The sequence below is a fragment of the Cephus cinctus genome, unplaced genomic scaffold (genome assembly GCF_000341935.2).
Source record: "Cephus cinctus unplaced genomic scaffold, Ccin1 Ccin1_scaffold0921, whole genome shotgun sequence".
Taxonomy (NCBI): Eukaryota; Metazoa; Arthropoda; class Insecta; order Hymenoptera; family Cephidae; genus Cephus; species Cephus cinctus.
This window is the reverse complement of record NW_014333493.1, coordinates 338,859-410,947: the sequence shown is the minus strand read 5'-3', so window position 1 is coordinate 410,947 and position 72,089 is coordinate 338,859. Positions and strand designations below refer to the sequence as shown.

The 72,089-nt window shown below is 36.5% G+C and overlaps 6 protein-coding genes and 2 long non-coding RNA genes across 16 annotated transcripts in view; 7 read left to right on the top strand and 1 right to left on the bottom strand.

Annotated features, from left to right (window-relative positions):
• The first annotated feature begins 1,712 nt into the window (after positions 1-1,712).
• LOC107271172 (leucine-rich repeat transmembrane protein FLRT3) lies at positions 1,713-4,502 on the top strand. 2 transcript variants are annotated; one of them, XM_025088363.1, is made up of 3 exons: positions 1,713-1,850; positions 1,989-2,286; positions 2,918-4,502. In XM_025088363.1, the coding sequence occupies exons 1-3, from the start codon at positions 1,765-1,767 to the stop codon at positions 4,313-4,315; spliced, it is 1,782 nt and encodes a 593-aa protein (XP_024944131.1). In that variant the 5' UTR covers positions 1,713-1,764; the 3' UTR covers positions 4,316-4,502. The 2 variants fall into 2 exon arrangements, with proteins under 2 accessions (XP_024944131.1, XP_024944130.1); XM_025088362.1 differs by having other exon boundaries at positions 2,450-4,502.
• A 969-nt stretch (positions 4,503-5,471) lies between these two features.
• On the top strand, positions 5,472-6,666 carry LOC107271175 (troponin C). The gene is made up of 5 exons (XM_015746852.2): positions 5,472-5,624; positions 5,710-5,737; positions 5,820-5,963; positions 6,070-6,324; positions 6,395-6,666. Exons 1-5 carry the CDS (start codon positions 5,622-5,624, stop codon positions 6,418-6,420), a joined length of 456 nt encoding a protein of 151 aa, XP_015602338.1. The 5' UTR covers positions 5,472-5,621; the 3' UTR covers positions 6,421-6,666.
• A 1,357-nt stretch (positions 6,667-8,023) lies between these two features.
• Positions 8,024-9,459, top strand: LOC107271176 (troponin C). Its single transcript, XM_015746853.2, has 5 exons — positions 8,024-8,106; positions 8,200-8,227; positions 8,291-8,434; positions 8,523-8,774; positions 8,908-9,459. The coding sequence occupies exons 1-5, from the start codon at positions 8,104-8,106 to the stop codon at positions 8,934-8,936; spliced, it is 456 nt and encodes a 151-aa protein (XP_015602339.1). The 5' UTR covers positions 8,024-8,103; the 3' UTR covers positions 8,937-9,459.
• Positions 9,460-9,697: 238 nt separating this feature from the next.
• Positions 9,698-11,143, top strand: LOC107271174 (troponin C). The gene is made up of 5 exons (XM_015746850.2): positions 9,698-9,836; positions 9,923-9,950; positions 10,041-10,184; positions 10,245-10,496; positions 10,596-11,143. The coding sequence occupies exons 1-5, from the start codon at positions 9,834-9,836 to the stop codon at positions 10,628-10,630; spliced, it is 462 nt and encodes a 153-aa protein (XP_015602336.1). The 5' UTR covers positions 9,698-9,833; the 3' UTR covers positions 10,631-11,143.
• A 6,234-nt stretch (positions 11,144-17,377) lies between these two features.
• LOC112494868 lies at positions 17,378-59,400 on the bottom strand. Of its 6 annotated transcripts, none has more exons than XR_003060770.1 (5): positions 43,644-43,780; positions 43,214-43,435; positions 42,927-43,080; positions 42,351-42,504; positions 17,378-17,495 (listed from the first exon to the last, which is right to left on the bottom strand). XR_003060770.1 is itself a non-coding variant. In XM_025088377.1 (4 exons), exons 1-3 carry the CDS (start codon positions 42,859-42,861, stop codon positions 35,872-35,874), a joined length of 231 nt encoding a protein of 76 aa, XP_024944145.1. In that variant the 5' UTR covers positions 42,862-42,873; the 3' UTR covers positions 35,015-35,723; positions 35,833-35,871. The 6 variants fall into 6 exon arrangements, 3 of the variants coding, with proteins under 3 accessions (XP_024944145.1, XP_024944144.1, XP_024944143.1); XR_003060769.1 differs by lacking the exons at positions 17,378-17,495; positions 42,927-43,080; positions 43,214-43,435; positions 43,644-43,780 and adding exons at positions 35,936-39,233; positions 39,334-40,700; positions 40,770-40,962; positions 42,590-42,717; XR_003060768.1 differs by lacking the exons at positions 17,378-17,495; positions 42,927-43,080; positions 43,214-43,435; positions 43,644-43,780 and adding exons at positions 35,015-35,723; positions 35,807-35,924; positions 42,838-42,873.
• LOC107271177 lies at positions 43,415-49,082 on the top strand. 3 transcript variants are annotated; one of them, XR_003060772.1, is made up of 5 exons: positions 43,415-43,487; positions 44,246-44,414; positions 44,584-44,712; positions 44,800-47,109; positions 47,267-49,082. It is a non-coding gene; the product is annotated as an uncharacterized LOC107271177 (long non-coding RNA). The 3 variants fall into 3 exon arrangements; XR_003060771.1 differs by lacking the exon at positions 43,415-43,487 and adding an exon at positions 43,823-43,925; XR_001538556.2 differs by lacking the exon at positions 43,415-43,487 and adding an exon at positions 43,830-43,963.
• On the top strand, positions 53,881-55,881 carry LOC107271122. Its single transcript, XR_001538518.2, has 3 exons — positions 53,881-54,284; positions 54,356-54,494; positions 54,626-55,881. It is a non-coding gene; the product is annotated as an uncharacterized LOC107271122 (long non-coding RNA).
• Positions 59,401-67,556: 8,156 nt separating the features above from the next.
• The window catches only part of LOC107271194 (laccase-5), a 27,320-nt gene continuing 22,787 nt past the window's right edge, over positions 67,557-72,089 (top strand). The window contains exons 1-2 of the mRNA XM_015746886.2: positions 67,557-67,776; positions 67,832-68,912. Coding sequence (XP_015602372.1) covers positions 68,801-68,912 — 112 coding nt within the window. The 5' untranslated portion in view covers positions 67,557-67,776; positions 67,832-68,800. The remainder of the gene's footprint in view (positions 67,777-67,831; positions 68,913-72,089) is intronic.

Sequence of the window (72,089 nt, the reverse complement as noted above, 5' to 3'; positions counted from 1 at the left end):
ATCTATTGCCGGGTGGGATACTCGTCGGGTGCGTCAATTTTATTGTAACTAATTAATAAGCGGTATTTTTGTACAGTCTCTTACAGTGTCAGATCGTTGCCGGCGCTTCCGACGAGTCAACCCCGGCAGCATACCTTACTTACCTAAACTACCTACAGTCCATCATTTTTTCTAGCTTGTATAGTAACGACGATTAGAAGTCCCATTCACAGTCTTGCGATAGGAACGTATCCCTCTGGCGTGCAAAAAGGAAATGACGGTGTTCGAGTAATTTTTTGTTTAATTTTGAAAAAAATTATCTTCGACTCCGCACAGATGCATTTTGGATGAGCTTGATCAGTGAAGTGCTCTGGAGGAGGGATCACGATTAGATCATTACGAGGAAATAAAAAATGATTTTTTGTTTTGAAAAATCGAAAAAAAAATATGCCACTCCATTTTTTTCATGCCTATATGTTTATTCGTCTTTTTGTCCTAAGATCGTGATTGTACAATGTTGTATCAGTATATGTGTATATGCCTAAAGTTGTATCGATGTTATATAAATGAATATATTAATATACGAGAGACGTATGCAGACACGGGATATATCGATAAGGCGAATCGTGACGCATGATATACACACACGTATATGTATATGTCAATAAATATTGTATAATTATTATATTATTATAATGCGATTACTGATATACGTTGTTGTTATTATTATTATTATTATATATATCAATGACAATTTCTTCGCGTATCTATAATTCGAGTACACGTGTCACACCTATTCAGATTCTAATATCTATATGTCATTGTTTATTATGTCGTTAATTAATAATATGTATATGTCGTACTTTGAACCGAATAAAAATTAATTATACGCATTTTTAATTCATTTTTATTTTTAATCCCATTATCGCGTCGATTGTTACGTTTGTGTTACAAAAATTTTTATGTTTTCGATTAATGTGTACTTTAAAAAAAATATTTCACGGGGACGTCAATCAACGTTCAATTAGACGACACGAGTCTTATCAGCACTGCAAGCTCGAGTACTGTACGTAATATCCATTATCAATGTCAATTCAACTAGTAACAGCCATCTGGCTACACTTGGTTCCATTGTCAATGCCACGTGGAGGATATAATTTTTTCATTGATAAAAACTTTTTTATATTACTTTTTTTTTTACAATGTTCATCCTCGATAAATTTGGTCAAAAAGGAATAATTTTTTGTTTTAATCAGATGAATATTCACAATTATATATCATGGTATGAAAATTAATAAATTTATCATCATACAAAAAATTACGAGTCACAAGCTCGATGAGCTTGAGCACGCGAGAGAATCACTGGTCGATCACGTGGAACTTTCTGCACTTTATCACTAGATAAACCAATGGATAAGGTTTAGGATTGGAAGCATCGCGAAAGATCTCGTCCGGAATTTTACTTTTTAACGAATTACGATTGAATCGACGTCGGCCGTGAATTTAATCTGGAAATTTGTTGTCTTTTTTTGAAAAAGCGAAAAAGTGCATTTTTTTCTATACGTAAATCAATACGCTACGGGGCACTGATTCTATATGGATTTGTGATTAATGAGGACTACTTATATCTACGTGCACATGGCAACTTTAATCCGTACCGAACGGATCTGTGTGGGATCCTAATGTGTGTTAAGCCGCCGATCGAGTTCTCGACGCTAACGCAAAAGTTACGTTAACGTTATCGTTCACCTACTGGCAGATGTTTGTGATCCTTACTGGAGGAACATGTCGTATCCACCAGGAGTCGTGATGGCAGCAAAATATACAGAGGAAATTGTATTGCGTAAAAGTAAAGGTCACTTTTGGTGCAGGTCAGTATCCGGTTGAGCTTTTTTTTTTATTATTCAAGTGACTTGATAATTTGTTCAAATTTTTATGATTTTCATTTTGTTTTTTTGCAAGGAATAATAATAATATAAATTTTTTATAAATTTTTTATAATTTTTTAGATGCATACTTAGCTGCACCATGTGTCTGCTGCTTGTTGCACTTGGTGTACATGTTTTAATGATTTGGTATTGTGATGCATTTTCAAATCTGCCGAAAGAAGCGTTTTTCGTTACTACTGCGGAGAATTATGAATATGGTGGGGAAAATTTGCTCGAGGAAAAATTCAGTGCGAATTTATTGGTCCAGTCGAAGAGTTATTGCTCCATCGAAAGCTGCGGTACTGTTACCTGTAATTCCGTACCGGGTAATATGGATGCTGGACAAATTGCAGGAAATTTTATCGATACGGTTTACAAAGTAATGAATTTTCTTTATTTTTATATAATTTTCATTTTTGTTGGATTTTCGATACATTATTTTTTTTCGAGGGTAAGCGATGTATTCGTAAGTTCGAAAATTTTAATACACTGATTGACTGGACGATAAGTCATTTTTTGACAATTTGTATTTTCGTTTGCAGAAAATGTGTGCGAATTCCAACACGGTGCTGAGATTGAAATTTGTTAACAGCACATTTCCGGAAAATAAATTATGCGAATCATGGTTAAAAATTGACGTGAAACTGAGTGAATTGACCTTTGAAAATTGTCGATTGATCGAAATCCATGAAAATGCATTTTCGAAAAATATATTCAAAGATTTAACTAGTCTGTCCATCACGAGAAATAATATTGAGTCATTTAAAAAATTGATTTTCCGCAATTTCTCTAATCTGCAGTCACTATCGATTCGTGAAAATCGTATAATTCAAGTCGATCCGAATTTACTGAAATACGTTGGAAAGACTTTGCAAAGTCTCCAGCTGGATCAATCGATATACGACGTGAATGTCCTGTACAATCTGACAGGAAAGACGTCCCTGCCAAAATTGCAAATATTATCAATAAGGGACAATTCAATTCGCAAAATATCATCAGTCACATTTCAGGGTATACCGAACGTAAAATCGTTATACATGGATCGATCGGAAATTCAAAAAATCGATGAAAGTTCATTCATCCCATTCGCCAAGTCGATACGACAGATAAATCTGAACAACAACAAGATCACAACACTGTCCAAATTACTTTTAAGCAGCATACTAAACTCCAATAAGCAATTCAAATTAACAATCCACGAAAATCCTTGGAATTGCGACTGCGAGCTTGAATGGATGAAAAGTTTGATCAAGGATCATCCAAATATTTTCCAAGCAATACCAAACTGTCAAACCCCGTTATATAACACTGATAAGTCATTCGTCGACGCCACATTTTGCGAAATCTCAACGAGTCAAGTTCCAATAGTCACACCGGAAACAACCAAAGATTCGTCAACGGCATTTCCACAAGATGGCACAACGCTTTCTCAACTTCCGTTAAACGTAACAACGGCAAATCCAACCACCGAAATACGCGGAGATCCAAATACGGTGAAATTGATTTGCCAAGATTTGTCCGACTGGCGAAAGAATTCGCGAATATTATTATCCACGGTGGATTACGAATTTGAATCGAGGTATCCAGAATTTTCGATCGAAGAAATGGACGACTATACAGTGTTAATAAATTTGACGTCGGCCGACGCAACGTTCACGCTTATCTGGTACAAGAGCAAAACGACGTATACGAACGAGTCGTTAACGGAATTTGTGAAATGTGTCAAAAACATTAAAAGCTCCTATATCGTATCGGATCTTCAGCCAGGGAGCTCTTACGTGATATGTCTTATGGTAAAAGACGAAAGAAATCCATCGCCATTCAATTGTTTACCTCTTATGACAAAACCCACTTACGAATCAAGAGTCTGGCTCACCAATCGCCACAAAGTCACGGCGATCCTTCTGTTATCGGCGCTCGTGATATCTTTCTGCATCTTAGGTGCGCTCTTGTCTTTTTTCGTTATCAGGAGAAATCCAGCTCTCCTACGCGGCAGCAAACGCGTCATGGTGGTCAGACACAGAACAGCCGACGCGATCGTACTTCCGGAAGGGGTACAGATCAGTTCACGTAGGAATGGCAAGACTTTGAAAGTTTCGAACGAATCCGAAACATTCCATACCACCGGGTATATCACCCCCATTGGAAAACGGAGACCTTTGATCAGAAAGGATTCCAATACTTCCGGTGTCAGTTCTCACAGCAGTGGTACCAGTTACGTTTCCGGTATCGAACCTACCGTGGGACAACTGATGTCCTGGAGGATCGGAAGGATCAAGAATAAAATCAGCTTAAAGGAAGTCCAGGTGCCACCGCCGCTTCCGCCTCATCCGCAGCACGGCTTGATACCGTCATTGTCGCTGAATGTGGACTCGGCCAGAGACGAAGAATGGAATCAGGAAAATTGACGATAAATAAAAAATATATAAATCATTGAATTTTTCGCTGATCTTACAACAATTCGGATATACATTAGTGAACTTTAATTTTGATAAATTATACGAAAACGGAAATGATGCTGTGATATTAGAGTAATTTGAATTTTTGAATTTCCTCTTTTTTTTCGAAAATTAAACAATGTATGTGTTCGATGAATTATATACTTTTTTTTTCCTTATTGTGAACTCCCCTTTATACGCAATCGTAAAGATTTTATGACGGCTGTTAAAATAACCATGCCACCTACAGTTCGTTCCGCGTAAAGTAACGAATGCACGCGATGGTTTTGCACTTGCAGAAAAATACGTGAGATCGTTTCGCGAGGTGTAAAAGGGAATGAAAAAGGGAAACGACCGATGGTAATCGAGCAAAATTTTTCGCGATAATTTTTTGACTGTTGGTACTCGCGAGCGAATTGTACCGTTGTAATTAGATGAAAGTACAGTAACAGCTATTTATATCTGCTGAGCAGAAACTTTTGCCGAGTACATCAACGCGTTATCTGATTGGCTAAGAGATTCGCTTTATGTCTATCAAGGCTGCAGACTGTTGCCAGACGAGCATCGGAGAGTTTTGGGAACTTTTGGCAATCGACTGTAATTCTATAAAAGGTACCAACATGAGGATTAAACAACTGAACGTTTCTGTGGTGGTAAATTATTTTTTTGGCATAGAACAATCGATACAATTGATTTCGATCTGGAAGTCGATGATTGCCAAGAATAGCAACAAAGCAATTGGATATCGATAGCTTTGAATTCTTTTGAAATCGATGCCAATAATTTTTTCAAATATTTTTGAAAACTTAGGAAAATAAAAAATGTACAATTATTAAGGTAATTTTTTATTTTTTATTTGTTTTTTTTTTTCATTTTTCAGGGAAATCATTCAATTTTAACTATTGGGTAATTAAAGTCAATATTAGCATCGATTCGTACACTGATATCCATTTGATTCTACTGATAACGAAGGATCGAACGTGGCAATCGATTAAAAATCTTTTTATAGCGTATCCTCGATGACAGATCTTTGGCGATGATCTATTGTCACCTCGAGGAATGTCAGATTGCATACATTGATCCAATGACTAATTGGTCCATCGGATGCTGGGTGACGTTTTTAACGGCTCCGAAATCTATTAGAAAGAATCGGCCTTTTAAAACGTAACGGCTAACGTTGATCAGTCGCGGTATCAGAGAAGAACTCGTCGTCGTCTAATCATTTGATTCGTCGGAGATCATTTAGTGGAAAAAATCGTAATTAATATACGCAACGATGGTAAATGAAATTTAATAATAAAAAAGACATAAAAATATTACACGTGACTTAATTAATCAAAGTGCTTTAATTATCGATATTACAGGATGATCTAAGCAAGGAACAAATTGCTCGTGAGTGATAACAGATTTTTTTAATCCGAAATTTTTTTGATTAATTAAACAAATTTTTTTTTTAATCCACTATTCTTCACAGATCTCAAAATGGCTTTCGACGCCTTCGATCACGAGAAAAAGGGTTGCATCAGCACGGATATGATTGGTACGATCTTAGGGATGCTGGGACACGAGCTGATGGAGGATACGTTGACAGAAATTATAGCAGAAGTGGATACTGCAGGTGATAAAATGTTTTTATCCAAAATTAATATTTTACATACTTATTATTATCTTATATGCGATTAATATTTTTATAACATGCTCGACAAATTAATCATACTTCTCAGGCACTGGCGAGTTGAGATTCGAAGAGTTTTGCATGCTCGCGTCACGATTCCTAGAAGAAGATCAGGATACCGAAGCCATGGAACAAGAATTGCGCGAAGCTTTTCGTCTCTATGACAAGGAAGGCAACGGTTACATAACTACAGATGTATTTCGCGACATTCTTCACGAACTTGACGACAAATTGTCGCCTGAGGAATTGGACATGATGATTGAGGAAATTGATGCTGATGGTTCGGGCACTTTGGACTTTGAAGGTGAATGCATATATACGTAGAAAGGAATTAAAAAATATATATAAATCATTGTCATTTTTCATTTTTACAGAATTCATGGAAGTCATGACGGGTTAATGACGAAGCAACTAAAATTAGGTCAAATTCAAAAAATCATTTGCAATATATTAGAATTATTTTCGAATAATACTAAATTCTCTTGAACGATAAAATTATTTTTTTTTTAATACCTGTCATCAAGAAATACCAAATTCTCTCAAATTGCATCGCAAGACCGGTCAACTTTTTTCTATGTATTTTTATTACAAGTGACAATAAGTACGAAAGGTTTAATTAAATATTGTGTAATAATAATTTTCGTTATACCCATTCGTTTTATTTATACATAATATCCTTTTATAAAATTCCTGCGATATTAATACGACACGTCGTCCCTTAAATTAGCGTAACGAGTCAAAATTACACGAGGCTCGTTCGGATGGCAGGAAAGAGAAAGAATAATGAAAAAAGTAAATGCATTTTCCGAGAATCGTAACACGCCCCTGCATTGGGAGGAACGATTTGCGCGAAAACGTAAAAAAAGAAAGCAGCACCCTACTTCCTCAAAACTTCTGCCAAAGCCCCAAGGCGATAACAAGACGTTAACGCGTACAGTGATACCCGCCTCTTAAATCATTCAATACCGAAGCCAGCAATGAAATTTTTACAACCATCGTTCGCACATTTAAGTCGGTCCGTTTGAAGTCAAAATATGTCGGTCGAAAGGAAAAAAGTGTAAAAAAAATATAAATCATATATCATTATACAAGTAGTACTTTTAGAATCGTATAGAAATTATTGATCAATCATTTGTTGATTTTATTGCCATTTACCACGTGCTATGGTATAGTCATATGCTGAAGTATATGCTATTATAATAATAACCGGAAACACTGTACAGTATAGACTTCTAATGAATTATATACTATAGTTTGTATTTCTATAGAAGCGGAGTATAGTAGAGCATATTTTAATAGACAATAGATACAATCTATATATAATGGCTTCTACCGGGCTCTGTAATTATACATTGAGCTGTCTAATAATAAAACACTTTGGTCCATTGGGTAGAGCCATCTTAGGCCTGACTGTACGGATTTCGGCTGGTAGCCAAAATTTACGGTTGTGCCATTGCCAATGGGACTCCGAACATATTCAGGGAAAATCCAAGTACGACTTTAACGCGTATGAAAGATCATTAGTAAAATGCACGTGGAGCTTGTTGTTCCTGTCAAAAATGACGTTTGACTTGCGGAAACATTCAACACGTGGATGTTGACAACTCGAACCACATGTTCGAGTAGGACCTTTGATGTTTTCTTGATCTTTATTACTGTGCTTGTAGATCATTACGAAATTTGAATATGGGTCAAAATGATTGCTTTAGGATTTTCGAGTAGCTACGTGGCTGATGATTTGATGACGTAATGACAAATGCATTGTAAACTGCAGTAATTTTACCTTCGACTGGTTAGGCACGATCGGTTACTGGCTGTTGGTCAAATTTGTAATTGATGATCGATAATATCTATCGGCGATTCGAGAATCGTCCACTGATCGATATAGAGATTGAGTGGCGTGCGATCGATAAATCTTCTTTTATTTGGTATAGATTAGCCTTGTTTATCATTGTAATCTACTAGAACAATGTCACATAGGATGTTCCATCATTTCTTTAAATTAGACTGTTGCATTGATTGATTAGTCATTCGTTAACGGATTCACGATACGTTTGGATCGACTAATTACTTTCTCATCGCCATGGTAAATTATATAGTATAAAAAAAATAATTTTTTTTATCTTTTAAGGTAAAATGAATTTTTTTCATTTTTCATCTTTTTTTCTCCTAATCTTAGGATGGTCTCGATAAGGAACAAGTTGCTCGTGAGTATCTTTGATTATGATTATGCAATTTTATAATGTCAAATAATTGTGAAAATTGTACAGAATTGAAGGGAGCCTTCGATGCATTTGATCATGAGAAAAAAGGGTGCATAGGTACTGAGATGATCGGTACAATTCTTGGTATGCTTGGACACGAGCTCAGTGAAGATACATTGAAAGAGATTATTTCGGAAATAGACGAAGACGGTAAGAATCATTATAAAAAATATTTATAAGGTAATGGAATTTCGAATTGATAAATAAAAAAAAAAATTTTAACCAATTTTTTTCTCAGGATCTGGAGAATTGGAATTCGAGGAATTTTGCATCTTGGCTTCGAGATTTTTAGTCGAGGAAGATACAGAGGCTATGGAACAGGAGCTTAGGGAAGCTTTTAGGCTTTATGATAAGGAAGGAAACGGTTACATCACCACTGATGTATTTCGTGATATTCTTCACGAGCTCGACGATCAAATTCCACCAGAAGAATTGGACATGATGATCGAAGAAATTGACGCTGACGGTTCGGGAACTTTGGATTTCGAAGGTAAAATTTAATTGATGATTTATTAAAATTTCATCATTAATTTTTCGTCTGAGAGCTAATTAAGTAATTGGCAGTTTTATAATTAGTGGCGATCATTCGTTAATTGGAACGACGTTAAATTTCTTTTCGATAGAATTCATGGCCGTCATGACGGGAGAGTGATCGTCATCCTCATATGGAACTTCGATGACGGAAGTCAAAATGATAATAAAAATAATTTCCCAAAAGGAAGGAATGCCATGAGAAATAATTTTATTGTTATTTACAATATGTAATATTAGAAATCGTGAGAGACTGATTAAATGCCATATTATTTCAATGGCAATCATTGTTATGTTTGCATTGTTTCTCAGTGAAGCATTATAGAGTACAAAAGACGTAACGAGATTCGCATTATGTAAAAATGTAGATGAAACGTTTTATTCATAATTAGTAAGAACGATTTGTAAATCCTTGTTATGCAATTCCATCTGAGTCATATTCAAATGTATAATTAAAATTTTCATCGTGCATAAGAATTTGTTATTTGCTTTTAATAATATTTATGAATATATTGTAAAAAAGAATCTTGTTATTTTTATCCTTATCAATTACTGTGTTCAGAGTCGTCAGAGCCCTGTGATCCAATTTGTAATCATTGTAATGACTCAAAGGAACGTTCTATTATAAATGAGGATAAAGAGGATGAAAAGTAAATCTAATCAATCTTTTCTAACGATCCTAATAATTATGCCAAGGCTCGTGGCAATTCGAGATGCCTGCTTTTCAACGGCCAATTCTCGTTCGCTCGTTACGCTATTTTAAAGTCGAGCTTTAAGAATTCTTTTAGACGTCTCGGCGCTTTATGATCGCGATGTTGGAAACGAGTTAGGGATTTTAAGGTAGGGGAACTTTGAAAACCGCTAGATTCGCATTTTACCTATTAATTCGCTGGCCAGGCGAATAGTCTTTAACGCTTAAAGCTCAAATCTACGTGCAGTGCTGGTCGAAAGCTCAACCGAGTTTCGTCGTGTTATAAGAACAATAGTATCTGGTTGAAAAAAAAAATAATTCCAAAAAATGGTGAGTTTCAAAAAATCGTGATAAAATAAATTAATGAAATAAGAGTGAAAATATTAAAATTTTTTTTTAATTTCTCGTAATTCTAGGATGATCTTACCAAGGATCAGATCGTGCGTGAGTAACGATTTTATAAATTTTTAAATTTCAACTTTTTTTTTTCTTTTACTTCAAAGGACTAATGAATTTTTCGTTTTCAATATTTAGTGCTCAAAAAAGCTTTCGATGCTTTCGACCAAGGCAAAAAGGGTTGCATCGGCACTGACATGGTTGGCACCATTTTAACTATGCTTGGCCACGAACTCAGTGAATCCACTCTTCAAGAAATTATTTCCGAGGTCGATGAGGACGGTATGAAATTTTGAATTGATAAGCCAAAAATTTTCAAAAAAATAACCTTCCTCTTCGCAGGCTCCGGCGAGCTTGAATTCGAAGAATTTTGTACGCTGGCTGCAAGATTTTTGGTTGAAGAAGATACGGAAGCGATGCAGCAAGAATTGCGAGAGGCATTTCGTCTTTACGACAAAGAAGGAAACGGCTACATAACTACTGACGTATTTCGTGACATTTTGCACGAACTCGACGACAAGTTGTCGCCGGAAGAATTGGACCTGATGATCGAGGAAATTGATGCTGACGGTTCGGGTACTCTTGACTTTGACGGTAAATAATTATATAATTTAAATAATAATGTAAAATTTAATGCTCAACAAAGATATTACCTAAAAACAATAATAAAACCCAACCACGTATAATTTTCAGAATTCATGGAAGTCATGACGGGCGGTGACGATTAAACAAATGGTAACCTGAAAATGGACACAATCATAAATGGCCCAAAGAAAAGTGCAAAGATACGACAGTAAAACGTACCAATTTCAAAAGAGATAAATTTACCTACAGTCATCTAAAAGACGATCGATATTATTTTTGCACATGAATTAAAAAATTCATTAAATCGACAAAGCGTTTTCCTGGACACAGGAAAAATCGAAAAGATAAAAATCAAGGATAATTATAAAATAAAAGTTCCAAAGTTCAATATCCCAATTGCGCCTTGATACGGCAACCTCGCATACATCGGAGCATATATAATATCGTCGCTACATGTATTCCTTATCAATTCCCATTCTCACGAACAAATTATTCGCAACTCTGCATCTCGTAATTGCATACTATTACCATTAAGCCAGTTAACTGTGCATTAATAAAAGGTGCTCAATTAAAACTGCATACATGCATCTGGCTGGAAGATGCACCAAAGTAATATTTTCTTTCGACATGAAATAAAAAAGAAATTTCGTACATCATCCAATAATTATATTCATTTAATCGAACATCCGTCATTTTCCATCTATCAATGATTCTACAACAACGGTATGAGTAATGTGAAAAATTTACTTTTCTTTTTTAATTCGAGGTGTTGTCCTATGCTATCTTAAAACTATATATTACATATGATACATATATACTTGAGTGACGTCATCGTTGACGTCAGAATACGAAACGTGATATAGAAACAAAAGTAACTGATATTTCCGTTGGAAAATGCTTTTACAACGTAATATTCATATGTAGAAAAAGTCTATCAAATGTATATATAGATATACAAACGCGTGTACATGTCTATATACATGCTGTTAATCGTAATAATCGACATACCGTTGTAATTGGGTCGTGAGAAGTCTATGACCAAATTGGGAATTTCCATGGATTCTAAAGAGTCATTAGCCGTAATTTCCCACGGAACGAATTAGTCGCGATCGGTGCGCCGCACTTGCGAAAACTGCCGTTGGAAACTCAGCCGAGAAATTAGAATGAGATTTAAATATAAATAGGGGACGAAGTTGCGTTCACACGTGAGCGACGCTTTCCTACGTTGTTGGTGCGACGTGCTATGCGATTTAAGAAATTCATATATAAGAGAATTGCACTTTGCGAATGTTAATTACGAATTGCGAAAAATACACAAAGAGATTGTCCAGCCGGTTTCTCGTATCCCTATGTACTTGCTACACGAAGAGGGAAGCTGGCGCAAACCGAAAATGGACGCGGATCAAAATCTAGAGCATGCCATTTGCGTAACTTCAAACAACTCACTAAACTTTCGATCGGTAACTCAAGTTGGCTATCGCGACGACCAATCGGCTTGTCCCGACCTACGCAATATGAGCGATTCAATTTTATTACCTGAGATCTAAAAATTCTATATCGCATTTACGTAACAGTATTTTTATAATTAACTATAATATATAATCATTTTTTAATTAATTATAATAATTGTCAGCTTTTTGTCCGATGGGCAGACGGTTTATCTTTAATGATATAATTATTACTATATATATTATACATAGGTATACAATCCGTATATCAACTGTAGTTAAATATTACGCGTATGGGTATTAGTTGGTTTATTTTTTATTTTTATATGTTACACGTTGATTTATTAGTTGGATTTATTTATCCTAGTAGCATTATTTTCAACTGAAACGACAAATACGTCGACCGTGAAGTGCAGTGTAAACTGCTTAATGGTAGAACCTGCTGCACTTCCTGTATGAAGTGCACTTTGAAAAATGCACATGCACACACGTGCTTACTCGGGCATAGTTATGTGCGTATGTATATATTGGCATGCGTTAATCGTTGACAGCTGCAATCAGAGACTAAAAGAAAAATTTTTTTCACCGATAAAGATATACTTAATTTCTCTTGTCTGACTATAAATTCCAGTTTACCGTCTGACGTCAGTCGGTACAACTCTACTAGCATAGAAAACTACGGTTGCTGTTTCAATTAAAATATACCAGATTCGATTTGACAGTTGTCTTACGGTTGAATTGGTTGGTACCACTTGGCACGATTGTGTAGCCAAATGTAAGTAAGGATTTCTGATTACTCTTGGCAAATTTACCAAGTATAAAGCGAATAAATGTTCTGTTGAATTTCACAATAGTATTCTACATTATCATTGTGTTCTGAGCTGTGGGACAAGTTACGTAAAATTCTCAGGGAGCTTTGCGAACGATACACGTGACAGGGTGGTGGCATTTAAATTTATTATTAACAATAAAAAGAGGAAAAATAACGAAACTAGAATTTCCTTGTCTTTTAAGCATTTAGATCGTGTCAACGCTTCCGCTACTTTCATTGTTCAGCAAGATCATTGCAATATGTGTTAGAGAAAAAATCAGTAATCAACATGGCTATCGGTAAGTATTGATACAACGATGGGTTATAATTTTAATTAAAATAATTTTTAGTATTTAAGATTTATTTAGTTAGCTGTACTCAAGTAGTAAGGGCAAGTGCCAATGTGATAAACAAAATAGTTTTATACGAATAAGAGTTATCCGTAAGTATTGATACAACGATGGGTTATAATTTTGATTAAAATAATTTTTAGTATTTAAGATTTATTTAGTTAGCTGTACTCAAGTAGTAAGGGCAAGTGCCAATGTGATAAACAAAATAGTTTTATACGAATAAGAGTTATCCGTAAGTATTGATACAACGATGGGTTATAATTTTGATTAAAATAATTTTTAGTATTTAAGATTTATTTAGTTAGCTGTACTCAAGTAGTAAGGGCAAGTGCCAATGTGATAAACAAAAAAGTTTTATACGAATAAGAGTTAAACGCATGTGAAATTATCACATGCGTGACAAAGATATTTTTGAAAAGCATCTAATTCTTTAATATGTTTACATACGTTATGTAATTACAGCATATGAAATCGTTATGAATGTAAGATCACATTCGTGTTCAATAGAAAAATTAGAAACCGTATCTAACGACTGGTGTATATGTATGATGTATATTAAATTATAATATAGTAAAAAAATATACAAATCTTAATATTGCCAACTGCGTTATTGAAATTTCGAATATAAGAAAAATCCGAATTATAGGCACTGAATGTAACTATAGACCTGAGCTATTGATATAGTAGAAGACTGTTCATAAAAAAAAGTGGCCAATTAAAGAATCTTACACGTCAATTATACCTCGCTCTTTCTTCAAGATATCTTGTAGGTTTTTTAAAATTGGTTTTTTAAAATTGTATGTGAAAAATGGTTCAGTTTGGAAAAAGAATTGTATGATTCGTCTGTACTGTGTAGTAAAAAGATTGGTCAATGAAACGTAACACGTTGAAACGCATGGACTCGATAATATCCTTTGCCCACTAAGTACCTTACTGGGAATCATTTAATGATTTAATCGCTTGAATTTTGAACGGTTTTGATGATTGTCCGCGTAGCGAATGAGGTCAGTGCTTCTTATTAGAAGCCATCCGGAAGACCAGCATCCATCAAATAGAAAGTGTAATTGTGAGATATTAAATGTACAGTTATCAGGCTTAGAATTATTTGACAGTCAGAATCTTAACCTGTGCTCTCAAAATGTCTTTTTTTTTAACTTTTAATCCATTTGCGATATAACAAATTTTTACAGTGTAAGAGAAATTACATGAAAAAAGAAGATATATAGAACAAAATAAAACGAATTAAGAACATTTAAACGGTTATAGAAAATTGGGGAGTTACGGAAGAACTTATGTTATAGAAGGAAAAAATATACGGATTTTTGCGAATTAGGTAAACGAAAACAAAAAATAACGATAATCCCTCAAACGAAATCGCTGTCAGATCCAAACGTGTCCTCATAGGAATCGCAGAACGGATTATTCAATGCGAAACTTTCTATCTCCTTTACGAAATATTCTTTGACAAAAGTCATAGATTTCTTACGATCTATTGTTATAAACAGGAATTCTTTTATATCAATTTTTTGACCGGACACGCGTCTGTATTATACCGTAAGAATATTTTTACCCAGAATCCAACGCTGTTAAATCGTATTCCATACGTATAACGCGTGCTTACGGAACGTGTCTCGGAAACTTTCAATAGCTAACTACGTAAGAAATGATAGGATCAAAAAATATATATTGGCGAGTTTAATCGATCGTGCGCAGAGCGATGTTGAAATTGATCTAACATTGCGAGCGCGTGACGAAACCAGCCGTTATTCGATACTAAAGAGAGCAAACAGAATGTTGGAAACGTGACACGCGATACAGTACTAATTGACCAGTGGAATTTTGAATGTATAAAAGTAGCGAAAAAAAAAAAACACGAATAAATATTGAGATTACTTAATCGATCTGCCAAAACGAGGAGAGATTTCGTTATCGCATACGTGGATCGAACGATGCATAATCGAGAGATAAAAAATTGCATTGCATCATAAATAAAAAGGATTATTTTACTATTTTAAACACCAAATAAATCCCACATAGCGCAAGCGTCGTAAGGACGTCCTTTTTATACGGTAACGAGAATCTCCTTAATTCCAATAAAATTTCTATGAACGCCTTACATTGTTCTCGCTTTAATTTAACCATTTATTGCCTCTTTTAATAACAGCAGCTCATTTAGAAATTCGCAGACGCGATTAAACGTCCGTTTAATTATGGCGAGTCTGAGAACTTTCTCCGTTAATTAAATACCCGAGGCTCGTTATGCATTGTACGAATTGGATAATTCCTACGGGAGTCACAGTAGTGCGTGGTCAGTTAATAAGAATTTTCTAGGGAGCAAAAAAGTTTTTTGCAATTTTTCAACCAAAAAAAATCCAGGATACAATACATTAACCCCAAATTTCTGGATGATTGGGGAATTATCGATCGTACTTTTAACGTTGTTATACCGATCGGTTGTTATACCGATATCAACCCCGAGCACGATCTTGTCCTCGCGAAATTAGACGTTTCCATTTCCAATTCCCTTAAGATGGATTCTGCAATCGGCAGGACTAAACGACCGATTATAGGTGACTCGCCATTACGCTCGATTGGCTGTGATCGATGCGATAACGATCATTGGTTCGGAGCATCGTTTTATCCATAGATCCCTATTGACTGACCCATAGGTCGTAGGATAAGGAATGCTATAGTGATTTTTTAAAAAATTTCCTATAGGTTTTATACAGTAAAAAAAATTGCGCAAACTATCATTGCACTTCGTACTGTATCATACGATTTCCTGTTTGGGATTTCTTAATTGAAGCAAATACAAAAAAATTGAGTCATTACAGACGGGACTCTCTCGGGAAGACATACGCTCTATCTAATTCATGGATTTTAATTGCTAATTAAGTACTGTGAATCAGGACACCGCGGCCGCGCGAAGATTACCCGAGAGTCTCGGGTTCCTATTGTCGAGAATGAAAGTGGCATTTCTGGACGTGAAACGGTACTTGTGAGGTAACACTAGGTAAACAACGATTCCTTATACTGACTATGATTGAGACTTGCATATGTGCACGTAGTCTAGTTATGTTTCTATGTATGTCTGCTGGTTATCGGGTTACACAAGATCGGTAATACATCTTGGGTAAACTTGACTGTGTCCCATTAACGTTACGACCTTGTTCATATTTCATTGTGCCTGTAAATTACGTCCTAGATCTTTTTTGGATATTGAGAAATTCATGGAGAATACAAAAAAGCAAAAGCAGAATGCTATAGCCGTGGACTGATTAAATATGAAATTTGATATTTTAATTGAATCAAAAAAATATTATTTTACACAACATTACTTTGTGTATTATTAAATCACTTATTAATATTTATTGTAAAATTAATTCACCCAAGGTACTCGGTGCACTATGAGTCAAGTCGCTACGTTGGAAAGACGCCTTTCGTTATATTTTGTTCAAGCGGTTATCATAGGAATGAAATACTAAATTTATCATAAAATATCATTAAATATATATACAGCACATAGTGCACTACAGAGAGATGCATATTCATTGAATAACACTAAGGGAATATTCTCGCAGTAGTGCATCTTTCCTATTCGCGCTTTTATGAATGGGAATCACGGATGCTGGGAACTGTGCAATCTTGCAGATTTGCATAAATGAATTGCGCAAGTATCAAGACTCGCGTTTCACATTTTAAACAACGGTCAAGATCCCTGGCTGAGATTGGAATTTACGTTCATAATAATAATTACCACTGTAAATTCACATAATCATAACCCTAATTTGTAAATTAAAAAATATTTTTATCTGCTGTCTGCGTACCGAGTGTACCGTTTCAAGATAAATAAAAATAATGACATGTTTTTTTTGCCAGCATTAAATTCAACGGATGCCAAGTTAAAGCATTAAAGATAAGAATGATAAACTCACTGGTATCCTGGAAGTGCATGATTCTGATTACACGCAATTACGTTATTTCACGTTCTATCGTTAACCAGGATACTACAGACAAGCTTTATACTATTTTAGGTAAAAAGCTCAAATATACTACTTAGACAATTAACTAAGAATTATTCGCATTCCTTCCGACTGTTCGTTCTCATTGCTCCTGATAGCTCCTATCTTTTTCTTGAGATGCATTTGTCTTGCTGCAACTGCAACCACCGTCCACAGTATTGAGACTGTAAAAAAAAACAATAAAAATGACTCGTTGAACCAGGTGCAAAGTTTGTTTGTATTTATACGTGAATCCAATAAAATAATTTCTACTTGCCATACAAGGTGTCCATATATTTATGGGAGTCCATATATCTACAGCATCATTGCCACCGATCCTACCAACTGCATCCATCATCGAGTCGATCGAATGAAAACGTCATTTACCTTTCCACCTGTAAAATTAACAAACCTATTGTGGGTATACAATTAAAATTTTTCCTTCCGCCATATACCAATTAAGACGAAATAAAAATGACTCGGTGACGTCACGCAATTCCTTGACGCAATTTCATCCTGTATCTGAATCCGATGCTTGGTCTATCGTCAAGCTATAATTAATGCTCGTTAATCGTCTCTATTTCTTAGTCGGCTTATTGTTAGTGAACCGACATACGAGACCGGTCACACACCCACGCTTTATCTTGTATATTGCAACACACATATTTCCTGACAACAGAAAATTAAAATATTTCAAATACAAAGTAGTAATAAATAATAATAATTTTTCTCATCCAATTGTTTTGAATTTTCTTTAAAAAAGAAAATATCAAAATACTTTCTTACAGGAGGCAAATAATTGTCTGCTGAAGTACGCGACACCAGCTGGAACGGTTGCTACAGTCGATTGATTGGCATTCGGTAAGATAATTTTTTGGCAATAATCATTTTACCAAATGAAATAAAATTAATCATACAGAAACCAATTCGCAGTTTTACAACGCTCTGAAATGAATAAATAAAAGAAATGACAAAACTTAGTATAATAGGTAAAGACGATAATTGGTAATGACGATGAATATATTTATACCAAAAATAATTAATATAAATTTTAATCTTATCTGCGTTACCTGATAGTGGAAATAATTTCAAATTAGATTTCAATAGCAACTATTTTGGATTATAGACTAACGATATAGTCAAAGCCATTAGGAAATTTTGTTCTTCGTATCTACAAAAGTCATTGGGGCGTATTGTACTATTACCTCACGGTTAGTCATTACATGGTCAGGTCATGACCCCAGAATTGGGGCAAGGTTGATTTGACATATTAATGAGTAATCAATATTGGGATATCATTTATAATGTTTAGTCACTTGCTGGACGTTATAATCGATTTGATGTAATACAGTACAGTCTTAGGGTCAGACGTGTGAGGTCAAAGTTCAAATTTCACGAAGACTGAACTATACCCCGTAGGCATCCGTGATGCATAAGGCAGCATTAAGGAGTAGGATTAAGGTTGACTTATGACTTTGATATATAAGCCAGCGATGTTGTTACTAGTCTTTTATTCAATTTACCAGGATATCCAACGCCTACGACCAATATGCATCATCCAATGTAATTTTAGCTGATGAGAAATCATCATGACGTATAAGTTATAATAAAGCAGTAATAAAATAATAATTGTATATTATATATGCCATTAATTAAATTGACTTTTAAAATACTCAGCGATTAATTTCAATCATTATATCGGGTATTACATTTATTATTTAGACATATGATATCAACAATCATCGAATTACATAAGTCCTGTGGAGACAATAGACCAGTGAAAAGAAGCCGTCGGATCGAGCTGATTTGACGCTTTGTCGCGATTTCGTCATACCGATTCCTCAAGGCGCTACAGCAACGATACTTGTAGTCAATATGGAGCAGCCTTAAACGGCGAGTCGAGATTACCTGTCACATTGTCTATGGTATTTTTTTTCGAACCGCCACAATCCGCCAGAACGTCACTTTGGATACGGCAATTTGGGATTCGTAGAAAAATCTTTTGTTTACTCCAAGAGCTACATACGAAAACACAAGTATAGAAACCGCAACGGGTCCAATGCACAATTTCACCAAGGAAATGAAAAGTCGAATTACGAAAAATCGATTAATAGCCAACGAATCGTGACAAAGTTCCTGGAGGAAAAGTCCAAATTTGTCGAAAAAAAAAAAAAGAAAATGACAGAAAAATAAGCATACGAAACAATATTAAACATATTAGTTTTTTTTTTCAAATTTGAAAATACAATGGTTGCAATAAAGAATTTTTCGAAGAATCGTTCTTAGATTTTTGTATCAGTAAAAATTTGTCACCCGGTACACGCTGGAAAATGTAAGGTACGAAGCTGCATTCGCAAAGGCACGAATATTAATGGCGAAAGTCGCGCGCGGCTTCTCGCGGCAAAGTCTCATAAATAAAACTAGCCGCGACACTAATGTGCGAATAAGACCGAACGTAACGTTACGATAATTCGCACGGCGGCTTCTCTGGGTGTTACAGAAGGTTCGTGGCAGCGAGTCGAGGCTAGGGAATTAGCATAAGTCTAATGGGAAGCGAGGGTGTAACAGGTACGTTTACGTTCGCGAGCTAAGAGCCTGCTAAGAATGGCAAGAAAACGTACATAGTCGTGTGTCCCTTCACTGACAATAAACCAGAGTCCATGAAAGGCGGCCACGCGTGGTCAAGTCTCTTCAGTAACCATTTGAAGTATTAAAGATCGATATTCGATCTGTAAACGATTGCAATAGAAACCTCACAGAAAAACATAGTCGATACAGAATAATTTTTCAATCAAGAAAAAAAAAAGAACAATACCAGCTGCGGTCCTGAAGATTGACAAGACACAAAAGAAACGTGAGCAAGTACCGTTAACGAATTATTACACAATGGATTATATAAATTAACTATTGTATTATAATTGTTGTGTAATTTATATAACTAAAGAATTTATAAATTATTTCATACATTTCTTTTTCTCCTTTACGTTCTCTCTCGATGGCACTTTTTGGGAAATACAAATTATTTTGAAAAAAAAAAAAAAATTTTGAAATTTTATTTTACTTTTTTTCGGATTTTTTTTTTATTATTGCTTTTTTGTCACTGCTTGTTACGAGGGTATCCGGCAATTCTTCTGTGTTGGTGACGGACGTGCCGCAAGATCGGACACCCGATTGGAATTCTCGCGATTGCGTTCCCACAGATGTTTTTATCATGGGCACGCTTGATGCGATTAAAATGCAGCCGACATAACTCGTTATAGGCTGATGCATGCTGGCTGCTTAGAAAATGTAGCAGCGCCGTTGCCGAGACGGTATGGTCGCTGATTTATTTATCGGAAACGCAGCGACCACCTGCTGCTAAATAAAAAGGAGTAATTACCACTGAGAATTTCGAAAAGGTTAACAAATGTGGATATATACATATTTGTATAGGTATTAATGTATAATTAGACAACACTGTCCAAAGAGATTGGCATGACGAGGATGAATTAATAAGATTGATCTTGATTGTGAAACGTGATAAAAAATTTTTTCTAAATTACGAAAACGAAATTTTCGCATACTAGGTAAAAATGAATAAAATTGAAATTTACGGGTCATCCGCTTTCGGGTGATACCGGAAATCGTGGATGGTGCTTTTATAAAGATTGCGAGTGTCAATGGGATTTGCCGTGACCTTCGGTAAGATGAGGTCACCGGAAACTGGTGCAAGAAAATTTTTTATCCAATTGATATTATTTTCACACGAATAACCTTGCGTGGCTACGAATTCACTTATGTATTTTTTTATGGATGCTTGATACTATTGACGATAATGATAAAGAATAAATATATTAAGAATTATTAATTGGTAAATCAATATTAGTGTTTTAATTAATTTTTATTAGCCGAAATCACAAAATACGTTAATCGGTTATATTAAGGCTGTTACAAATAATCGATTAATCAGTCGTATTATAAATCGTATGTGAGATCGATACACGTGTTATGGTCTTAATAAATTGCATATACGCATTAGGAATGGAACATGGCAGATCTTAAGGCGGATAAAGATTAGACAGTTTAACACTTTATTAAGGTGAGTATCGCGCGAATCTACCGTCACACGTGAATTATCGTCGATCGTGAGCCGAAAGCTGCCAAATATGGAAATTCATATTTTTTGCCAAGTTCAAAAGTCAGTATCCATTAGTTTGTCAGCGAGCGATTACTCAAAATGATAGAACTCAAATTTCAATTAAATCACAAAACACAATGAAATCACTAAAACTAGGGTTAATTACACTGATTTTAAAAGGGTTAACCGATCTACACGTTTTTTTTACATAATCCATTTTCTCATGACACTCCAGCCAACCCCAAGGATATAAATGACTGAGATAGCTCTCGCGGACACGACACTATTAGTCCTGAGTGCCTGAACTCAAATTAGCCTGTGACAATGTTCGGCTGTGATTCGTTCAGTCAAAGACGTTATTGCGTCACGAAACTATTGCCGGTTATTCAAAACGTTATCATAATAACAAATCGATGACGTAACACTCCCACCAATATTGGCAACCCTACCAGAGGTAGCAGAAGCAAAAATTTTATAAGTTTCACGTATAATTCAGCTTGAGGTACGTATGTTAAGATGAACCAATTGGATTTTGAAATGAACGAGTAAAAAAATCGATTAGTCGATTATCGATCTATATTTATTAAAATCCCAAAAATTATTGATCCAGTAAAAAATGTTAAGCCGCAGTTGTAAAATACTACATGCTACTGGGTGATACTGATAAAAAAGGGGGGACACTGGAACCCCAAGAATCGTTGATGTACATGCTAATTAAATTGAGAAAACATTTTTATTGGGGATATTGGATTTTAAAAAATTCTTTTTATCGACATATTTCTCGGTTATTATTTATTCACAGTCAAAATCAAGTAGCATGACTAATGTATCGATACATATATTATCAGCATTGCGTCGCAATAAGTTAAGTTTTTTTTCAGGTTATTGAACTAGTATACATATATTTTATTGCATCGAACCTTTGCACGTTGTACAGGTTGAATGAAAATATTGGTATTCACCGTATGAGTCCACGCACTCGAATTTAGAGTAATTGCACCAGTGACCAGAATCGATACCAACTGTTAAATATAAACAGCTACTGGAGGCTCATTAGGTCGAAAATTGAATTAGTCAATAAATCAGTGCAGCCATAGAAAGACAAAAACCAGATACTGGTAAGGTAAAAGGTATTTTGTCAAAAAAAGAAAAACCCAAGTCATGTACAGTCTCTTGCAAGATATAAAGAAGGTAAAAACTTTTTGTTCCTACAGAAACAAGAATAAAGGTATCTGATACCTTTGTACCAGCAACAATTAATTTTATGCTCGGGCATTATACGTGAATAAATATACTATCGGTTTGAATCGATAGAATTGAAAGTCACGAAGGCCGCCGCAAACGACCCCCAACCTTTGATACATCCTGTATATTGAATTCGTATCTTAATACTTGTAAAGTAGGGGGCTCGCCCAAGCACCCACATACACTATTCTATACCAAGTATTACCAACCTAAGTCTACGCGCATGACGTAACGAGTACATACTAAAGCTTAGAAAGGGAAATGTCTAACGATTGATTGATATTCACTAGGAACTGGTCATAAAGCGCTATTGCGAAAATACGAATGGACTGCAAAAGGGTCGGCTCCATATTTGCGTAGGAACTACAAGTTTCTTCAGAGACGGATTTAACGAGATTTCGCGAAACACCGAGTCCACGTTAACTCCACGCAAAACGTAGGACGTATGCAAAAATTGTAATTTAGAATTGATAATTGATATTGGCAAATTTCATAAGATTTTATTTTATATTAAAATATTCCAGGAATTCCTTAAACAAAGAATCATACAAGAGTATCGTACACTTTTCCGCCTGCAAATTTGTAGCTACAGTCCGTACTAAAAAGTTGCAAAATTTTTTGCACTCACCATTGTTACTCTCAATTTCAAAAAACTCCATTTTATTGTTCCTTAAATGGAATCCGGTATGTTTATAGGATATTTTATGTATGGTAATACAAATTCTATGTGCAAATTTTTTTTTGCAAATACATTTAACTACAGTATAGACCGGTAACGTAAAATAACGTTATAACCAACAACCGCTATACTGTTGCGAACAGTGCGAATGTTTAACGCACTTCCAATTTCTGCAAGTGCCTTCGGCATATACAAAGTGTAACATTAACTTGATTTGAAATTCCAACAGGTGTAGTTATCCTTGTTTTGTAAAAGCGCTCGATTAGTATTAAGCATTTTCTCCCATTACTTTTATATCATACGATTATAAGTTACCGGGTATCTAATAACGAAAGACCGTGTAAAGAACTGACATTTCTATTAACTGATCGATACCACATAACACTATTTACCTAAGGGGAATTATTGGAATACCAAGAAAAATATTCGATCTCTAATTTCTACGTGGATTTGTCAAAAAAAAAATTTTTTTCTTCTAATCACCTAACACGGCAATTCATACCTCTAGGAATCATTGTTACTTTATCAATAGAGAGTATCGATGACTTTCGATAAATTTCCATTTAATTTCATCGACGTAAAGAATCGTATGTACCGTTGTCGGTTATACATCTAAAAAATAAAGTGGGCGTCGGCTCATCGAGGTTTATATCAAGATCACTCAATCATCTCGAATAGCTAACTTTCTTCGGATTATTCGAGTCTGAGAGTTTGCAGGGATTTAAAGAAAAGGCTTAATAGAAATTTACAAGTTCGAAAACAAGACGACGTGTGTCTGGTGCATTTTTTAATCATAAATTGCTGGTTATATATATATATATATATATATATATATATAATATAGTAGTAACTAGTACAGTATTATACTAGCAATTTAAAATTTACAACCAGCCATTTACACACAAAGAATGTTGGCCCGTGGCATAACATGGCCTTTTTGATTTTTAATTTTTTTTTTTGAGACCCGCATAATCTCACAAACACAACGCAAACATGACGTCTATAAAAATAATTAACTTGGAAAAAAAAAGGACAATCTCGATCACAGGCGCTTTCTTTCACTCAAAATATCGCCCCTTTCACGCGGCCAATTATATATGCCGCCTGAAGGATATAAAAAAAAAGGAAGACCCTCGAAATTATCGCATACGAATCAATAGGTCGGACGTACCATGAAAATCATCAAGACGCAGTGATTTGCTATTATTAATCATTACATTTAAATTGAATAATTGGACGTCATTTGAATATCAATATTCAATTAAGTGTACCGTGCCTTCGACTGCTAACTATTTTATAGCTGTTGTGCAATTTGCGAATAATTTAATTTAGCATGATAATAAACATTGTCCTTTCATACAACTCAAGAAAAAATAACGAGCAGCGATTATTTAACAATAAAAAAGACCATCCTGTCACAGAATATTTTAATTTGTTCAATACAATTTTTATAATCCTCTACTCCCTATACTCGATTCGCAATTTCTATTCAATTATACGACTGGTATACTATACTCAAATCACCGGTTTCAAAAAATCATTTGATATTGATTAAAATTTTTTAATCCTATTTTCCTTTCAATTTCAATCGTTATCCTATTCGACATTGCCATACTCCCTATCCTAGTACATTTTGAATAACTTTCAATAGGATCCGATTGAATAGAATACTGTACGATTCACCATGCCTATACTTCGTTCGTGCTAATGCTTTTCTTACTCGGTGCCGTGTAGCACGGTTTAACGTCGTTACGCGGTGAAAGGAGCCCAGAATTGCCGTGTTTCGTGGGGCGTGCTCGAGTCGTTTCCATGAAAACTGCACTAAGGTGGCTGCGATATATATATATATACAATTGCTATATAGGAGAACGTTATTCTCGAAGGACACCAAGCATCCTGGCAATATGTAACAACCTGTTACTTATTACCGTGTCGTTCGGACGTTCATTATCTATAGCACGCGTCACGACAATGAAATTGTCAGCCTTAGAAATTGAGTGGCTAATTGCAAAAAATGAAATTGCGAAATTTTGTTTAGAATACACAGTACATACATTAGAGGTATAAAAAGTTACTTACAAAAAATTAATCCAATCTTGCAATATTTTGCGACAGTCGAGTAAAATATGTTTATATATTAAGCTTGGGTTGGGTTTTTATAATATTGATATATCGTATAACGCATAACATAAGTATAATTAAATTTCTAATTTTCTTCTATGATTTCTCGTTTTCTAACGCCAGCTACGTCATTGGCACATGGATATTAGACATGGCGTCGGATATAGGTACGTACTTCGTGTATAAAATAGTAAAGTTTTTGCGTCGTCAAGTTTTGAAAGTGCCCAACGGCCATTGGCGTCGTGCACCTTCTATGCTTTATAATTTACGAGCCGCTCGAATTATGATACGACGGATCGTGCAGCGAGTGCCGAGATTTGCATTTTGCTATACCGCACGGCAAATGGTCAGCCAATTTTGAATGCGCCTTAAGACAATGACGTTAAAAAATTATTCAGTAACTTCCGGGAGCAATTTGTACGTGAAATTACTTTTTTTAATGAAAAATTGAACGGACAAATTTTATTATTATTTTTCGACCATTTCGTAACGGATTTTCTCTTTTTTCTTTTTTTTTTCTTCAATTTATTTCTTCGGATTAATTTTCTCGGGTTACGGCTTATCGAAAATTTCATGTGTTCAACGAAAAAGTCACATATGTCATTTGATATGTATCCGTCAATTGACACGCGATGTATTATGCATCTTTCTTGCGTATATTTCGCACTCTCGTGCATCTCCCCGTATCATGCGCGATTCGCCATACGCGAATAATTTTACATATCAACAATCGCAGCGAGCTTAATTGGATGTAACTTGACCGATATGATCTCGTTAGTTCCTTATTTTGCAAAAAAAATTTATACGATGAAATAATACTGAGACTTAATTGATCGTAACTCTCCCCTAATGCATACGGAGATCATATGCAAACGATTGGGATGCACTGGGTATTATAAGCATTTCGGAATAATCAAAGGATGTAAAAAAGTTTACGTAAAGATATAAAATTATTTTATAATTCAATAACAACTGCGTTTAATCTAAATTTACCAAACTTATAGATCAAGTATCTTGAGAAAGTCCTTATACGACGATATATCTTTAATCGAATATTTGGTAAATTACTTTATGATATTTTCGCACTTCCACGGTAATATTAAAAATATCTAATAATCGCGTGCAAAAATTATTTTTAATGACGTATTCGTTTTTTACTCGTTACATGAAAACATAACCCTGAACTCTATCGACAGGTAGATGACGAAATATATATTTTGTAATAATCAAGTGATTATATTTTGCACATAACCTAGTATTTGCGATTATTATATATATATGATATATGCGTGACACATATGACTACTTACATGATTATTAGCTAATGTATCCACTTGTAAAAAAACTCTATATCGAAATTCGTAAATTCGGCCACTTAGCTTACGGTCACAATATTCATTGGTTGGGAATATAATCAAGATAGTCAGTGCAAATAGTATAAATTTAAACATTCATCGAAATTTCTCTCATAAACAAGTGCAGAAGCAAGTATTGTGCAGAAAAAAAAAATTTGTATACCACGCAAGATCATTTTCGTTGCCACCCACTTCGCAAATTGGTCATCGGTGACATCATTAACGTCGACATATAAAATTATAGCCTGATCATAAAAATGTATCACGGATGACGTCACGTTTGAATCCCTTGAATATCCAAAATTGAATGGTACACGATGCTTATATATTTTTCACGGTATACATATTTTTTTTTTTGCGAAAACAAGAAAGTTCACGATCAGTCAAAGACTTTCGCCCGTTAGAGAAAACAGTGAAACCGAGCATACAGGAATCCCTTTAAAAAAAAAAAAAGCTAAATCCAATGATTCGGTGAATGCAATATTTTTTGCAATAACAGAAATCGCATCAACAATAAACTTCCGTATATAAAAAATCAGGGAATCCAGCTTAAACCCACTAAAAGTCTTGTATTAACCAAACCGTGAAGATTTCAATGACTTAATTAAATTCGCGTCGACAAGATCAAAGATCGATCTCCGATCATTCCCGTCACAGTAAACGACCCCATTACCATATCAAGATGGACCAAACGATATACCAAAAAAATCAAGATCATCGATCTTCGTTTAAACGACGCATGTCAAAAAAGCATACGTAACCCTATTCTCAATGAGATCCCAAACGATTTCCCTTCGTAAGGATTCAAATGACTTTATACCATATCTCGAAAGAGATAAAACCCGAGTTGAATGACTTCGGGCAAAAGTAATTTTTTAGGAACGAAAAAGTAATCATCGCCACAAGGAAGTCAATACCAAAGTACATTACGATCATTACAGGGATACCAACAATAAGAAACCACTCCTAGAATCGATCAGCAGAGACTCGTGTCGGTTCCGATATATTCGATGACTCTTTATTGACGTCACGAGTATGCTGCGTGCGAAAATCATTTTAAAAGACAATTTGCCATGCAATCGTTATTCTTTGGATATAACAGACAAAATCATCATTACTTTCACCGTATGGGTCCTAGAGAAATGCTATTACGTTTATGCCTCGTTACACGGCCAAACATTATCCTATATCGATGACTACAGTGAATGCCTATACCATATACCCTGTACGGTATAATACTCTATATATAACCGGTAAGTATTATCAGAAGGCATACAGGGGCCAAAGGATAATCCCATAATCAATCATCGATGACGTTCCCATTGGGGAAAGTAAGTGAAACTTATCACGGTCAACCTGACACCAAAATATCGCATGACTCGACGGTGAACATCATGCAAAATATAAATGACGTTACATTACTACGGTAAGACTTTCGTTGCCAGTCGAAATACTTCGTGGTTCAATGATTATACGGAGCACCGATATAATACCTGTATATAGAATATATTTGAATCTTAATATATAATGTTATCCAATTGATCTTTACGGTAGGTTAGTGACTGTCGATATGCTCGAGGTAAAATTTGCGTATTACTGAATTTGCATATCTCATACGTAGGAGCCTTCTAATCACGTAGAAAGTATTGCTGGCTATTTATCTGGAAGATAAGAGATGATGAGATACTTTTACTTTTATTGATATAATTTTTTCTTATCTTTTTATATCTTTAGTTCCGGCTTCTTTGTACTGACCGTAATGTGCGTTTGTAGATATTTTTCTATTGAATTTTTAAACGATGGAAGGTACCTGCTTTTACTTTTAGATATATGGATTAAATTAGTCACGTTCGGATTTTCCTTTCTCCGAGTCTCGGTCTGGAATCATCAAGTGTTCCTAAAGACCGTACAATAAATTGGGCCTTGTGCTCATCCGTTAGGGCCTTGTGGTTTGGACCCAATTATATTAGGCACATTCTCTCTAGAAAGTTCCTGCTCCTTCTTCAGGATAATTTACATGAGTCATTCATCCACTGAACGTTATTCCGGGATAGCCAAGTCATTGGTTTAGAATTTTTGTACAATAACAAGAATTAGTATCTCATATAATATATCAAGGTATTCGAAAATATGGGATATTTAATTTTTAATCGCGATCGGTAATCTTAATTATAATTGAGATAAGATCTTACCAAATTTTGTTGCGCTCACGTTGAAAATCATCGCTGATGAAATCACGAGGATGATTTGAGGGAAAATTTTTTTTAACGGGAAGTCATCTAATTGATGGCTAATGATTTTTTAGCATTGGGTGCTTGATAGCGTGCTGAGATAATTTACCTATAGTTATCTCGACGTGATTGGACTATGTATATAGGGTGGGTACAAAGAAAGAATTTATCAATTAGCATATTACGATATTAGAATATGATGGCTACAGTGAAACTTTAATCCTTCGAAATTAGATTTCTACAGGAAGTCGAGTTTCTATGGGTTCAATGGTGTTTATTAATTGGACCAATTGTACCATACGGCCCATACTAGGTGGAACGGAACGAAAAGTCGAGCGATTTCGGAATGGCTTTCAGTGTTTCGACAGTTTGGAAATCTTTTGGTATTGACTGAAACGTTATTTTATGTAAGCAAAAGATGAATTTTTTTTAAATACCCAACACGTGACAGCTGTCATTTAATATCTGCGTTTCGCATCGGGCGAATTTCGTAAATTGCAAATAATCATAAAGCGGTCGGTCAAAATTGGCGAGAAAATATTAGCACGTGTTCGTTACCGACGGAATTACTAAAATTCCAAAGAAATTGTGTGACTGGAATATATGTATATCGACTACGGTCAGGAACGGTATCGAATAATTTCATTGAATGACGTAAAAAAAAAAAAGACACTTTCGTATGGGGAAAATATTAATGACGTCATGTACTCGATTTAATTAAATTCGCGGAGAAAATGGGTAATTAGAAAAATTGTATTTTTATAATATCAGTGAAAGGACCAAACGCTTATGATTGGTCGAATGAATTCATACAGGTTAGAATGCCCCATATATGATAATTAAATCTCATTGACATCAATAAATAGACTTGATTATCTCGACCAATAAAAGTTCGATTTATCGTTAAACAAGTTTTTCCACAAAGTTCGAAATATAATCGTCTTATCACGTATCGATTCAAGCTTGACGTATTTAATCCGTAGAATTATATATAAGGTAGGAGAAACTGTGCTATATTAAAATATTCACTTTGATACTATTATTGGTTCATTTGATTCGCCACCTTCGTCCCATTTCCTACTGTGCCAAATGTCCGTCAATATGTATCGACGTTCTATAGAAAGTAGCGACAATAAAAAAAAGCTGCACCATTAAAGATCATCGTGATTAAAAAATGTGTTCTTCCTATACCAATTTTAAAATTTTGTACAGGACTGTATATGTGTAAGGCAAAAGAAATATTGCAAAAATGTGCCAGAGAACAGTTGGACATAAAGATGCAGTGCGAAACTGACTTTATGCTTGGGTCATAAATTTTGCAATTTTCAAAAATGACCCCTCAGTAAAATTTTTGACGCTGTTATTATCAGTGAAATTTGACAGCTGTCACTTTGGATGAAATTATGTCCCGGGGAGGCTGACAGGTAAATAATAGGGCAAGACATGTAAATTTTAACTTTTTCGTAGTACCTGCATTTAAAAAACGAATTTCAATGCCTGTTTAGCCAATCGAAACGAGCCAATTTCAGACCGATGCGATTTAACTGGCAGAAAACGTCTACTTTCTGCCTGCTCAATTAATTGCTGACTTCATTTCGTCCATGTCGGAACCGCATTTGTTTTTTTGCAATCGTCTCGTTTTAAATGGCTCTAGAAATTAAATTTCCCAGTTTCAATGCAGCTATGAAAAGTATAGCGCCTGGCGGGAGATAAAATACGATTTCAGACTTCCGATGACGTCAGCCCTCTCCTACGGGTCGTGCAGCCAACTTCAGTCTAGTCTGAAATCGTCTCGTTTCATCCCTTGCCACGCAATAGACTAATATCATTATAAATGACCGGAGCGAAATAAAAATTTGGAACGTAGTACAGTAATGGTAAAGTCATTGAAAAATAGTAATTGGGAAAACCCATGAGGATGGAAAGTTCAAAAGAGAAAGATTAAAAGTATTCGTGCTGGGCTATTGAACCAGGTAGAAAAAGTATCGACTAACGCGTGTTGGGACTGTGGTACCAAGTATCGTACCAATCGCTCGGCATTGCTTTACTACGATTTTATGTAATTTTACCGAAAAATTTCAATAGACCTGATTACGTTAATTCGAAAAGATAACCGATACTTTCGATTAAACAATAAAAGTGCAAATTTACCAATAACCTAAAAAAGTCATACTCGGCAGTTTGCTAGAAATAAATTTTAACTTTTTTTTTTTTTTTTCGTGAACAAAAAAAAATATTTTTTCACAATTTCATCGACATTTTTTTCATTATTTTCATACGCCTCAAACTATTACATAATGCGCATTGTAATCGTACCAAAACTATGCGATGCAACGGATTGCCATTTTTTTTTTATATTCACGTCGCGTCCGTGTCGAGTCTTCCGTCCAATTATCGTGGAACGCAGCAAGAATGGCGCTGTCCCTTTGAAAACTGCCTTAAAGCACGATCGTAAATCTCGCTCGTTATATCACTCCATTAACGGACCGATCATTCGTCTTCTCTGAGAATTCGACCGAATCCCAATGACAAATCGAAAGACCGACCTAACGAAGCGTAACTCGAAAAAATCTATAATCCAGCTGAAAATTATAAACTCAAACATTCAAAACATTTACGGATAAATAATACAAAAAAAGTTAGTAGCTTTACACTCATTATGATAATTACGAGTAATCACGAAAAAGCCTTACATTTTTTTCAAAAAAAATATGAGACCAAAAAACCTGTAATTTATCCATAATCACTCCCCCCCCCCTCCAAGGATCTCTTATCAATTCAAAATTGTCAGCAATTGCTCTCATCAGATCCTCAACATATGATCATTGTACCCAGTCAAAATTACAAATAAGTACCATAATACATTAAATTAAGAAACACGTGTTCGAATAAAAAGTTGAAAAGATCATTAATGAGTAAAAAGCGCGAAGCAGCGTATCCTCCTTTAATTCTGATGATCATAAAGCATCAGTAAGATCTAATAAGACACTCGTCAAGATACGATCCCAAGCGAAACATTACACTGCTCGCGAAATGTGAAAAGTGAGGATTAGTTGATACAGATACATGGCAGATATACTCGAGCCACCCGTTAGATGTTAGAATTCCGATACACTTCATTAGCCAAAGGTTCACCATTAGATCGCTCGATAGCGTTTTAATACAGCGATAACGTATACGCGAATAGCAAAAGTATAATAATTCGCAATTTAAAAGCTTGGATGGAGTATAGTGACCGTGAATGAATATTTAATTGCATAACAACAATAAATTTCATTGGTTGGCCAGGCAAATAGAATGAACAATTTATTTTTATCTTTTACGAAATTTGATTCGCTTTTTTCATACCATACCTATTGCACGTACATTACGTTATTATAGTAAGAGCACGCGTTGCGACTATTGACTTTCTCTATCGGACTTGCCTACGCGCTCTAGTAAGGATACGAATAGACTTACGCGCTTGCATATACATACTATAATGTAAATATATTATAGTCGAAGCATTTGTGCATAGTATAGATTTGATATATCAGATATATTTATTAAAGCTTTTACTCGAGCATATATCCATTATATCGTTCACGAGCTGTTTAACTGATCGCGAATATTTATTGAGCACGCGATACTCCGTTCTGAATTCTGCACTTGTTCGGATTCGCACAGTAGCAATTATTGCCACAGAGTATACAAGAGTCAGATTAATTAGATGACTAAAATTAATTAAATTAGCATCGAGTCAAGCGGACTGCGTATTTCCAAAAAATTAATTTTTAGTCAAATAAAAATCGACGGTGCCTCACGGCTTGGAATCGCAAAATTTCAATTACACATGGATCGAGCGTTAAACGTTGATTAATAATAATAAGTAAATTCGGCACGAGCTGAATTATTATTAAAATTAGGTAAAAAATTAAAAAAATTTTACGTCTAAAAAAATTTTCCTTCATTGTGCATTATCCGTAATTATTTAATTACTATTTTTTTCTCAGCGACAAAAAAATACCAAGAGTCAAATTCCGAAGGATTTTAAAGAACGATTATTAATCGTTAACATGTACCTTAATTAACGTCGCCTCAATTGCCCAACTCAAAATTCCGAGTTATGCCGTACAGACTATTTGAGCTATCACTGCTCAGCTAGTAAGTTCGCTCAGCCTGGCGTCTCCTAGACTCGCGACAGTAATTATCCAGTGTGATTATTTGCCAAATGCGAACCACCAATTAGCAACACATAAATGTTAAATTTTTAAAAAATTTGCAAAATAAGGAAACTATACCCAATTAAACAATAGTAAAGACTGTGTCATTTTCAATATTAAAAATCAACGATAATTATAATGATTCAGATCCGCATATTGAAACTAGTTTAGAACTAGATAGTGAACGTACATTGATTTACCGGCAAGTGCAGCGCTTTCAAATAAATCACGGCGATTGAAAATAAAGTGCACACATTGTATAGTCTACCAATCGAAAATTGTACCTGTAGCTGCCGAGGTCAACGATGCGTATAATTTCTTTAATGGGGACCAGAGTGCGAATTATCGAAAGTGACCTCTCGACCTCGGGTAAATGCCGTCAATGGATACGCTTCTTACGAATTATCACGAACTTCATTAATAACGTCTTGATTCGCAGCGTTACATCCGCTTTCTCATATGGAATCATAAACTGGATGCACTATGCAATCGATATGCACGGCCTTGAATGATCCTAGACTGCAATTGTGCAGTGCATTTACATAAGACATTCAATTCGTTTGAACATAGCGATATACATGGGATTGAGTAAAAATTTAAATTTCTTGCCAACACCGTATGGTGATTTGAAGAAATTTATTAAAAATAAAAAAAAAATTTTTAGACTATTACGTAAACGTAATTATTTTTGATTGCCTAAGGTAAAGTAGGGCAAAAACTACAGGGGCGAACTTAATTGTTAACGAATATGAAAATAGCGCCGACCTTGCTATTATTCAATTGTAATAAGAGAATGGTTCCATTGTGAGACCCACCTTTATATGAGTGCTCTATGTTGAATTACTGAAATTACAAAACGGAAATAAGAAAGATGCCTGTTAATAAGCGGTATTACGAAACCAGAACATGCTTATAATTGCCGCTGTCAATGACGTTTCGAGGCCCGTGGATTGTCAATACGTGACACGTGCTTTTTGACAGCTGATCGGAAGGGGACACGCCTTAATTTACGTCATCAGCTAAGTTAGGAATTAATCGGTTTCGCTATACGTCATGGTGTATCGATAACAATTAAATTTGATCGATCAAGAAAATCATGTTTGATTTGACAATGAGGATTTATGTAAATTCATTGACAAAATTTTATCGATGAACTTTATACGTTTCACATTGTTGTTACGTTAAGTGGGTTATTTTGAAAAATATAAATGTTTGATCTGAAATTATTAAATTTTTTAAATCAATTTCAAATTTGAAATATAGATTTTTTTCCCTATCGATTTACAACTTGATGTCTATGTACAGCTTATACGTTCACTGAATTTACATACGAATGAATTTTTCGCAAATTAGGTAAACGAACGGCTGGCACTCGGTAGCGAATACTAATCGGCAAATACAGGCTGTTTCGTGCTGTCCTATTCGTAATTATATCTTATTAGTCATTCAAGATGGTTATACAGTGTTTAATAGCTGGATAATGTTGGTTAGATTTGCTTCAAAGTATAAATCGAAAATTAATATAAACAGACTAAAAATTCATAATAAAAAAACAGTATAAAAATTCATCACGTTAACTAGCTAGAAAATGATACGAATCCGAGTAAAAAATTCAAATACGCCGATTTTCAAGTTTAAAATGGTACGTCACTTCCGGTAAAGAAAATCGAGCATCGATCGATACCCAATTAAAATTAATTGATAGCCAATTGAAATTGTTCCCGCGACATCGAACCGCCTTTCGAACGCCTTGTTAATGAAGAAAAAAACAAAGAAGAAGAAACCCGTAACACTGGAATATCTTTCCGCGAAAAATCCCAAGAATTCGCCAAGTAACACTCCGATAAGCCAATTAAACCTTGTGTACCTGACACACGAGAAAATTGTTAGTTCAAAAAAAAAATATTTAAAATTCCTAGCAAACGTCTTAAAAAAATGTCCAATCCCAAATATTCAACCAAATCCGACTGTGATCAAAATCGATTTGCGTTTTAGACGAGTGATTTTCGAGAGCGAATATTTGCGATTACTCGAATCTTACGTCGAATTACAAATCAGTTCAACCAGCTGATCGATCGTCGCGATCATCGATTTCGATATTCCTTATCTACGGTTTATTAAACAATTGCAATAAGTTAGTACAGCGAACGTGGATAATTCTTACGTTTTCTCTTATCCGTAATACAGTGTAATACAGTGAGTCCGACGTTTCCGCATTTACGGCGCAAGAAAATATCCTTTAGACATTACAAAGACGGATACCAGCAACACCATTTCAGGCTAGTTAATTATTGCAAAGCCAAACGAAATACCGATTTCTAAGATGATCACGTGGCCAATAAAGGAACCTGATTAGGACGTTTGGTGTTTCGTTAAAGCAAACAAAAAATTAAATGACTTCGGTAGTCTGGATAATTAATTATAAAAAAAAAAAAAATATATATTTAGTCCAAAACACTTAACATCATCGTTACAGAGCTAAGCGAACAGTGGATGCTGATCTTTCGAGAACGCTCCGTGATCTTGTCCGCTCGAGGACGTCTTGTGGAGGTGCAATGATCTTCAATGATGCAACCGGCTGACTTGCCGGTTGAAGTAAAGTCTACGATGGCTTCGAAACTGTCCAATTACGTAATACCAGCGCTAACGAGGTCGGCAGACAAGAGGAAAGACCTGAACTTGAAATCATTAAGTATCCTAGAGACGTGCACCCTTCTTTAACGATAATTCAATACGGTACAATAAGATCATTAAACCTTGATGGGATACACCTGTTATGCACCTGACGAGTACACTGATGTCCAACTACGAGGAGAATTATTTATAGATCTTGAAGAACAGCTCCATCGCAGCATCCCTCGACAAGACGAAGACCTACAAAGAGATAAGGTTATTATTAATTGTAATATTTATCCAAAAAAAGTTAAATAAATTTTCATTATACGTTTCCCATATTTAATATCCAAAACAAGGTAAAAATTGTTAATTATAATATCAACTATATAAATTTACTCCAATACACTCAACAATGAAATAATAAGAAAATGCGAAATCCCTAAATTCAAGTATAACCCACGTTAAGAATTCATATAAAAGATCTAAGAGCCAATACGAAAGCGTATTATCCAATTTACAAACTGTACGTAAAACCAGTAACTAGGAGGCTGACAAGATACAAGAATAAAAACAAGCAAATCGACAAACACGAACGAGCTTTACCTATCCATTAGTACAGAATAATCAATTACCAAAGAGTCCATTAGGAGTAACGAATAATAGCCAATAGCGCTTATCCATTACCTTAAAATGGAAAGTATACAAAACCAATTTCAAAGTGAACGTAAGAGACGTTGTCCGGTCGCCTTTCAATATCTGACCGTTCAAAAATTTCGGTAGAAAACGACCTCGCTCGCGATTCGCGATATCGCAGATCGATATATCGATACATATCGAATTATGGATATCACAAAAATTTTTAATAATCATATAAGTTGAAGGCAGGAATCGCCGCCGCTTAAACCTATTGAATACATTGACAATATTGATGGCTGTCGATCGGTATCTAACACTTATTAGAATCATTGCCACTAGAATAATTAACGATTTCTTAATTGATTTACCTTGATATCCAACAAGGCTTAATTAACGAATTAAAAAATATCCCTAAATTATCTCGTACTCGCACATCGATCCTTCAATAGTTCAAGTTCGCATTCCGCATACACTTAAAAACAGTTTGACCTTAGCTTAATTAATTCATTATCAATCAAAATGATAATACCACGAATAAATGACTAATTAATAACTAAAAGTGTTCGTTTAATAATTATTTCAATGGAAATTCCATATATATATAAAATCTTAAAGAATATTTTTCTCTTATAATTTATCTCCCGATAAAATTTATTATACCACGTGACAATGCACAGTGCGACAATACATTCTTTGCATAATAAAAAAATTTCCTGCTATTTCGCAGCAAGCAAATGAAAATTAACAATTTTTCTTTTTCCTTTTTTTTTTCTTCTTCTTCACACAAGAAATTACATATTTCAACAGCATCCACTCTCCAGCAACATTCTCTCGATTTTCATAGACGCATAAGGCTCTACTTCTTATGTCCTAATATTCTTTTGTTATTAGGTTTTATCGCTCGTAAAATATACAAGGCACACGTCATACAAACTCGCAGTAATACCACACCCACGGAACAGCGGAGAGCAAGAGAAGGCGTGGTTCGAAAGACACCTCAATGCCAAGAATGCGGTGTAAAAGTGGTTCCGTTCCGTTCGATCCAACAGGCTTGTGGATTAGCGTGCGTTATATCTATACCTATGATATACAAATCTCCAGTACGAGAACAGTGCGTTGCTATATACGCATATACAGTACATGTTACCATAAGACTCTGATTAACAGATAGGAGAAACGAGCCTCCATTTGAACGAGCAGAATCCGACCTATCTTACAGGACATATAGATATACAGGTATAACATAGTAGATAGCTGCTAACTATTCGTATCGACTATACTTATTCGCTATTACTCGTACGAGCGCACGAGCGATCTTTTTATATGCCAAGAGACACCCTGTGGTTAAACTAACAATATGTCGGAAACAACTTTCAGAAATTATTGAGTCGCTACAACCGTTTGCTGGTGGGACGTAAAATTTTTTCGGGCAATAAGTAATTTAATTAACTTAAATTTGAAATTGAAAATGAATTAGAACCTTTTTTTCACTAATACATATCTTTCATTATTTATACCGAAACTAACTGTACGTATACCGTGTAATGCCGCAAATTCATCGTGATAAATTTTATTTTCTCTTAATCCAGCGACTCTTGTGCAATTTACGGAAAATTGTACGTTTCGCCAGGTTTACACAGCTCGTTCGAGTAGCAAATGCAAATAGTCGTTCATTGCTCTATCGTTAGATGATTATAGTAGCTAAAACGTCTCTATTTGACTCTGAACGAAGCTCAACGTAGCGATAGTCAAGATCGTTGATTGAAGTGAAGATAAAGTCTCTTTACATAGGAATATAATGTTATCCACGTGTAAGATCAGTCCAAGGAAGAAGATACGATTTACACGCTCGTGAAATTCGTTTATATATAAATGCCTCTTATGGTTGTTTACGACTATGGTTATGTTAGGTTATTCCAAGAAGGATCTGTTTTCTGGTTAAGCGATTTGCAAAGTTTCAATAGGACTTTGCGAAATTCTCACGTTGCCAGGTAAACACGCGAGCGTCCCGACGCTCGGCGACGCACGTCGAACGAACGTCGTGAAAGTGGAACGCGTTTCCGTAAAACGTTGGAATCGTAAAATTCAAATGATATAACGGTATTTGTACGACATGTGAGATATTTACAAGTAATGACTGTAACAAATTTTTTCTGCTCTAACAAGCCATCACGGCTGGTGTTAGGTGAAAGAATTTTAGTAGAAATATTTACTATGGGCAATCATAGGAGAGTCGGGAATTTTTCACATTCAAGGTAGACACGCAACTTCCGGTCTGGAAACAAAGCGTAATAATTAAATTAGTTCCTATCAGCGATCACAGTGACGATATCAACTACAGGAAAAAGACTGATTGACGAGTTCGATGGTTGAAGTACAGAAATTGGGAATTGAGGTCAATTTCGTAATAGGAATTGGTACTTGGATGACTGTCATCGGTTAACCAGGTATTGCTTGTGGTATTGCCAGTGTACTGTCACCGACGAAATGGCTGTCTTCGTGGTTGAATTTCGTAATGGAATCACAATGACGATCTTGGCTATTGCTTGATTTGATCCAAGGCTGCCAAAGAGCAGATGCAATTTTTCTAACCCGTAAATTCGCTTTCTACTACCTTTTCGTTATTAGGTCTCCCTAACGAGGGAAATAGTACAATTAAGAATTTTAATTGCCAAACGCAAATTATTCGAGTACACCTATCTATTCCACTACGTGAATCAAAGGAAGAACCGACTTAGCGAACGAAAAAACTTCATGGTGCTCTCGTTTGCTAACTGTGCTCTAACGCCAATAGCGAAGTCGTGGGAGTGTGAGCAGCTGCCAGTTCTTGTTCTTGGTTTTTTGTGTGGAACTTTCTTCTGTTCAATAAAAATACTAGACGTGCCTGTGACTCGTTTCCATGGTCGAAAGTGTCGACAAGGCGATATCGCGCTGAAAAAAAAAAGAGTTAACGATTTTCACACACTATTGGATTAGAATTCTAGTAAATGTGAATACTCCTTTAATTTTCTTGAAAGTATTTGCAACTTACCATTAGTCGAAGTGCTAAAATTTATTATGACTTCCTTAGTATTGCCGTATAGAACAGGATGCTGTTACAGAGTTGCACTGTGATGTAAGTTTCAAAAAAAATAATTACAAAAAAATGTCTAGAAATATCATCAGTATATGGACAAAGCACTCGAATTGACTTTCTCACGCGAAATCAAGGCCCCTGTCATTTTATTTGCTATGTAATCAAGGGACAGCAAAGAATCGAATGAGAATTTGCCTTTAGGAAGTAACAGGATTGACCTTACGACCGTGCCAATTCAATACGTGCACTAATCGACGCCCACGACTCAAAAATTCCACTAGACAATGCTAAAGAGCACATTGACATATCGTCAGTTGCGTGTACGAAATTCGCTTACTAATATCTTTTTTTATCGATTCCAATCATCCTATCATCACTGTGACTAATACTGAGCAATTTTTGTAAGGCAAAGTTGATCTGCGATAACGTTAAACGTCATACGCAAAATATCACACGGTTAACTATTGCCATTAATACACGTACAATGATTCAACTGTTACGCACCTATGAGATATTTGTATGAGCTTCAAATATCAATTTATGACCTCGACATCAGCAAGTTCCGCACTGTCGTACTGTTGCTTAATTCGACTATTGTCGTTAGGCCTAATTGTAGAATGAGCGTGAATATATAAAAAAAAAGGTGCTTAAGGTAAAATAAAATAGGCGCGTGGCACGTTCACTATCCTTAAGGGGACCTAGAACATTGTACCAAGATATTAAGGACAATGTAATTATATATAATAATATATCATTAGAATGAGGTTACAGTCTTGACCATTCAGTTGGTAACTTAATTATCGACTCACAATTTAACTCAGTATAATTACTTCACTTGTTCATGTATCCACTGATAACTCATCAGTAGGAAATAAATAATTAGTTTCTGCAAGCAATGACAAATGAAAGGAAACAGTAAAAGTGTTCAAGACACGAAAGCTCAGAAATCAAGTGAAACATTTCCTTTTGTAGGATGGCAGAGATTAGTGTAAACAATGATGTATGAGAATTTCTTGGCACATCATTGAGATTATTGTCTGATGCCATTTGTGTCTTGCGAAGACATTAAGCACATCCTTCGACAGTCATTTAGACATATTGTAACATACTCCTAATTACTTCGCTGTACACCTGGATCCCTATATGAACTTATTTCTTCCATAATTTAAGAAAATTTCACATTCCAGAAACATAACTAACTTGGATAACAGTTTACCATTGTACTAGAATTCCTTAGAATTTGAAATTGCATATAATGTGGGTGGTACTCATCTACTGCACTGCAGTGGTTTCATAGAAAGATGATTGCTACATTCTGGGTACTGTAAAAAATAATAAAATATTAAAGTATAAAGAAATGTTGTGCGTTAAGAAAAATTGAGAAACCGGACCTTTTAATTTCCCAATTGGTCCATTCTTTCAGAGCAACGTCCATGAACCTTTAGAATTCAATGGCCAAACGGACCACCCGCTAGTCGTTTTTTTTAGCCGATGGCAAATACTCCAAACGTGGGGTGAACTGGGCGTTGTCCAGGGCAAGGTCTTCATGGTAAAAGCCCATGATAGTTTTATAGTGAGAGGTAGCTACATGAAGTAATTATTTATGTTATTATAAATAATCGATCACCATCCACAAATGGGATGGCTGATATAAGAACTCGTAAACAGTGCAACAAAGCTTGCATAAGTAGACGGCAACATGATTCGCCATGAAAACCCTAGTATAACTACGTAAGGTTGTCAAACATAGAAAAAAATGTTACAGGGAGATTTAGCTCGTTCTGGAATTAGCATTCCATATCTTTTTTAATTACATAATTGTAGTTAGCCTAGCGAAGAAAATGCTTGTGACGACGCAACCCGATTGGCCATTACGAATTTGCGTGCTTGGGAGACTCGGTCTAAGAAATAGGAAACTCGCGCAAAGACAATAAGAAACCAGAGAAAGTCACGTTCAAGTTCGTCATGCAACCCCCACCGTCACTAAGGATGGCCGTTTGATAGCCAAACAAAATCCAGGACCCTCATGACTATCAGGACCTACTGTATAAAAAAAAACGTCACGTTCCAATCTCAGCCAAGACTTTTTAGATCGTGAGTCCGATTAAAGTTGCTTAAGTTTTAACCCAGTTAGCCAAAGGATAATTGGACTCAGTTGAAGGTCGTTAACATAAATGACGTAGTCCGATCCCTTTTTCTCGGTCGATAAAAAAGAGGGACTGTACAAACGCCTACGACAAAATCATGAGTTTCCAATTTCACTTAATTCTTCAGCATACTAGAAAATCATTAGTAAGAAAATCTATATTTCCTAAACAGATGTAATTTCATACCTGTAATTGTGCGTTTAATTATGATCCATGTTCATTAGGAGAATACTTCATTGAATTCTACGCCCTTTTTTTAACGCAGGATAACAAACGCATTCCTGGCTACTGGTAAATGGGAGCAATGCCGAAGATAGTGCGAGATTGTGCAAAATTAACGCACTCTTTCCAGATACAGATCAGGGCGCGGCGCACATTGGGAACGTTACTTTATTACTTTAGGCGTTAGAGAACACTACAGGCCTTAATAGTTATGTCACAATGTATACGAAGTTACTAAACTCGCACCTGACGTCTTTCAAAACTATTGGTTATTTGCAACTGGCAATGGGCAGCACTTTGACAGGTTCTACCAGTTGACATAACATTGTTAAATTTTCATATGAATAGAATTTAAAGAGAGTATCGACGCCTACGGATGAAAGTTTAATAAAAAGAAAAAAAGAAATTTCTCTTAGCACATAATAAAAGCTGTCGTGTCCTGTCATAATAATTATATTGTTAAAATAAACGAAAATTCATTTTGACCAAATAGATATTTATCTATAAAAATAATTCTACCTAAAGTATTGACAATGATAGAAACTTCATGACGAATAATAACAGCAGGAAAATCGCAAGAGTATTCCTATTACATATACTTACCACCATTTAATTCAGCATTACAAAACCGGTTAACGAGCAATCGCAAGTGCTTACTTCCGGCTCGATTTCCGTTCCCAAAAGCGTGCAGGTTCATTAGTTGACGATTCGAAATATCCAGATACTCGACCCAGTTCTCAAAGACCTCTCTGCGTGGCTAAAAAACAAAGGAAATAAAAGAAGTAAGACAGTAGCAGGAAAAATGTGAATTCATTTTAACCACTTCGATCGCGTCAATTAACCTCAAAATCTTCACGTTCGGGAAAGTACGTCGAAAGAACGCAATAAGCTCAACGAAAAATAAATCATGTATACAAGTCAGCCCAAAATCATATAGTCATAGGTAGAACATACGTGAAACATAAACCAGTCAGTACAGACATGTAGAGAGATAACAAAATAAGATAACAAGGATTATATGGTAAGAGACGACGAAGACCGCCTTTTTATGAAAATTAAACCAGCAACGGATACTAACATGCTATCTAACCTGATCTGTCAATTGATTATGCATAGACACAACCGATACAGTGGGTATGGTTAGGGATCGTTATTAATATTAAAAGGAAGAAGGCCCACCTGTAGTTTGGGAGTGGTCCACGTGTCAACGAGATTTTTTGGGACCTAACACTGATGTCACTGTCACGCCTGTCGTGTATTAGAAATATCGGTCAATTTTTTCAAACATGGCTTCTCCGCTCTATGTTCCTGTACGGACATTTGGACGAAGTACCTAGAGATGGCGCACGCCTCATTATACTTTATTAGGCTTAATATGCTTCAGGCATATGTAACATTATACGTTGACACTGGTGTTTACAACTTGACAAGGCGTAAAGTCTGGTACCTACGCGATGCATACTAACCTCGTATGTATGTACGCGTACAATATGAACTTTCTGTAACATATGATTAATCCACAGCCCATTGATCCCGATCTAAGGGAAATCGACAGTTTGGTATCCCTGTTATCCCATAGATGGTGCAATCTCAGCATTGATCCGTGAATTATTTTATTATGATCAGTCATACGATCTGGATACATTACTGATTTATATACCTGGTAATGATGATTGATTGTATGGTTCCTTTAAAAAAGTGAGAAATATGCGTGTTAGTTCAAAACAGCTGATTTTTAAGGTTAGTTCAATTCACTAAGGTGTGTTCACAGTTACTATGCAGGAATTCAAGTCTGCTTTATATTAGTTGGCTCGTTACGGCTTGGCAAATATCCATTGATTATGTGCAAAGTTGTTAATGCAACGTTAAATACCCATCGAAGAAGTTACCCAATACCTTGGAATATATTGCGTTTATTATTTTTATGTATCCTGTTGCACCGACTGACAGCTCACGGATGTTCCAGTACGTCCGCCGTCCGAACGAACGGATACGAATCGTGTGACATGACATCCGTGACAATTATTGCCACTCTGTAAACGTACATAAATTACAATGTGGAGCAATATGTGATTTTTAGAAAGAATAATGAGCAGATGGTGTAACTTTGGTGTAACCTACAAACTATATAACATCCAGCACGTCAAGCTTACACGAAAACGAGGAAAGTTTCAATCGGTAAATCAATAATGGAATAACACTGAACAGATATTGAGGTATTATTCACTAGATAATCACAGGTATTATAAAAATTGTTACGCATGGTCAAACGTAATGCCGCGATTAATATCTCGACACTTTCCCAGACACATGACTGTCTCGTTTGGTAAATTTTCAACTGCAGGCATTAACGGACAATTGGTTGGTAACATTTGTAACGGCAGTATTTAGCTCATAGAATAAAACAGGAATAAATGAATTATCGTATAATAAAATAATCCAAATTTACAATCGTACACGGCCGATCGATTCTCACGCATTCCCCATTGTTCCCATAGATACAACGTTGCGCTGGTATTCCAATAGCCAAGATCAGTTTACGTGAAATGCTACAGTCTTTCCAGGCATTCTCCAACTAGAACGGACCAATGGAAACTGTTATGCGCACCAGTTCCAGCAACATCTGGTTGTCGCAACCGGCAACTGGCAACCAACAATATATACCGGGTGAGCCATATTTCACGTGTACACAATAATAAATAGACTGTTGGTAACGGCCATCGGTGGTAAGTTGTAACGTGTTACACGGCCAGAGCGGACCTCGCTACGAATATCAGTGAAAGTCGTTGAATGCCGCAAAAACTGCACCGATCTATTTACATATCATTGGTTGCAGTACTCAGCGATGCGAGAGAATTGCATAACCGTCAGCACCCAGCGCAGTTGGATGGAGGTATGCTAATTCAATAATCTATGTGTGTATTCCCTGAACTACGTATTCCTGAATGCGGATCGATAACTAATGGTAACGATACTTAAAAATTACAATAGTACAGGGTAAGTGTGATTATATAAGAAGAGTACAAAAAAAATTTATATTTTATTATTACAGAAAGCAATAGGAACCTCTAATCTACAAAAGTGGATACATTGAGTAGTAATGTCCGGCTATAAAATATTTTCACCGTGATCTAAAATTGTATGGGATAATTTCACGGCAGTTCGGTATGAATACATAAAGATATAGATGCATTATATAAACAGTCAAGTGCTACTGGATTCACGCTGCGCTGATTCGGAGTTACGAACGATCCTGTAGAAAGTGATTTTTGTGAGTATTGCTACGTAAATATTCGGTAAGTAAAAGTCGGTAATGAATAGTACAATCGTAAGGTATTATATGCTTTGGCATAAATAATTATGGTATCTTAAGGATAAGACTAAACTATAGTTAAACACGACTTATACGTACCTACGATATCCTAGGAACTATAGTATTATATTACTACAGTATAATACTATGTGCAGTTATCGTCGAGTCACCGTTTACAATGAACAGTGTAAGAATAGTTGGAAACCAGTTTTCAAATGTCACCTATGTACTTTAATGCAATCGAATAAACGGTTCGATCCTGTTTCGTAAACAAAGGAACATTTTATTTTAATGATAGAAAAATTAAGAACATGACTTTCATGGGTGTCATTGTACGACGTATTTGGCTGACTTGTTTCTGACGTATTATAAATACTGTATATATTATTTATGTTATCTAGATAAAAATTGATGATAATTATTTAGGTACACGGTGCATCTGCCTACATCTGGATTGCTGTGCCTGATAACATCATATGGATAAGAAGCTCTTGTGTCAAGTCTATGCAATTGAAGTTTCGCGTGCAGAGATACTGCTGCACTTTGCAGTAAATACATATACGTATACATAGTTGCACGGAAAGACGTTAGATATACGTAACATGCAGTTAACGTAGAACGCGTAACAAGATTAAGATTGATGAGAAAGCAGAAGACTCTTCGTGCATCTCGAGCCAATCGAGAGGATCCAATCAAGTTAATGGTTTGCTGCTTGTTAATTATACTAATTAAAACCTCGTGGTTCCATATAGATTACATAGCTATTTATTCTATCTTGAAAATGTATATCGATTTTTTATTTTGGATAGCTCTACACTAACTTCCCTTGTGATTATCAATAACGCGACTAAGAGTGTATAATAATCGAAGATAGCGATTATATATTATATTTCATATAAATCATTGCTCGCCTAGATCGTAAATGGATTTTTAAACGTAACGCGCCACTAAACAAATAAAAGCGAACCTTAAGTAAATAGGTTATTCCGTTACTGGTGGACGTACTATGTACGTACATATAGTTATATAGCACAGTATAAGTACACGGGTGGATACTAAATAAAGCATGAGAAATTTCTGACCGTGTATTGTTCTTAATTGAAAATCTCGATTCTTGCGTAAAACATAATCTTTTTCTCTCGTACACCGCAGCCGATTAACCATCACAAATTTCTTATATAAACTACACGTAAAAGCATGTAAAAGTCTCTCATAAAGTCTCAGTAACAAAACAATAGAGAAAGTGTACAGTAACGCGTCGCAGTATATACATATACATGATTGTTCTAAAAGACTATTAATAATCGAAGAAATATTGTCAATGAGAAAACAAAAAATTTCAATATAAAAGAAAAAGCGTCATTCATTCATCGATTAATTCATTGATCGATTTCATAGAAATTTCCTGAAGTTTATCCAGCGATGCAACGCGACTGCATTCATGCCCATTAATTTATTCAATACATCACACAAATCCAATATCGATAAGCTATTCGATCGATGTAACCTCGTATACGCACATGTGACGTCGCATAATTCAAATAACAACAGAACGATTGATACTTTCAGCAAATAGCAACTTTCCACTCCTAAGCATACCAGTGCATCGTATGCAGTCCTTATGCACTTTTCTTACAGAAGACTCGCTAAAATGCACAGCTTCCTAGTTTCTTATACCAATGTTCCCCTTCACCGGTTATATATATTTTTATCAGAAAACAAAAAGATTTAAAAAAAAATGTGACCAACCAATTTTCCTCCAACGTAATTTCTCACCTGATCACGAATTACGGGGAGATTGCATTCTTTTCCAGGATTTTAACTCGTTTCAGGGAAATAACTCGAGTACGAAGAATCGATGTAAAACTCAATGGCACGTATATATACGCAAATGCATCCCGATCGCTACCGTGCATGCCAGTGCATGTTTAAATGCATGAGCCATTCGGACCTGAGTGCATAAGGGAATGCAGCCAGACATTATGCACATGAGGCTCCGTGCTTGTCAAAGCATTCTCGTATGCGTCGTGTCACCATGCGATGCATCAGGTATGAAAATATGTTACGCTTGTCGCCATTAACGAGGAGAGACAAGCCGCTTTCATATGTTAATTACTCTTTGATTCAATAATTAATGAATTGCTTTCCAGTAAGTCAAGCCCCACGTGGATCACTTCACATATGACTTTTTTTCTGTTTCCAATAGGACGTATATCGACATTAACCAGGAGTCCATCCGATTACCATCAGCTTTGACGACGAAGAAGAATCGAAGGCCGGAAATCGATTATTTTTTTCTGCTGATCGACCCTTGAATTCCACATTGGTCAAAATTCGCACCCAGCAGTATGGATTTTAAAGATGCTCGAGCGAGATGCGACGTACGAGGATCGATCGACGTGTGGAAGAAAGGGATCTACAGCGAAATTCCATCTTGGCTTGGTCCTGGATAAACAGAACGAAAGTGAAAAGCGTTTAGAAAGTATAATTCGTGCGTGGAACAATATTTGATAGCCATTAAGAAAGAGTGTCTTAATGAGTGTGTGATCTCGTTTATCATACTAATTAGTTTGGAGATCAATTTTTTTTTTTTAAAGCGTCCCACGCGTGGGCACCAGTACCATACACAGTTGAGTTGGACCGATGAGCAATGAACGTGCCTCTGCGAAACGTGCAAATTTATTTTTGTATATAATATAAATCAGCTGTCTGATCGGCGTCGATCTGTTAATTAATACAGTGGTAATACAGTTAATCGAATTACGTTATGAGTTCATAAATTTATATATGGTTAAGCTATATCGCATTGGTTAACTGCATTTAATTTATTGCGGTTATATACTAGTACACGATTGCGTTATTGTACGAATATAGTACTATTAAAGGACGAGAAAGTTTTACGTGAATCAAAGTACGGGCGGAATTTATTTTCGTCTTCGTTCAGCACTCGTACATCGAGTGTTCAATACAGTGATAGATTTGGGTCACGTGTTCAATTTCGTTTAACCAAATAGCCACGGCTATCTTTTTTTTACTCTTTAACGCGAAGATACCTAGTCGAGTAAGAAATGAATGCAAACAGAAAGTTGTTAAATATTATTAATCCCGTGTCACAAACTTTCCTAAGTCATTCGTTATGAAATCGGTTTAGTGTTAAAACCTTATTGATTTTCTTTTATTGTAAAAGTCATGGACATTTAGAATTACATTGGCAGCGTGGCCGATAGCACGAAGGGCTGGGTACGGATATTTAAGTCAACGGTATCTCTGTCCTTCTCTTACGCGCGGTAAACCCCATCGGTCCGTCTCTCTCGCACTCGCAGCTATTGTGATTTTACACGATTTTTTCATATAAAAGGCCGAATATGTAATTTGCATTGATCTAAATTTATTTGACGACTGTTCTCTGTTCAGCTGTTACGTTCATACTGGACAGTTAGACTGGAGGTAGGGACTGTAAATTCGACGATTGCATCGCCAAAGGCAGATCTGGAGATCGCGTCGTTAACTTATCTCGTAGACTCTCACTGCCGATTCAAATGAGCTTCGACGTTACGGCAAGGGTACGGGAGATCTCTAAAAACAGAACTAAGGATTCGATAAATAATTCGAACACGACTTTAATTGCCGCCAATTAATGAATTTCTCTCGGATTTCCAATGACAAAAATTCTTTACCCAATTTAACGGGCTCGGTGTATTTGCGAACGCACGAACAGGTATCTTTTCGTGTCAAACGTTCATTGTGAACCTCTCTCCATTGTTCGTCTGTTTCTACAGACCTGCATGCCCATCGATCCGAAATCGCTACAATAGAAATTAGGCTTGTTACATTATTAGCCCGTTAAATGAATCGTATACCTACACCTGCGGCGATTTCAATTACGTAAAAGCGACGACGACGCTCTCATGTGAATTCGCCGAAATGTCTCGATCGTCGATCCTGTTCATCACGAGTTCCCATTGTTCATGGAAATTAATGGCGGATCCGCAATAGGCAGTCAGTCCTTCCCTGTTAAATTATACAGGCGCACTCTCAAAGAGCGTCAAGGAAAAGTACCTCTTGATTGCTCTTTCTCTCTCTCTCTCTCTCTCTCTCTCTCTCTCTCTCTCTCTGTTTGTAAAAAAAAAAGAAAGTAGGTATATTCTTATGTAGCGATACGTTGCTCACGTCGTAAATTAAAGAGGAAACTGTACGTTCGCTTGAAAACGATCCTTTTCGATCCTATCGAAATTCTGTCGCGTTCATGTGAACGTAAATACGTATGCGATTTCTTGACGAATCGAAAAATTCTCTCAGGTCAATTTTACGCGCTCTTGTAAACGCTCCTTAAGAATATTCGGCAGAATTTGGACTTTGATCGACAGCCCGTTATTCCCGTGCCTGTTTCCAATGCAAATGTTACTTGTCAGAGAGATTTTCAAATAAACCGATACGACGTTTCGGACAGACGTAATGCCGCACTTTCATCTCGGGCACTTGCGTATTATATCAGAACCGTGAAAAGTTAATTGTGAACTCGCATTTATGCGTGCCGAAAGGCGTGCGAAAGAAGATTTCTTCATTACATTAAGATTTTCTTATATACTCGTTATGAACACAGCAATGTGTTTTTGCTCGAAGATAGGCGTTTTCATTAACGAGATAAATTTCGAAAGTTTTCAACGTTTTCTCAGCAGTACCTCAGCATTCCATTCCAGAATCCGCAAAGGCAATTGCTTCCTATTTCTTAAGTGGATTTCCCAAGATCCGGTGACTACGAAATTGCCATGTTTACTTGACTAGAAAAAAAAAAAAACATTCTTGCTGCAGATATTTTTGCAAACTGAGCGAAAAGAGTTTTCGAAATTTTCCACGGCTAAGCGTCTATACCAAAGTCGCGATAAGGATATAGGATTCTTGATGGGAACCGGCAATCAATGCAAAATACAATATCGGGTATTGAATTCTTGTCTGGGCGGAATGACAAACGTGAACTGTCAGTTGAGAACTGTCAGTATAAAATATATGTTAAAATAACGAGCACTTACTATATCATTAGCGTCACGCTAGAGCGAAGAAAATTCATACAGGGAAAGTGGCCGATCGACTGGAACATTTATACGGTATTAATTAATAAAAAGAAATTGTTATTATTACATCAATTAATATAATGCAGATTCGTAATTAACGAGTACCGTGAAATTCGAAAGGGAAGAATCCGCTATGCCAGACGTTGATGGAATGTAAGAAAAATCACATTCGCAGGATTAATTGGATCTGTCCAATTAATCGTACGCAATAAAGAATACGATATATGTGAATTTCATAAGAACAACGAAATCATATACGAACTTCGGAGAATCCATGGAGAAAAAATTTTTAGCGTCCATCGCGTCACGGCGTAAAGTCAGATTTCAAGTACGAAATGAAAAAACAAAGGTGAGCATTAAAATTTTCTTTACAATGATTTCCAATAATAATCATACATGAGGCATTAATATATTTCTGGTTACACATATCGGACTATGGTATTTCAATGTAAAACCCATCGATACTAATATCGACTATGGAATTGGCAAAAAAACGGAATTTCAAAATATTCCACTACCGATATGGAATAACAATCACTTCGAAACCGCCTATGTATAACGATGGTACGTATAACCTTATTTTCATTCTAAATCCAAAGACTCGATTTGTCTCTGGCCATTTGAGTTTTCACGATTTGACCAAAGCTTTCGAATTCTAGGATATTCGGCGCGAGGATCAATTGGAAATATTCACACGCAAATCCAAACAAGGGAAAGACAAAGAAGAGAGAGAGAGAGAGAGAGAAGAAAAATGACAATCATTCGAAAGCAACCAATGAACAATCTCGATCGGTATCACGTACGTTTCCATAACATGTTTCAATGACGGTTCCACGTTTGAATATTTAGTTTGAATTTCTATCGCAGCAAATGGTAACATTCCGTGCTGATAGTCTTTTTGTATTCTCGGATAGATTTATGTGCGATACAGTCTGACTATCAATGACTATTGTTCGCAAGGAAAGTCGTGGACATGTCAGGTGAATGAAAGACGTCACGAATAAATGATCGATTTAAGGACGAAAACATTTTTTTTGTCCAATAAATAATAATGTAATAAAAAATAATTGTTACCTGAATTTTGCACATTTGTAAAATCCATCTTGTAATTGAACCATTGGGAACCGTTTTGTAGTTGGTAAGGGAGCTTTTTGAGGGGTCTTCTTCTTACGACTTTTAATGTAAAGAAGTCCCCTGGACGAAATCCTTTACACGTTCATCTACTGTAGCTACAATAAAATAACGTTCCGCACGATTTCATAATTAACGACTGTTAATACCGGGTAGTCTGACAGTTCCTATAAGCTGTGAAAAAAATGATAAGTACGAAAGGATAATCTACGTGCATTCTATGAGAAATCACAGTTGCAACCCATTGCCTGCAACAAAGTTGCAATGATGGATCACGGGTGTATAAAAGAAGATAAAGAGACTTAATAAAACACGTGCACGGTTCAATAGTCAGTCAGTGTTCCGTATTCGATTAAAAATAAATCAGCAAATTATTATTATGAAAATTAATAAAAATCTAAATAATACCAGACGGATGTGTTAAGCATGCAAATATTACTAATTATTAATTATAAAAAAAATATATATTTACAGTCGAACCTTCGATTTAATTCGAGTAAGAAAATGTGACAATTTATTATGATTGGTGTAATTTCGAAAACCTTCGAAATCAAAAATCCCCTAAAGGCTTAGGTACATATTAGGATAACAAATATATATATATAACTTGATACGTAGCCTGGAGTCATGACGTAATGATAAATTTTTAAAAATATCTACCCCACGATTCGAGGATTCGTTAGGTTAACGAGCCAGTTTAAAGTGAGCCTTAAGTCAGTGCATAAGCGTTTCCTTATATACTCTATGTATCTATAGAGCCGAATAACTTTGATTACGTGAAATTAATTTTACGAGGGATCGTTTAACCGCAGATAATTGATACTCCAGGGAAATTGCACGATGAAATTCCGAAATATAAAAAAAGCTATGGCAAGTTTTACTACGTCGAAGGATAGTCTACGTTGAATTATGTAAAGTCAGCATACCGTGTAATATTGTAAATCTGAATTCGAAAGGCGGGGAATTGGAAATTTTTTTTTCAATTCATAAAGCAACAATCAAATTTCCTGGTGAATGTTTTTTTCATCGCCGTTTAAGAATTATCTTGATTAACGTAGTGACGAAGGCATACGCGTAAACCCAAGTGGAAAGTCTTGTATAATTTTTCCAATCGCTTTGATGCATCATTTTCTTTCTTTCTCCGCAACGCTTTTCCTCTTATTTGCGTGTCAGAGTCTGATACCAGTATACAGGCATACCAACATAGCCGACTCTAAGACTGAAAGTTGAACAATTCCTCGCCACGTGGATAATAAAAATTCAAACGAACTTGATTCAGTATTTTTTTAAAATTTGGATGCTGTGAAAATAAATTCGAGATAGTATTTCATTGGTTATCGAAAAATTTTTAAAAATATATATGTATACATGTTTCAGGAAACGTCCTATTGACACGAGCAATTAATTCTCTAATAAAATTGCATTAAGGTCAATGAACCCAGTTTTCATAAAACTACCGACAAATCAATTTGGATTATCCGTTGTCAATGGCAACCAGCCAGGAAATGTACAACCGGTCTTGCTCTTATATCTCTTCTCACTTTTCTAATCTTGTTCCCTACGTCTAAGAACTATCTCAAGTTCCTGCTTCCGGTGGGGTTCTACAAGTTATCCCATTGCGACGTAAACGGAATTGCCTGATTCAAAGTAAAAAAAAAGATGTCTTACCTTCCTGGCGTACAGCCACAGCCACTAAGATTACTTCTGTACCATTAGTAACTCGCTTCAAGTCTCTCGTTCTCCTATCCGATTGCTGGTTAACAATTCTACGTATCCAAGTAGCCTTTGGTCGTACCGTTAAGACATTTCTATTTGCTCAAAGTGAAACGATGCTGGATTTAAAAAAAATATCGTTGGAATTCAGCCGACAAGTGTATTTCGGGAAAGTCATTTTGTCTTTCCTACTAAAAAAGTAGCCCCGTAGCAACTTATTTATTAAACGCAATCACGTTCGCGATACTGCGCGTAGATTAGCGCAACTGTCAAAAAAAGAAGATTAAAAAAAAATGTTAGTGAAAGTACCCAAATTTATATATCGGTTAACAACTCGTGACGACTCACTCAAAATATAAAGTAATAACGACTTATGTATATACATTGCCATTGTAATGACTAAAATGGTATTACCCAATGCTGATACTTAGTATTACTACAGCCAATAATCTCAGAGGCAATGCCAGGATGTCATAACTATGACAATAACGTTACGAATGGCTAACACAATAAAATGTCTACCTTTCTTTTTTAAACTTTTTCATATCTTGATCACCGTGCCTGTCTTTGAGTTAATATTAATTAAAATCGCACAATTAACGATAAGAGGCGTGCAGAAAAAAGCTAGATTCAAACGCGCGCCAGGGATCGAAATTAAAAGTGATAAGAGTGACGAAACTAATAGTAAAAAAAAAATAAAAAAATTAAATCTCTCACTCGTTACATCGACGACGTCAGTCATTTCGTAATTTATTTTGAATATCAACGTATGTTAATTCAAATACCGGAAGCGTCTCCAAAGAGCGAGTATCGTTCGAAGCGAATTGACTAGAGTAGTGCCCGGATAGGCCAGTGGCTGCAAGGTGTAAAATGGTGTCACAAGATGGTGAAAGTACCGAGCCAAGAGTCACTTCGTATAGAAATTATTTAAAATCCTAACTCGAATGTTGTCCGCTCGACGGAGAGTCGATTGGATAAAAATGATAAAAGAATTAAGTCGGGAGGAAAAAGGCAAGAGGGAAAAAAATATATCGAGCGACCAATCGAGATTCGAGAGTCTCGATTCCTCGAGTCGAACTCGTTCGTGCGCGACCAATCGTCGCCGTGCATGCTGTTTCCTACTGAGTGAGGTTATCTGTCAAGTCCGGTGCAATGGGAATGCAATGGGATACGAAAGGACGCGAAAGCGTCGTAATTGTAGGTCCAGTGAATAAAGAGATTCCCATGTGATTTCTTGTGAACAAAATAATATAAGCTCCGTATTATTGCGATGCTTGGAATATCGTATTTGCAGACAGGACGTACGAGGTAGAGTGAAACTTTTAAATTGCCCTCATGAAATTTTGTCTCGCTTAACCTCGTAACGTGTCGTTTTCTAGATTCGTATGGCTAACGTTCCGTGCGTGTCTGTGATGTAATTAATGGTATTACGGAAATCTTAAAAAGATTCACGAGGAAACGTGGCTTCAGGAAATGCACTTTGGTAAACAGAGACTGGCTGACGTGCATAGGTTATGGGTATGCTGCATGCTGCTTTATATAGGATGCATCGTTTTGTTGCATAGAAATTATTGTGGAATGACTTTACACGTTATATGCAGAGTTCTTTAACGCCTAACGTGACATAACCATGAAAATATTTCTCATAGGTTTTATATGCTGCTCGAGATACGTGGATTAATTCGACTGCAGTTGCTCTATCTGTTATCCCGTGCTGCACCTTCTTTCGCAAGAGGCTGTACAATTACGAAAATCATTAGCGATCTCTGGGCCGCTCCTGAGGAGGAAAAAAATTACACGTGCCTAATTGTAATGCGATAATAAGCGAATCTTACGAATCGTGCGTTTCGTGAATAGAATTTATTCGAGGACGTAATCATAATAATAATGCAGTTCATTGAACTCTTGGAACTTTATAGATCGTATTTTTATACTGTTGCGTAATGTGCATCTTTAATTAATACTTATTGGCTTCTATTTATTTTCAATGGTTCTTAGAAGCGTTTCCAAGAGCTGCAGCACAGTGTTGCATGAAAATATTTTAAATGTTTGTTTAGCTCGTGTGATCTTGAGCGATTAGTTGATTTACCTTGTTTGGTAAAAAAACAAAAAAAAACGGAAGTGCAAGAGCAACGAATCAAGGAAGCGGAAAGATTAAATGAAATATATGGTGATCAATCTTCAGGGTTCATGAATCAACCAATGCGGTGATGCAGTTCGTGACTCGGGAGAGAAATTGCATCTTTAGCAAGTTTTATACGATACATGGGCTTGTAACGCGCATGATACTGCCACTGAAAAAAAGTGTAAAAAATGTACTGACAACCTAATTAAACACGGCAGAAAAGTTGAACGATCCCTCGTTCAATTGATTGATACTGTGGAATATTGATTATCGATCGATTGATAAAATCGATATCTGTATATAAAAAGTGTGTAATAAATTATTTCAAAGATTAGGTATAATAGCTATTTCGTTAATGAAAAATTTATCTGGATAATTTCACGGGCTATTCTTTTACTTTCTCGCGATGCACCTGCTGCACTTTCCTCGTACAGTTTCTACGTTTCTATATATGATCTCTGGGCGCGATGCACTTTTCTGTGTATGCACTTTTTTTTTGGACGACGAATCCTTTCTTTTTATTATCGTGCCCGTGACCGAGATTACACATAATAATGGGTCGTGTTCACGATTTGTACAGTTACGTTGGTATCTTGTCCGCGAGAGAGAGAGATCTCAATTTCACGAGAAAACAATAAAAGAAATTGAACGTGAAGAAAAATTCTTGAACCCACCAATCATCGGAACGACTGAAGTAATTGTCGCGAAGTATCAATTTTAGGGTAAATTAGTTTTCGTAAACCGATTATAACACTTAGCGTAATAGCAACCTGCGGCATATTTATTTATAATGATAAAATTGCATATTAAGGATCGAAAAAAAAAAATGAAAAATTTCGTACCTATTTTAGCAAAATTTGATGTAATCTTTTTTCAAATTTACAAAATTTTTTTTACCCATTTTGCAAAATCGATTGCCGTAAGAGGCATCGATTATCGGGGCCTTAGGCCCCCAATGTCCGATACGTAACCAACTTAAAGGCGCTCGCTTCGCTGGCGACGACCGACTCTGCGATTTGCCGCTTTAAAATTCTTATCGACGATTTCGCACGTTGCGAGGCGTACATTGGCAAGAAATATATCACGTGTGCGAATTAACGAATGTCAGTGCCGAATTCGAAGATTGCAATCGGTCCGACTGTTACAAAAACATATATACCACAGCCACCCGAATGGACCAATGGGAAGAATTTTGCGTGCCAATCGAATTGTCCGCTTTCGAGATTCCTCGGATCGTATTTCGCGATATCGACATCAAGTATTCAAATTTCTCTTTTCTGCGTATTTACAACATGCTCGACTCTCATTGCTTTTTACCACTCTGATAAACAATCTCATTACGAATTCCTCGACGAATTAATTATCAAAAAGAAATTTTCTTTATTTTATCAAAGTACCGGGAAAAAAAGTTTATATAAAAAAAATCAATTTTCCGAAAAAAAAAAATTTTGAACGAAACTTCAAAATGTTAAATTTTTTATACGCTACGAAGTAAACGTCATGGCTACTCTCGATCGAAAAATCAAATCGCCTAGACAAAACGATCGCGCGTATGTAAGAGGCACAAGTGAAGTGAGAGTATTGAGCCAGAATTTAAATGAGTCTTTGAGCTAATTAATAATTCAGTGAACGGAACTGGACCATAAGCCGTCTCTACATATATGCATACATATTCATACAGCTATAGCTATACTTTTACCGAACGCATATACATTTCCTCAGCAGCCTTACAAATTATGTACCGTTCACACCGGCCTTCACTAGAACGTACAATTACGATACTTACCCAGTTAAAATGACACTATTACGCGGTCATTAAGAATCGTCACTTTTCACATAATCATAAACATTCCGCAAAGTAATGCCACTTGACCTTCAAAATTCCCTGACCTTTCCCACCAAACGATAAAACACGTAATACAATAAAATTAGATTTTCCAAAAATTTTATTTATAAATCCCGTGTCTGATAATAATTCCACGAAAATTCTAATTTCCTAGTAATTTTATACAGTATTTATGTGAATGACTAAAGACAGCACCTGCTACTCTTTACGGAAACCATACCAGATCATTAATGAATTTTTTGTATATTTACGACCCAAAGTCTTTTCGAAATTGGTCTGAAATAGCCCCAGGAGATAATTGCACATTGGAGGCAAGTTGATAGACAATTAATAACGTTAATGCCCGCACGTAGAACTTGCACTGATTCCTTTCGAGATAACCAGCCTGTACGTTGTGCACGGTCCATTATTTAGATCCGGAATTTAATACAGACAAGGTCCCGCGAGTCCGAAAAATCTCATGAGTGATCTTAGTCATAAGGCCCAGCTATGCCTTCGCGAGGCACCGGTCCCATTGCTCATGATCCCAGAACCAGTTCACAATAGAAAACAGTTGGCCATGGTCATCGTCGGCGTCATCGTCGTCATCGTCCTAAAATTATGAGAGCACGGAAGCCGCTATGACTGACACGTGTCTCGAAGCTATTCGGTGAACGGAAACTGGATCGTCCGGCTGCGATACTTCTGCCACTTTTACTTGTACAGAAACTCTATGCCGTACGTTGGGCATCAGGCCTGAGACCATAGGAAACTGTCGTGCAGTTTCAGCGATCTCAATCCCCTCGGGTACCGGTGGTTGTACGTTGCTGAGTTACCAAACCGAAATTACTGGCCCATTGTCGGTACGAAAATAATGGGACTGCGAATTGGATATAAAATTAGCATTTTAACGGAGCTTACCAATATTGGACCCGAGGAACGAGGAAACACGTGTATTCGCGTGTGCTGATATAAGTCTACGTGCAGGGACGTATATGGTGACAATGTGTCGTAAACAGGAACGTGGAAAAAAGGAACTAAAAATGGGACTTCAATTGGGCCCCTACGGGCAAGCTTACTATTATACACGAAGCGGAACCCAAGTTTATGCCAGGAGTAAACTGGAGCACTCTCTCGTGTCTTTATACTCTTGGCTCGCCTACTAGGTACCATTGAGTCAACTGGCATCAATCTTCATTTCGCATAACTAATATACTTTTGGTTTGTAAAATACGTGCAATTAGTGGGGGCGCGTTAATATTCGAAAGTAGTCAACGAGCTGGACAACGGTCGACGTTTTGGCATAGTTTTGAGGACGGTGGTCAAATTTGAATTTGATAAATGGCGGAGAGTGGATATTGGTAAATAAACTTTGTTCTTTTTTTTTACGGTACGTTTTCGTAAATATTTCCTTTTACAGGATCTCGCCACGTGCTAATTAACAACGGTCCATTGCCTAATATCTTGACTTTAATTCTCGAAAGTTTTCGTCACTTTCAATCGCAGAAGGAACTATCGGTCGTATGAAAAACGAAAAGTCGGTCGTTACATTCCACGTTTTGTTTCGTCTAAGGAAAAATTGGAAAGACCATTTTTTTGATGAAATTATTCGTTAACGATACTCTCGATATTGATCGATGACATACTTGATATTGAAATAATGAATCAAAAAATCTTGCAAAAAACCAGCGAAGTAATTTTTCCCACAAAAATTTTCTTTATCTAATAAATATTTTATCGCCATGAAATGTTAAATAACGTCATGCGAAACATCAATTAACTGTATCGGTAAAAATTCAAATCGCCGTCGATTTTACTTGCAAAAGTTATTTGTACCGTGAAAAAAAAAATTTGCAAAAAATAGAAATAAGTAAAATCGCCAATCCTTCACTCCGTTACGTATCAGTGAAACTTATATATTACATTATACCTTGATCGGCAAGCTATCGATTCGCAGTAGCAAACCGATCACAACATTCAGCACAAGAGACACTCGTTCGATGACACAATAGCGGTTCGCCAAAAAAAAATCAGACAATGCAAATTCTTAGAATACAAAAAAAAAAGTGTCGCCAAACCTTTCACTCGTATATGCATAACAGCATACGTGATAAACAAGTCCCCAAAAAAATATCTGTATAACAATTCTGAAAAACAAATTTGAAAATTATTTACTTTTATATAGTTATAAGGATTTGCTTACTCGCCCACGTTCCATATTACGGATTCAAAGAATTTCCATCCATCGTCATCCCTCATATCTCAATGGATGAAACCAGGAGGAAAATCTTGTTGATCCTCTTCACGATTTTTTTTATGTAAACAGCCTTGATCCAGACACGTGCTGTTTGAAAAAATAGAAAAACTCTGGTGAACTTTCTATATTAGATCATGTTAAATATGTCTGCTTACGCGTTCACTGTAGTGTTAAGAGCCGCATTGTAGACAAGTTTTTTCGATTAAATACAAAGTGTTTAACTAAGGATGACCTGAATATACGTTATGAAACTTATATAATTATTTTTGAAACTGTATGAAAAGTTCGCAAGGCAGTGGGCCCAGTGGCGAACACTATGGTGGTGTTGATACCCTTACAGATATACAGTGTGTGCAAGAGAGACGATTTCTTATGTAGTGTCCAAAACTGTGTTGACCTTAATTTTCGATTAATATAAGCAATTATTTTTAATATGAATATCGTACTGCAGGAGTTATTTCCAATTGGGTTTAAGCAGGACCGTACATTCCATTCAATATTGACGAATAAGCAACGAAATTTTAAATAATTTTCAGAGTGTGATAGGTTTTTTTTTGATGCTAGAAATGTTCGTATCGCATATCAAAATTTAAACTGGTCCTGTCTACTTTAAATTGGCACTGAGCGACTAGAGTATGTAATTATGTATGGAGAAGTTAATAAAATAAAAAGAATTAATTTCACTAAGATACTTTCATATGTGTCTCCATGACAGATAATCGAGATTGGGTATATTGAAATACATTTTTTGAAAAATGGTCGATAACCTGGGGCAATTTTGTAGGCTATCACCATTGGATATGTGTTTATAACCGTTGAGTATAGCTATAGATATTTTTTATTTGCATAAAGTCATTTGAACGAATGAAATTATGATAGTCATAAGTATCAATGCAAAATCGATGGGTTTAAAAAATTAATTAAGAAAAAATATTGTATAAGTTACCATTGAAAATTAATCGGAGATCGAATGGATAAATATAAGAAAAATCAATTTTATGTCAATGCCAGTTAAATGAATTTTTGACATTCCTCGAAGGACAAAGACAATTTTTTAATGATTTATAATGCAAAAATGTTATTATGGGTTATAAAAAGAAAATGCTTAAGATTCATCGCGTTCATCGTCTAAGCATCCCATTAATAAATTACGTCAGTATTACGATACATTAGCTGAATACTCGATCATTAAAAAAGGCAAAAAACCAATCCGTATGAATAATGCGGAAGTTACGTATTTACGTAATACCGACCCCAATTTCTGCGAATCTTATTCGATTATTATATGAATCAACGGACATTCAATTCTCACTCTAACAGTCTGCACCTTAATCATCCCTAATTAACACCTTTACGCATAGTTTCTTACGTAATTAAAAAGAAGAGGTCCGACAAGTACAAAGCAATCCATCAATATAACGAAGCATTAATCAAAACTACAAAATTAGACACAAAAGATATGTATAACGCATCAACACAATTGCTATTAATGCCTGCATCATTGAAAGCGTGTAATAATTATTAATAAATGGAAAACAAGTCAGTTGAGCCATACTAGAATTCTTCTAGGTTAAGAAGAAGAAGAAGCCAAAGTAAATGATTCACCAAAAAATAATAAACAATATTAATGAACGGTCCCGATTAAAAGATCAAAATAAATTATTGTCATATTAAGTAGTCTTACTTGATAAGTCCTTAATCATCTTCACTGGCAGCCACTGTTTAAACTTTACTAAAAAAAAGTTCTGACTAAAAATATGACAGGATCATTGGCTACTTTCAACTTGTATGTACACGTCGATTCAAATTATCGAACCAATTGGTTTAAACGTCCGTGTAGTTACGACTAGGAATAATCGATATATCGCAACGAGTAATCGTTCGTCGATATGAAACAGCAGCGCCAGTCATTTGCAAATGGCTGCCTCCAACGACGCCGCGCAACGGCACATTGACACATGAGTAATCGGGTTACTGTTAGTCGGAGTGTTTTGTTACTAGTGCGTTTGTTTAATGAACGTAACAATTCGGAGAAAGTGATCTGAGATGAATTCGTGGAATAAAAAGTGTTTCGCATGGTTAATCAAGGTTACTCAACGTAGTATCATTGCGTCACGTGTACGCACCACTCGCAATGTCGATTGTCAAACGGTCTAAAAAGAACGAGGAGTTAGTGAAAACGTGCAAGTTCATTGAGACGAAGAAAGAAAAAAGTCATGATAATCAGGTCAGTGAATGAAACGTCTCGATATCCAACAATGAATATTCGTTTTAGAGAAGTGACGTTACTCAATGATAAATACGACTTAATGTTAAAAGGAGAAAATACGTGATGATTATTGGTAATGGCTGCCTGTTGTACGGCTACGTATTCAATGCTGTGGGAATTATTATTTCCACAGCGTATAATTTTCCAGTAGTTACATGGGGAGGCGTCATGTGTTTATAGGATTTTATGCATTTCTTACTGTTCATAGTTCATAGAATCTAGTGCAACTGTTAAGGGCATCCACTTACCCATCTTCGTTCAACGTTTTTTTTTTAATGAAAAACGATTAAGGCTAAACTGCAGAAGACTCCTTGAAATTAGCTATGGCATTAGTTTTTTTACATAAAGCTCTTGAAGAAGTGGTTTTCTACAGTTTTACCAGGATTAATTGCGTGAATTGTACTTTTCGGATCTTCTGAACAAGGCTTGATATCGTACAGACGTGACTTGTACTGCTTGACTGGTTAGACTTTGCAGATCAGAATTGAAAATGGCGTAGGGTCAGACAGGCTTAATTATTGTAGAATTAATTAATGTAAACCAGAACAAACGTCCTATTTATAGACATCCAGGGAAACATAATTCGACGCTACTTCAAAATCATTCGTGAGGATATCGACGCTTAATTCTATGACGTCGCGGCGTCCTGGCTACGCCGATTCCTCTCAGGCGAAACGTCGTACCAACTCCCTTCTTCTTACCAAATAAATTGCCAATTAGTTGATTATGACACGTGGCCCCGTTTCTGTCGTGAAATATGCCGATCGTTCCGCGATCGATTTGTTCGATCGAAGCGATACGTTGATTTGTGATTTTAACATAAACTTCGAAACAACAAGATAAAATCAACTAGAAATTTTCAAGCGACCATAATGACTGTCTAAATGACAGCTACAAATATAGAAGATATTTCAGAAAATTATTCATCATCGTTAACTAAATTTTAATTTCCATTATGCACACGGATAACATGAAATTACAAAAAAAAAACTTGACAGTGCGATTAGAAACGTGGACCAATTTTTTTGGTAATTGCACGAGTAAAGCAGTTTGATCAAAAACTGTTTTAGCTTTTACGTATCAATGCGATTGAATAACTTTTTTTTCAACAGTAGCAAAGCAAACCAGTTTTTTGCCTTGCATATTAATATTGCAAACGGCACTGTACTTTTCTTTAATCTAGAAAGAATTGTGCAACGCGTTTAGGTATGATGGAATTCCAAGGCGAATTTTTTATCAAGATGAAAGTTAAAAATTGGCTTGTTGATTTTTTTTCAAACAATGTCACCTGCCATTGACTGACCTACTGTACCGACACAGAAAAAGGCATAAATTCTCAGTCGAATATTTGCCAGTCAGGTTTAACGCTTTTATACATTCTTAATTATTCGACCAGCCTGATCCGTGATGACGTGTTTTTGAAAAATTATCAGTTTAACCATTTATAAAAAAAAAAATGTTAAACAAGATCCGTTATAATTTGCAAAATAATTCTCAATAACGTATTTACACAGCCAATACACGAAACGGGCCATTAAGATTGACAATGTGTATCTCATGAATCATAATAGCCACTTAATCGTATGCTAATGAATATAGACTGTCAGGAATATTGCATTGGCATAATCGTTAATCTACAGCACTGACCGTGTCCCAAGATCAAGAAACGAAGACGAGGAAGAAATACAAAAAAAAAAGAACTACATGATGAATACAAATGAGTTGAATAACCCATAGGTGAAAATTTCAATATTTCTTGAATATCTCCACATATACGTTAAGAGGCTGTGATAAATTATAAATCAACACAGTAGCTACATGAAATTTGATACCGTTGACCATGACGTGTCATAACGGTTAATTATCAGATACTCATAGATTTTGAAGAAAAAAAAAAAAAAAAAAAAAAAAAAAAAAAAAAAAAAAAAAAAAAAAAAAAAAAAAAAAAAATCACATATTTTTAACAAATTACAAAATCAGGTGTGCCACAGTTAATTTGACCTTGCCTTTCGGATATATCGATGCTTATCGATGAAGAGATCGATAAGAACCTGTCAAATTTCAAATAAAAAAAAGATCCTGAAAATCGGTCAACCGATAAACGATACCTTCTATACAATGCAGCACTATATAAATTACATACAGCCTATTGAAATCGAAGGTAATTCTCTTATCTGTAAATAAGATTCGTTTACCGATACTATTCATATCGCACGTAATTGTTACCACCGTTCGGTAACCAAAAATTACTATATTACACAATCTACTTACCCGTGTTCCGAATGTTCACAGTACACTACTGCGCAAGCCGGAAATCCATTAAACGCGTCAATTGTCATCCGTAACGATTATAATCGACCTTCGCCGCTACTGGGCAGATCGAAACAATTGTCTTACAAAAAAAAAAAATTTTAAAGAAAAAGAAAAAAATGCGCCCTTTTTTTGAAAATTTCGACATGGCAACGGTCACGCGATAGAAAAAACACTTAAGAGTATGATATAGCAAATTTCAGGATGCTATATATACACACACGTAAATTTGCAAAATTGCCCGGCAGCAATAAAAATCAATTCCGCAAACTTTGTTTCCAATTAAATACGTCTGTCCTACGTGATATACATGCTGGTTAAATTTTTTATTTTTTTTTCCACATGAAACAAAGACGTCCTTCGCAAAGCTTAGAAGCGATCTGGATCAAATGCTCTATTACTTCGGCTCTTTGATCAATGATAGGTCATCGGATTCGGATGTCCCAGTAGCTGCAGGTAAATAAACGGAGAATGTAAAGGTGGGTATGAACATTACGTTTGGGTTATAAAAAAGCCGTGGAAAAAAAATGACCTTCGTAAAACAGAATCCGGATTTGAATTAGGAAGCAGCCCAAGTCCGTAAGTCGTGTGCCCTGTGTCCAGTGGCTGGTCTCGTTCTTGTTCCGCGTTCAGGTAATCGTTACGTCACTGCACTGTCAGCGTCCCGATCGTACGCAACTGATAGCGGATCGGTCTCGGCTCTTACCAGGAATAGATCGGCCAATTCGATTATTATTTTTGCAAAGGCTACTGAGGCTGCACGATACAGAGGAACTAGCGTGAGACCTAACCTATCCTGTATATAAGATACAATTAATTGCACAGTAATTGGCCAATGGCGAATAACGCGGAGTCTCCGAAATAGATCGGGACGAAGGATCCATTGGTTAACTGGAAAGGGATACAAAGAATTGTGGATAAAAAATTTACAAAATTTTTTATCAATCAAATAAGACAAATCTGGATCGTGCCGGGATGATAAAGCGTTTGACCCACGTTGACCATGATTATAAAATCCGAGGTATCCTGTATATTCATTTTTTATTTTCACCAAAATAATTTACCTCGTTAGACACTTTTGTGTAAGGCGAAAATTTTTTTATTAAAAATTCGTTTTTCAATGTCTCTAGGCCGTCGTCTTTAAATGACGGTAAGTCGATTTCAACGTAATTTTAATAAATATGCATGTCTCCTGGTTAGAAGTCTGTGATGCACCGATTGCAGTTATTAATACACGCCCGTCATTGAACCGAAGTCTGTGCATTGTCTTTTTGAGAAATCATGAGAAAAGACTTGGGCTAGTTCCTCCGCCCATGAATACCCAATCTCCCACGATAGAAACGGAACCTCGTTAATACAGAAATTTCAGCGCGACGTTGGAGTAGGAAAAAAAGATAAAAAAAAAGATTAATAACAATTAACTTGTCGCAATCGGCGGGGAAAGTAATTCAGATCGATCCGCGTGTCCTTTCGATTAGAATCGGTTCCGCTGGCTGCTCTAATAGATTCCCTTTCGACTGACAACGTAAGAAACGAGGAATCCGCGTAAGGCGAACCGTGCATCGCGATGGGCCACGTGCGTGGGAGCCAGAAATGCACTTCTACGCATCCAGGCGGTGGGTAAACGAAGACCAGCGGGACGAACGGGTAAGATTTGTAGTAGAACGTTCTTAAGTGCATTAGGATGCGTCGCGTGCTGCACTTGCATTTCACTTGCACGCTTGGCAAGCGTTTCAGCCTTGCTGCCATTGGTCCTACGGTTTATCGCTGCCTTCGTACCGGATGGATGAGAGTGCAGTAGGTACTAGGAAGAAAAGAAAAAAAAAATGCATTCAAAAAGAAAACGCAGAGGTAATAATGTAAAAAAGTGCAGGCGATTCGAGCAGAGCTAGCTGCGAATACCAAATTCATCGCAATCTCTCATTTCAAACCGGTACTTGCGACTGTTTCTTCGTGCTGGTCACGGAAATCAAGACCGTCAACTTCCGGTTGACTTTACCACCTCGTAAATTGTCTACAATGTATACGTGAATAATTCCGGAATTAACTTGGGAATTAGTTGGGACGAAGAAAAAAAAATCTTGCCTATTTTATTGTCACACTTTGGTTTTTTTTATTTTTTTTTTATTTTTTTGAGGAAATGTTCTGCCACGTGTTACGCAATCCTACAAGCCGGATTCTGGGCTTAGCTCGCGCACCAGGAAAAAGTTGGCAGCTGGTGCCTTCGTTCAATTGGGTCTCCACTTTTTGTCGGTAGACCAGCTTAATGCATTTGAAATTGTAATTCGTTCTACTCGAATTTCTAACCTCAGTCCGGAATGTTATGTGGCCATTTGTTTCACAGTGTACATACTTACACAATTATCCGAACTATGCCGGACATTGTTATAAGCGCTGTAATTGATCCCCTACTGATTTCCAATGATCGATCCAATCGGTGCACTTTCTTTGGCGTGACACCCTCGAGCGTTGCTAATAAAATTTTAGCATAGATCATGATACCCGGTATCCCCTTGAGTCATCGGATTGCAATTATTTTCATAATTGGATATATTTTGTGGACGGTTGGAATTTTTAAATTTGAAGAGAAAAATTTAATCAAATTCAATCACGGACATTCCAAGTTAATTCCTCGAGTCGAGAATAGTGTACGCCAAGGATTTGCATTACGTTCGGAAAAAATGTATGCACGGTTGTACTTTGTATCTCCGCTGCATCTCTGCTACTTGGACTCTCGAGCAGTCGTAGCTACGTTCGTATTATGAAACTTTCGACTTTCGGTGGACAATGACCTATAACCGGGAACGTGAGACGGTGAAAAGTAAAAAAAAAATAGCAATTTGCATAAGAAACGTGCACAGACCAGTAGTTACTCAAACTGCACCGATTTAACTTAACGTGTATCATTTTCATTTGATACCAGTTGGATTATTTATTTTTTTTACAACTGCGTTCCAATTCGATCGGTATGCACTAAGAACGTAAAGTGCAAGTCAATTGCCTAGAATACGATCTTTTACAGTACTGTCTTAAAACCAGACTGTGATGGTTACGTATCCTTTGGCTAATTCCTATGGCGCTATCTGTTATACCTTACACGATACTTGAATCTTAGTGCTCTTACAAAGTTCAAAGAGACGTAAAAAATTTGCATTAAAATTATCTTTGACATTATTATTATTGACATTATAATCTAATCTATAGCTAATGAAAATAAAAAAGAGAGTCATTGATGGTGTGGTAAAAATTTATTAGGACGAGTCAACGGTCGTTATTAATGCTTCAATTATATTATTGACTGTCGAAATTTAATTTATTGTTATCCTGCTTATTTTTTTTAATAGCGACCAGTCACGAGAATTTCAATCAGATGGAGAGGAAACGTATCCAGGAGCGGACCAATGACCACGGACGGGACGTCTGAAAATTGTAAATTAATATAGCGCAGGCTGCCAGGTTGATTCGACCACTTCGAAAGTCGGCTAACTTCACTGCGAAGGACGATGAAGATGGAGAGAAAGATGTCCGCCTCTGGTTTGGTCGCCTTCGATCACTTTCATTGGACTGACAGAAAAGAAATACGAATCTAAGACACCGTTACCTTTTATCGATTAGAATTGTACGAATGACAATGTACGTGGTCCACGATGACCATTAGATATAAGAAATCTTATTGTCGCTAGAATTCGAGCGAATCACGGAAACGAAAGTGTAATTTCAATTAAGCGGAAAGACCCAAAAAAAAAGAAGTATCACCTCTCACTTCTGATAGCTATAATACACGAGTTCAGTGATCTTAGCGCAAGAGACTTAAGCCGGCACCTCTCAAGGTACCTCAAGGTACTGCTCAAGGTCTCTGAAAATATTGTACCATTGAAAAAAAAAGGTTACAGCAGGCACACGACTTCTGCGCTCGCCTTGAGCCACGGACGGACAATCGGGAGTTAAAGAGGCGAAGGATAGGAACCCGCGGACCAGGCACTCAGACCAGCGGAACAGAATGAGAATCGAGAGGTACGTATGGGAACAGGTGGAATATTTAGATATTATTAAAAAAAATTAATTCCAGGATAACGCAAGGCAACGATCATCGGTAACAGGCTCATTGCCAAGGTACCTCAAGGTACAGCCAAGGTATTACGAGATAGCCTGGACAGGCGTGTCCGGTGCAATTATCGAAACGCATAGCTGAACGAAAAGGAAAGGAATCGGAAAAAGGGAAGGCAATGACGAAGGAGAAGGAACGTTACGTGTGGCGTAGCATGTGATCGGTCCGAGCAGTGAGAGTGAACGAGGAGGGAGAGAGATATAGACCAGGTAACGGCAGGTAGAGGTCTCTAGGTACGTGGACCAGGTTACCAGGGCTCGGAGAGACAGCCAGGAGGCAGACGAGGAAGGAAGGAAGGTGAACGAAACGGAGGTTGAATCGGGCGCTCCATACGCACCCCACCATCTTCTTGTTCCTTGCGTCTGGCTTCGCGCTCTGGCGAAGGACCAAGCGCCGGATGAACCCCACCTAATCTCCCTTCACCTTCGTCACGAGAAACCCGAGGAATTTCGTCCTCACTACGCGATCCGTACCTCATTACCCGGTACGCCCGGTACATACCTTAGGCATGACCACCTACCACCTTCAACCACCACCTACCCACGACGTCCTTACCACCTCGCCGAGCGCCTTCCTTCCTACCTGCCACCAGGTAGACGGCACCCCACCTCACGACGTCGGCTTCAGGCTTGCATCTCAAAAGGAGGTGAATGCGCGCGGGACTGTACCATTGGGCAAGGAATTGGGGCAGGAGCCAATAGTGAGCCGCGAGGTGGAGCGATAGGTTTTAAATAGGTGTGCAGGGACTCGGAGTTCGAGTAAACGATATTAGTAGAAATTAGGATAGTGCTCCAGTTGTGGTGGTAGTTCTCCACGGGGATTGCGGTGTAACACTAACCAAGTGACAGTCCTGATAGAGTGGCCGGCAAAGTCGTCAGTTGCCGCTGAGCCAGTGCCTCAGCCACCAGTCCGTAAGGAGCTGCCCCAGCCATGAGGTCCTACGGAACTCACCTGACACTCGTACTACTGGCCCTCTTCGTCCTTTATACCGAGGACGGAACGGCAGTTCGCGTATCAACCACCACCGCCAAGAGGAAGAAAGGTCAGTTCCTCGAATCATCCACTCGATCATCGGGCATCCTGATCTTCGTCATCGGCAATGCTCGTCATCCTTTCGATCCTGGAACACGGTCCATGGATCCTAGTTATTTTTCACCTCCTCTCAGACCCTGTCAGGTGTTTCTCCTCTTTCGTACTTGGACTTCGAACCTACCGTTTCCTTGTTCCACACCTCGTAAACCGGACACCCTCTCTTTGTCTTCTTGTTCTTCTTCTTCTTCGTTCGTTCTCTTCTTATTTTAACCGTCCTACTCCGTCTGCTCTAACTCTCCTGCTCCCTCTACTCGTTACCCAGTGCGCTTCTCGGTCCGACGTCCAGCCCGCATTTCCTGCACGTCCCTCGTCAAGTTCACGACGTACGAGAATACCACCCAAGTGACAAAGTGAGTTTATCTGGTTTTCTCGTGACACGGAGTACGGGGACTCCTAAAGTGACGTCGTGATTTTATGACGTATTATTTTTTACGTCGAGGTATTTCGTTTATCAACTTCGTTCTTGTTACCTGGTCTTCTCTGGCAATGGTACCTGGTTCACCGTAGACCAACCTCAGCACGGTGCAACGTGTTACCATCGCGGAACGCGCTACTTGGCATTGCCACTAGAAATGGGTCTCCCACGAGAGAGAGAGAGAGAGAGAGAGATTAAAGAGAGTCACTCAAGCCTGTCTCTTCGTATAACAGTTTACGATAGACTCGCCAAACAACCTGTTCAACCTAGATGCTCTGAGCTCAGTGATACGATGTGTCCCGGAGATCACAAGACTTTTCTAGATGAGTCGGTATTCGTCATTGGTACTACTTATATGCCAAACGGTCACTGTCGCCTGCTTGAAAACTAGTTTGGCAAAACTCCACCGATATCGCGCTTAACGGTTCACGGCAGGGAAAAGCTCGCGACCAAGTCGCCGGCACGTTATTGAACTTGGCTAGGAGAACTGGTCGAGGCGGTTCTTTGCCACGGGAGAAACGGACGAGGTCTACGAAAAGAAAAAGAAAGCGATTTGGTGGTGGCGGGAGGGGGGGGGAAATCGAAGTAGAGAAAGAAAATTATTGACGGACAAGATTGCCGATAGGCTCCTCGTACACGATAGCATCGATCTTATTCAAACTTTCGACTGATCTTCGTACGAGAATCTTCGACGGAATAGGTGCGCCCGTTGTAGTAAACTTTCTGCAAAATTTCAGTATGTTTCATTGAAAATTTGTAGTTTAATTTAAAAAAAAAATGGTAATTTTTTGTTAAACACAATTTTAGTCGTTTTACGTAATTTTATCGTTGACAAAAAATTGTAGGGATAAAAAGAATTATTTTTTCATGCAACTTTCTAAGTATTGCAGTTATTATGCAGTTGCGCGGGCATGCGGATAACTTTTTTTTTTCTTCTGGAATAGAGAATGCAGTTGCGATTAAATACCGCAGGACGTGCATACGATACCGGTAAAGGTACTTTTTGATGTACAGAGCACCAGAATTTCATAGGTGAAAATCAAATGCCATATTAATGCGTATCGTGGAAGAAAGTCACGAAAGGGGTCAATTGTAAATTGAGTGAAGAAATTCTGTCAGCTGACGTTCGACTTCGGTAAGAAGAAAGATAAAAAATCTAAAAACTTTTAGTCGAATCCGGGCTATGAAAAGTAAAGTGCAAAGGTACCGTAAAAGAGGATGATTATACTTTTATTTCTCGTGCGATTCTCGGCGCACTTGAATTTCGCGCGCAAGCAGCCGGAACTGCTATCTCCCGGCGACCAGTTGAACTGTGTAAAATGAACGATATAAAAGTAAAAGAGAACGAGGCGAGGAAAAAAAAGAGAAAATTACAAAAAAGGCAACCGTTATTATTTTTTTTTTCCAAAAAAAGATAAGTAGAGCAGCCATAAAATATTTGCACAAATTTCGATTAATTTATCGTTTCCCTTTACGTTGTCGAATAAAGGTGATTTTTCGTTTACTTAAAAAGCATCGCGCAACATAGTATACACGTTAAAAATTTGAACCTGTTATCATCGAAGAATCAATTTTACGATACTCCAATATCTGTTCGTTTCTACAGCCAATTCTCGTTTCCCTGTAGCAATGAAAGTCTACAAGGAAAAGTGGTCTTATTCTAACCTAAAAATACATTGAGAAACGTATTCGCGTCGATGCTAAAAAATTTCGATGCTACCGGCGATCATTCGTGTATCCACGGTCGATGCTTTAGTGCACTTGTAGCCACTTCATTCCATAAAGGTAAGGCATATGCAATTTAATGCTATGTAACGGAGTACTAATACGGTAATGACCATAGCAGTCGGAGTACGTTCTAAGCCGTAGATGGAATTAGGAAAGAAAAGCCCGGAATCATATAAACGCACTATCTACAGATACCAATTGAAATCCGTGTCAAGGATGACTGGCATAAAAAAATTTGAAAAAAATCGTCCGACTTATGAAAAAAAAAAAATGCAACGTCACGCGGTACGTGCGAATAACATATTCCGCGTACATTTCCCCGATACAAGGATACTTGGCCGATCTAAGAGTAATCGAGAAAGTGTAAAAGAGAACGAATCGATCGAAAATCGGCGATACGAGACGCTCGAAGAAAAAGGGTTTCCCCTTTGTTCTTGTTTTTTTTATTTTTTTTTTTTTACCAAACATCAATCTTAGGTGGGTAACGGTTTTTGGGTGAAAGTTTCCCGGGACTGAGAAGTGGCCTCAGCGAGTTTCACGAGATAACGACGCTCGGCGTCGTGGCGTCGCTGCGATCGCCGTTCCGCATGGGCAATCGATTTCACCCCCCATTTGCAAATTCCTATAATAGGCAGTAATAGACATCGAGGAGGTTTATCTTAAAAAAAAAAGAAAAAAAAATCTGAAATATCGTACGAGTACTTTGAAAATGGTGTAAAAAAAATTTTTTTCCGAGTGGAAAATTAAGATAAAAAAAATGATAAAATTACATCCGGACCTAATGCCGTTAAGCGAGAAGCGACGTATTCGTAAAAACTATTAGCATACAATAGCGCCTCTAGTTTCCGGCCCGCCAATGAAGTTATCCCGCTTCATAGAAATGATCCGATCGGCTCTGCGCCGCCGACCGTTACGCGCTGTCTCTGGTTCAAGTTGATCGACTCCAAGGAGAAAAGTCCTTTCCCCGGCTGAGAACAGCGGCTG

Excerpts from the sequence above, each read along its gene's own strand:
- LOC107271172 (XM_025088362.1), top strand. The coding sequence starts at position 1,765 with ATGTCGTATCCACCAGGAGTCGTGATGGCAGCAAAATATACAGAGGAA. Across the intron at positions 1,851-1,988 it reads AAAGGTCACTTTTGGTGCAG|ATGCATACTTAGCTGCACCA; the intron begins GTCAGTATCCGG and ends ATAATTTTTTAG. Across the intron at positions 2,287-2,449 it reads TTATCGATACGGTTTACAAA|AAAATGTGTGCGAATTCCAA; the intron begins GTAATGAATTTT and ends TTTCGTTTGCAG.
- LOC107271175 (XM_015746852.2), top strand. Across the intron at positions 5,738-5,819 it reads AAGCAAGGAACAAATTGCTC|ATCTCAAAATGGCTTTCGAC; the intron begins GTGAGTGATAAC and ends TATTCTTCACAG. Across the intron at positions 5,964-6,069 it reads AGCAGAAGTGGATACTGCAG|GCACTGGCGAGTTGAGATTC; the intron begins GTGATAAAATGT and ends CATACTTCTCAG.
- LOC107271176 (XM_015746853.2), top strand. Across the intron at positions 8,228-8,290 it reads CGATAAGGAACAAGTTGCTC|AATTGAAGGGAGCCTTCGAT; the intron begins GTGAGTATCTTT and ends AAAATTGTACAG. Across the intron at positions 8,435-8,522 it reads TTCGGAAATAGACGAAGACG|GATCTGGAGAATTGGAATTC; the intron begins GTAAGAATCATT and ends TTTTTTTCTCAG.
- LOC107271174 (XM_015746850.2), top strand. Across the intron at positions 10,185-10,244 it reads TTCCGAGGTCGATGAGGACG|GCTCCGGCGAGCTTGAATTC; the intron begins GTATGAAATTTT and ends TCCTCTTCGCAG. Across the intron at positions 10,497-10,595 it reads GGGTACTCTTGACTTTGACG|AATTCATGGAAGTCATGACG; the intron begins GTAAATAATTAT and ends TATAATTTTCAG.
- LOC112494868 (XM_025088375.1), bottom strand. Across the intron at positions 39,234-42,350 it reads TAATGCTGAATTAAATGGTG|CGCGATATCGCCTTGTCGAC; the intron begins GTAAGTATATGT and ends TTTTTTTTTCAG.